The 60703-nt window shown below is 38.6% G+C and overlaps 4 protein-coding genes, 1 long non-coding RNA gene and 1 other non-coding gene across 6 annotated transcripts in view; all 6 read left to right on the top strand.

Moving 5' to 3' along the window:
• Positions 1 to 8916: 8916 nt before the first annotated feature.
• On the top strand, positions 8917 to 11287 carry LOC112281506 (2-methyl-6-phytyl-1,4-hydroquinone methyltransferase, chloroplastic). The gene is made up of 3 exons (XM_024518105.3): positions 8917 to 9742; positions 10421 to 10727; positions 10919 to 11287. The coding sequence occupies exons 1-3, from the start codon at positions 9099 to 9101 to the stop codon at positions 11072 to 11074; spliced, it is 1107 nt and encodes a 368-aa protein (XP_024373873.1). The 5' UTR covers positions 8917 to 9098; the 3' UTR covers positions 11075 to 11287.
• A 381-nt stretch (positions 11288 to 11668) lies between these two features.
• On the top strand, positions 11669 to 11748 carry TRNAL-UAG (transfer RNA leucine (anticodon UAG)). Its single transcript has one exon. It is a non-coding gene; the product is annotated as a tRNA-Leu (tRNA).
• A 2820-nt stretch (positions 11749 to 14568) lies between these two features.
• Positions 14569 to 17521, top strand: LOC112281858 (uncharacterized). The gene is made up of 7 exons (XM_090249724.1): positions 14569 to 14734; positions 15151 to 15674; positions 15911 to 16081; positions 16227 to 16391; positions 16635 to 16934; positions 17033 to 17130; positions 17253 to 17521. Exons 2-7 carry the CDS (start codon positions 15480 to 15482, stop codon positions 17449 to 17451), a joined length of 1128 nt encoding a protein of 375 aa, XP_090105850.1. The 5' UTR covers positions 14569 to 14734; positions 15151 to 15479; the 3' UTR covers positions 17452 to 17521.
• Positions 17522 to 26147: 8626 nt separating this feature from the next.
• LOC112281173 (uncharacterized) lies at positions 26148 to 28093 on the top strand. Its single transcript, XR_002969535.3, has 3 exons — positions 26148 to 26454; positions 26570 to 26651; positions 26850 to 28093. It is a non-coding gene; the product is annotated as an uncharacterized LOC112281173 (long non-coding RNA).
• Positions 28094 to 33869: 5776 nt separating this feature from the next.
• On the top strand, positions 33870 to 39983 carry LOC112281688 (phytochrome 1). The gene is made up of 7 exons (XM_024518496.3): positions 33870 to 36260; positions 36371 to 36861; positions 37175 to 37491; positions 37661 to 37927; positions 38112 to 38344; positions 38511 to 38804; positions 39002 to 39983. Exons 1-7 carry the CDS (start codon positions 34711 to 34713, stop codon positions 39222 to 39224), a joined length of 3375 nt encoding a protein of 1124 aa, XP_024374264.1. The 5' UTR covers positions 33870 to 34710; the 3' UTR covers positions 39225 to 39983.
• A 14988-nt stretch (positions 39984 to 54971) lies between these two features.
• LOC112281254 (uncharacterized) overlaps positions 54972 to 60703 on the top strand; it is a 6216-nt gene continuing 484 nt past the window's right edge. The window contains exons 1-7 of the mRNA XM_090249725.1: positions 54972 to 55104; positions 55337 to 55396; positions 55966 to 58444; positions 58596 to 59492; positions 59591 to 59974; positions 60285 to 60527; positions 60652 to 60703. The exon at positions 60652 to 60703 is cut by the window's right edge and continues 484 nt beyond it. Of these exons, the coding sequence (XP_090105851.1) occupies positions 56128 to 58444; positions 58596 to 59492; positions 59591 to 59974; positions 60285 to 60298 (3612 nt within the window). The 5' untranslated portion in view covers positions 54972 to 55104; positions 55337 to 55396; positions 55966 to 56127 and the 3' untranslated portion in view covers positions 60299 to 60527; positions 60652 to 60703. The remainder of the gene's footprint in view (positions 55105 to 55336; positions 55397 to 55965; positions 58445 to 58595; positions 59493 to 59590; positions 59975 to 60284; positions 60528 to 60651) is intronic.

Genomic DNA, 60703 nt, shown 5'->3' with positions numbered 1-60703 from the left:
TTCAAGCATTCATAAGATTGTTTTCACTAGTGGCTTTTGCTTGAAGGTGTTGCAATTGAAATTCTATTGGATGTTGGAACAAAAAGAAACATATAGAGAATTTATTCATAAATATAGTAAGTAGAATTTGAAGTAGTGGATTAAGATTTGTTTCATTCATAAGGCCACCATAGTCTATGCTCTACATCATGCAAGGAAGAGGGTCTGTATGTGTCAAGTTGAAGGACTGTACTAAAAAAATTTGAGACCTACTTTCAAGTCAACAAAGATAAATGTTGGGATTTTTGCATGCATTACAAAAAGAAGATATTGTTAGAGACATAGTCCTTAGAACCTTCTAGAGACAAGTTTCTAGAACCTTCTAGAAGCAAGTCTCTGGAACCTTCTAGAAGCTTCTTAGTTGGTAGAAGATATTAGGGACATAGTCCTTAGAACCTTCTAGAGACAAGTTTCTAGAACCTTCTAGAAACAAGTCTCTGGAACCTTTTAGAAGCTTCCTAGTTGATAGAAGTTGCTTGAAAAGCTTCCTAAATAGGAGTATATATTGGATTCGAGGCTGAAGAGTTCTTCAGTCTCGACAACACATCTCTTGGAGCTCTAGCTCACCTCTCTGGTATTGTTCTTGTATTCATCTGATTAATCTAGTTCTTGCCTGTTCTTCTTGAACTTCTTGTTAGATCTCGAGCCTGTATTTCTAAATCCGTGTACATTTGTTGAGACTTCACTCACCTCAAATATCAGAGCTAGTTTCTTCCTTGTTAGAGTGCGGATTACCCCTCTGCTTGGAAGTGTACTAGCATTTTAGAGGTTGTGGATTACCCTCCTCTAAATTGATACTTCTTTTGTTACAATATTGGAGTCTTATTCTTCTTGGAGAGAGTGGATTACCCTTTTTCTTGAAGCTCTTAAGGCATTTTAGAGGTTGCGGAGTACCCTCCTCTAAACCAATATTGTCTTCTTGTAGAGTCATTTCTGTCCTTCTCTTAGAATGGCCGAAGGCCAAGACATTAGTATGACAGAAAGTTCAGAGTCCAAATTAGATGCTATCATGAATGCCCTTGCTACGTTATCGCAAAGAACTGCAGAGATTAAAGGAGTCGTGGCAAGGCTTCATAATGATGGAGCATTTGGGATGGCACAATCTAGGTTGCACCAGCCTCAAACTTCTGCACTTGGAGAAGCAACTTTGGTTTAGGTTCGACAAGCACCGCTGGTTCTACAACATAAGGAGCTCCGAGTTTGATGGTACACATTCCAAGTTTCGAGGACTTGTCAATCAAATCAGATTGATAACAGTTTTACAGTCCGAACGCTATCCAACGGAGGAGTCACGTGTTGGGCTTGTTCGAACCTTACTTACAGGGCAAGCTCTATCATGGTTTGCTCCTTTGTTTGAGAAACAATCGTCCATACTAAACAACTTTGAAACCTTTTTGGAGGCGTTTGCGGAAGCATTTGGTGAACACGATAAGGTTCGATGGGCTACAACAAAGATTCGGTTACTACGACAAGGGATGCACTCTACATCAGTCTATACATCAGACTTCAGGCAATTAGTATGCGATATCAATTGGAACGAAGAAACATTGATGAGTTAATTCTATTGGGATTTAAGGTACAATGTGAAGGATTTGCTATTAACTCTTCCTGATCCGCAAACGCTCAATGAAGCTATTAGCCAAGCTGTGAAGTGCGATAATCGCCTATTCCAACGCCGCCAAGACCAACGTTCAAGACAACATATGATTCGCCACGCCCCAACTATGTCGGCAAGTAGCATAAATTCACATTCAGAGGTAGAAGACATGCAAATTGATGCAGTACATATCAAATCTCTTACTCTAGAAGATAAAAAGCAACGCATGGAGGAAGGTTTATCCTTGTATTGCGGTGAAGAAGGCCACAAAGTTGGAAACTGCTCTAAGAAGCAAAATCGATGTATTGTCAAGACTAGGGACACATTTGTTTAGAAAAACGAGGATGCCCAGCCACAATAGGAACCGTGCAGCTGGACAGTGAAATATTGCAACAACAACCAAGTTCCTTTCTTTCCGCTCAACCTGCCATTTGCTTTACAATCCCTTTGCTTATTGGCCCTCAGAAACTGAGAACCTTAGCATTATTAGATTCAAGAGCATCTGCTTGTATCTTAGATGAAGAATTTGTGAAGCGTCATAAAATCCCTTTAGTATAAAAATCCAAACCTGTTCACGTTGAGGTCATAGATGGGCGACCTTTATTGTCTGGTAGTATCACCCATGAATCAGAACCTATAGAAGTGACGTTTAAGGGCCATAGTAGTCATATTATTTTTAATATTATTAGAACCCCATCAAATCCTGTTATTCTTGATCTTTCTTGGTTGGAAAAGCATAAGCCATCCATAGATTGGAGGTTGCGAAAGATGACCTTTCCCACAAAATCACCCAAGAGCAAGCCTAGTAGAAAACCCCGAATAGATAAATCTTTATTCATTGGAACAAGAGTTTTTATAAGATCATCCAAAGAAGGTACATCGTTTGTCATTTATGCGACTCCAACTACTAGGAAGAAGATCTCGACAACAAGTATACCTGAGCAATATAAGGATTTTAAAGACGTGTTTCAAAAGAAGAATGCCGACATGCTACCGGAACACCGACCATATGATTGCGCCATAGACTTGCAGGAAGGAGCACAACCACCTTTTGGCCCAATCTACAATCTATCGCAAACGGAGTTGGCGGAATTGCGAAAGTACATCGATGAGAATCTAGCCAAGAACTTCATCCATCATTCAAAATCGTCAACTAGAGCACCCATCTTATTTGTGAAGAAGAAAGATGGCTCATTGCGGATGTGCGTGGACTATCGAGGCCTCAACAAGGTAACAAAGAAGAATCGTTATCTGTTACCCTTGATTTTTGGTCTCCTAGAACAACTTGGACGTGCATGGATCTTTACAAAAATTGATATAAGCAGAACTTACAACCTCGTACGAATCAAGGAAGGAGATGAGTGGAAGACAGCGTTCCGTACAAGGTATGGCCATTTTGAGTATAATGTCATGTCCTTTGGTCTTACCAATGCTCCAGCGGTCTTTCAACATATGATGAATGACATTTTTCGAGAGCACCTTGACGATTTTGTTGTCATCTATTTGGATGATATTTTGATATTCTCCAAAAACGAGGAAGAGCATGAAAAGCACGTTCGTTTGGTCTTAGAGAAACTACGCGAGCAAGGACTATATGCCAAGTTGGAGAAGTATTTATTTCACCAAATAGAGATGGAGTTTGTGAGGTTCGTTGCGACTACGGAAGGCTTGAAGATGGACCCCAAGAAGGTGGAAGCAATCATGTCTTGAGAGGTTTCGAAGACGGTTAGAGATGTACAATGTTTTCTTGGTTTTGCCAAATTCTATCGGATCTTCATCAAGAATTACTCTCAAGTTGCTGCTCCTCTCACTCGGTTGACATGCAAGGATAAGTTGGAATGGAGACCTCTAGCGGAGAAGGCGTTTCAAGACCTGAAGACCGCATTACTACGGCTCCAATCTTGGTACATCCAGACTTTACAAAGGCCTTTTATTTGAAAACTGATGCTTTGGATTTTGCTTTGGGAGCTGTACTTTCACAAATGGGAGAAGACAAGAAGCTCCATCTGGTTGCATTCTATTCTCGAAAGTTCTCTGCTGCTGAAATCAATTATGAGATCTACGATAAGGAACTTCTTGCTATAGTGGATTCTTTCCAAGAATGGCGTCACTTTCTTGAAGGAGCTGCACACCCAGTGACCGTATACACAAATCATAAGAATTTGGAGTATTTCATGTTGGCTCGAGTTCTAAATCGATGTCAAGCTCGGTAGAGTATGTTGCTATCTAGGTTCGATTTTGTTATCACTTATCGACCTGGAAAGCAGCAAGGACTATCTGATGCCTTATCGAGGAGATCGTATCTTGTACCAAAGGTTGGAGAAGTAGCGTTTGATCAACAATGTATGACATTGTTGAAGCCAAAGCAATTTCAACTTTGTACTACTATTGTACCAATTGATGCTGACTTCCTGAATCAAGTACGTGCCGTGACCATTGAAGATTTAGCAGCCATTGATATTAAGCAGCGTGCCAATGACGACAAGTTCAAGGTGGAGGGAGATCTTTTATACTTTGACGAGCAGTTGTATATCTCAAAAGGACCAGCACGACTCCGAGTTCTTCAATCTTGCCACGATTTTCCAGCTGCTGGACATTTTGGATTCAACAAGACCTTGGAGCTTATTTCTCGAGATTTTTGGTGGCCCCAAATGTGGAAGGATGTGAAAGATTTTGTCATCTCCTGCAACATCTATTCAAGATCCAAGAATCCTCGGCATGGCCCTTATGGACTCCTACAGCCATTGCCGATTCCACGTTGTCCACGGTCTTCAGTTTCCATGGACTTCATCACGGACCTGCCATCATCGAACTCATTTGATAGCATCTTTGTCGTAGTAGATTGGCTTACAAAGATGGCACACTTTGTCCCTTGCAAGAAGACATCGTCCAGTGAAGTCACAACAAGGCTCTTTCTCGATAATGTGTATCGATATCATGGACAATTAGTTGATATCGTATCAAATCGAGGAACCCAATTTGTATCAAAGTTTTGGAGATCTTTCCTTGAGATACTGAAGGTGGATATCAAGCTTTCTTCGACTTTTCATCCTCAAACTGACGGCCAAACAGAACGAGTGAATTAAGTCTTGGAACAATACTTACGATACAGCATCAACTATCAGCAAGACGATTGGACCACATATCTGTCGCTAGCCAAGTTTGCATATAACAACACCCTCCATGCGTCAACTCAATATACACCATTCTTTTCTAACTATGGGTATCATCCGAAGCTTGATTTATTGAGTCCGTTAACAAATAACAATCCAGCAGTTGAAGGATTTACGAAACAACTATCAGAGCTTCAGAATATGTTGAAGCTTCAATTAGAATTCGCTCAAGAATCCTACAAGACGTCTATAGATAGATTTTGGAATCAAGCACCTACTTTCAAAATTAGAAATAAAGCATGGCTTCTTCGATGGAATATCAAGACCAAGCGACCATGTGATAAGTTGGACTATCGAAGATTGAGACCATTTATCATCCAGAAGCAAATCAATCCAGTGGCGTACCGTCTGGAATTACCGGCTTCTATGAATGTACATCTAATCTTTCATGTTTCTCTGTTGAAGTCTTATCGAGAGTCGTCTTTTTCTGGAAGAGTGCAATGTCCGCCACCTAGTATTGAGATCAAGAACCACGAGGAATACGAGGTTGAAAAGGTGTTGGATTCAAGGCGAAGGTGGGACAAGTTAGAATATCTTGTTCATTGGTGCGGCTATGACATTAATGAGCGAACGTGGGAGCCAGCTGAAAATCTTGCCAATGCGCCACAAAAGGTATAGGAGTTTCATCAACAACATCCTTATAAACCTAAGCCGGTTCGACGATAGCTTTCTTCTAAAGCTTGCTCACCCAAGAATATAAGAAAAAGGGAGAGCACCACCAAAATTTGCAGTTGATGTAGTTATTTTCTCCAAGATAAAGTAGAATTTTTTCAGTAGCCATAGTTTGGTCTTTTGATATGGATAGTCAAGAGATAGATACTATGCTAGTCAGATTATCCCAACCGACTAGCTCACGAAGGCGACCCCGAGATGAAGAATCGCCTACACCATGACGACGACAGAGGATACCAAGTAACTGATCACTAGTGATTGTATTCGAGTTCGAGCCTGCTTACAATGGTCAGCCAGAAGGCGTATTTGCAGGACAATTTTATAATGAGGACACAGAAGTTCATGCTTGGTCAGAAGTTGAAGGAGTAGGCCACTACCGTTGGCTTCAAGGGCCGATGAACCACTTGCCTCATGAATAATAATTGGAGTTCATAGCAGACGTTATGCGACAAATCTTCATTTTCTTACGTTGGTACTGATTAACAACAACATTGCTTCTTAGAGACCTCGAAGCTAAAGGAGGGGGTGATGTTAGGAACATAGTCCTTAGAACCTTCTAGAGACAAGTTTCTAGAACCTTCTAGAAACAAGTCTCTGGAACGTTCTAGAAGCTTCTTAGTTGGTAGAAGTTGCTTGAAAAGCTTCCTAAATAGGAGTATATATTGGAATCGAGGTTGAAGAGTTCTTCAGTCTCGACAACACATCTCTTGGAGCTCTAGCTCACCTCTCTGGTATTGTTCTTGTATTCATCTGATTAATCTAGTTCTTGCCTGTTCTTCTTGAACTTCTTGTTAGATCTCGAGCCTGTATTTCTGTGTCCGTGACAGATATACTAGGATAGCATTAGTGAGATGAGAATAAAGAGGTAGTGTATCACTCATTGTAATAGATTTGCTATGAAATTTACTTGAGAATTGTACAAATCTTATATTATTCTTTTTATTTGCATTCTAAGCAATGAATCAAGTCACATCTACTTAGTTATAGATGGAACAAGATAGCACCAAGGACCTAAGAATGTAAGAATCTAGAGAGAATGTAGCTATACAGAGCTACTTTAGCCACTTAATTTTCTAGAATCTCAATACAACTAAAAATTGTTGGATGCTTCTCAAACTACACTTTAGAAAGTATTTCATACAAATAGAAAAGACAACTTATGATACCCAACAATTTTTTAAAGCAACACATTTAGAGTAGACTTTCATTTATTAGGGCATACTAGATAAATAGATAGATGAGATATCTAGAAGTTTGCAAGCAATTCTTAATGCAGATGGAGGTCATATTTAGTGGTAGTGAAGCTTAGATGATATGCTTGTGGTCCTATAAATTTTGTGAATACATGAACTCATATGTAGTTATGAGCCTCACCAAAGCAAACTTGTTTTTCATTGGCAAGGATACAAAGACTTATTATACACAATTGTACTTTTAAGGTTATCAAAAACATTACATAATATTTCTATTTATATAAAAAGATAAATATTTTATATCAATTACTCCATAAAATTAAAATATATATAGAAAATATAACTTATTTGAAATAAAATAATATTATTTTGGATATATACAACAAAAATAAGGATATTCAAATAATATAAGTTAAGATATTAATCTTTTTAGTAATATTCTATAGATTAGATTTATTTGTATCATTTGTACTTTTGATACACCTATATTATTTAGAAGAAATACAAAAATATGTACTTGAAAACATTTAAAAAAAAAACTCAAGTTATGTTTAATTCAATAATATTATATTTAATGTGGATAAAAATGCTATCATAATCTAATTAATATTCATTATAATATAATACAAAATAAAAATATGAACTTAAAATGTTAGCATATTAGATATTAATGATATACATATAGATGATAGTTAGAATTGAAGATATTAACATCAATGTCTTCATTATCATCTATATATATATATATAGGAATGATAAAGCGATCCAAATTTTTATTAAAGTGACCTACTCTATCTTAAGCATCATTGCACTCTTCAAACCTCCATCCATGTTCTCAATCATTCCCTATTCTCAGCTATTGTAAAGACATGGGTGGAAGGTTGGGAACTTTGGAAATGAAGTCAATAGTTGAGAACATGGGATCAAAAGAACGGTTGAAAATAGAGCATGTATGTCAATTTAGTAAAAATTTGGGTTGCTTTATTATTTCTCACTTTCTCTCTCTTTCTACACACACACACACATACACACACACACACACACAAATATTTATATATATATATATATATATATATATATATATTTTTTCATTATTTGACTTGACAAATTGATTTATATTTGATAAAAAATATGATTATTATTTTTTGATATAATAATAAGATGTTTATTTTCTTATTTTAGCTATTATATATCTTTAATTCTAATATGAAATTAATTTAGATAATTCAAATGATTAAACTACTTTTACAAAATATAATAAGAAGTTAATTTTTCTATATGTAGTATAAACCATTGCTAAAAAAGTATGTAAATAATTTTGAATTGAAATAAATGATTTTAAAGTCTTTTTAAAAATGTGATAGGAATATAGATTGTAATTATGTGGAATTTACATGACATTGTACAATGGACTTCAATTGTCACCACACACTCACATGCATTAGGATTATTCTTAGAAAAATAATCCTAATAAATCTTCTTCAAAAATATGTGCATGCGAGTTTAGCATCCCTACATCCTAATATCCTCTCACAAAAATCTATCCATAAATAGGACAAATCAATGAACATGGCTATTGCTTTCATAGAACAACCTCAATTACATTGCTATTATACAATACATCAGAACAAAAAAAACTATGCTCCAACAGTTTAAACATCAACAATCCACATGAAAACTCCAAAGAATAAAAAATATACTGATGCACCCACATGCTCAAATAACTCACAAAATGCACCCATCTGGTTCGGAATTGTTCTATCCATGAATCAATTGACCCATCTCAATTCTATTCATGGATAAAAATAACTAAAATAAACAAATAAATAAAAAAACGACTCACCACAAAATGACCCCTCTTCACACCCTAGCAAATAATGTAGCTGCCAAGCTGGCACTCGGACTCCACGTAGCCCTAACTCAAACGACAATTATAAAGACCAGCAATGTGGCGCACACCCACAAAGCCATGTGCACTCAATCCTGACCAAGTTCCACTCTGGAATCTCCGTTACCCCTTATTGAAAGATTCACATACGTTTCAGTACATCATATACAAATACAGTATATACAAAGGAGGGAGTATTTTTGTCTGCGTGTGTTTTTTTTTGCTTTTCCTGTTAGTAAGTAGTTCTGTTCGTAGCCATCTCGTCCCGTTTTGGAGAGGGGGGGCTATTGTGTGGCTATGGTGGTTTTGCTCATTTAGCTTCTCCTAAAGCTGAGGTTTGTCACAGTCTGGTGCCGCATTGGCGCAGGAGAGCTCACACATCGCTCCCATTCAATCCATGCACTCCTGCCTCGGTGTCGTTTGCTTTCGGAGTCGAGGTCATAGTGGCCCCTGAGGTGGGTTGTGTAGGATTTGGGTGAGGATTTTAGCCCAGCGGAGGTTTGTGGGTGTTGGGCTTCGTCAGGGGGTCGGATAGTATGGCCTCTATGGCGGCTACTTCGAGAGTTGCTGCTGCTGCTGCGGCGACGTCGTCGTTGCAATGGCAGATGAAAGCTTCAACTGCCACTGATAGCAAGTCTCGGATGGTGCTAGCCCCTGTAGCTAAAGGTTTGGGCTCATCTTCTTCGCTTCATAGGGGCTTTTCCGCGGGTTTGTGTTTTGAGGGTAGGCAGAGACATTGGGCGGGAGTGCAGAGGAGGACAGTGGCTGTGAGAGCCAGCGGTAGCTCGAATCAGAGCTTGTCCAGGCCTGCGGATAAGCCTCGGTTTATCCAGCACAAGCAGGAAGCGTTCTGGTTCTACAGGTTTCTGTCGATTGTGTATGACCATGTTATTAACCCCGGGCATTGGACGGAGGACATGCGTGAGGACGCGCTGGAGCCCGCCGACTTGAACGACCCCAACCTGGTGGTTGTGGATGTGGGTGGTGGCACGGGGTTCACTACCCTGGGTGTGGTGAAGACTGTGGACGCCAAGAATGTGACCATTCTTGACCAGTCTCCGCACCAATTAGCGAAGGCTAAGGAGAAAGAGCCTCTCAAGGACTGCAAGATTATTGAGGGAGACGCTGAGGACCTGCCATTTGAGACCGATTATGCGGACCGATATGTCTCTGCTGGAAGGTATGGTCTCTTATTCGGGAGTCGAGACTGCCGAGTATCTCTGGTTTTCGTTCAAGTAGGTTGGTAGAATTGTGCCCTATTTACTTTCATGAATGTATTTGTGCTATCTATCCGATGGACGTTTGAATCTGATGAGAGTGTTTCAGTGTGATAGCTGAAAATTCCTCGTGATAATGAAATCAAGCTTCTCAGTGTAGTTATCTGTATATTGTAATGATATACGCTATAGAACATTGTGAGTATCGATTTTGTTGACAATGTGTTTGACTTATATCACCTTTCCATATGTCTCGTTAAAAACGAGAAATTATTGGGTGTGCTAGTATCATGGTCTGCAGTTTATGTCCCTGGGACGGCTCATTCATGGCCTTGAAAGGTGTCAGAAAGTTTAAATCTTCTGTATCATTGTGTAACTTGAAGCACTGTAAAACAGCGGGAGTGTTCTGGAATATTCCTACTTGATCTTTTAGATTCGATGACCTTTTGAAGTGATTATTGCACTGTTTTCATTTTAACTGATTTGCTTCCGCATCCTCGGTGTGATGTTACCCATTTACATGGATAGAATGATGTGTCTCGAGCTCGAGATTATTCTGTATATCAAATTCGAATGGTTGATGTGATTGTTTTGTTTTAGATAAATTCTATTCTTCTAACCATTGCTCTTGTTTCTTGTAGCATCGAGTACTGGCCTGATCCCCAGCGGGGTATTACAGAGGCTTACAGAGTATTAAAGAAGGGAGGAAAGGCCTGTCTCATTGGTCCCGTGCACCCAACTTTCTGGCTTTCCAGATTTTTTGCTGACGTATGGATGCTCTTCCCAACCGAAGATGAATATATGGAATGGTTCACAAAAGCTGGTTTTACTGACGTAAAAATCAAGAGGATTGGACCAAGCTGGTACCGAGGTGTTCGTCGTCATGGTCTCATTATGGGGTGCTCTGTGACTGGAATTAAGCCAGAGTCAGGAGAATCCCCACTCAAGGTAAGCCAAATTCGTGGCTATCTGTATTTGCCTGATTACCTATGGATTCACGCATGCAGATTCTAAAAAAAGAGAATCAATATACCTTTCTTTAACACCACTGCAGCTCATGCAAGGACTTCAGCTATTGAAATGTAGTACTCCACCTTTTCTTTGCTTAACTCATTGTGTTTTTATTCTGTGTTATGCAGCTGGGACCAAAGGCAGAGGACGTGAAGGGTCCATGGAACCCATTTTCATTTGTTTACAGATTCCTCGTTGGAGTGATCGCTTCATTGTATTATGTTCTTGTACCAATCTACATGTGGCTCAAGGACCAGATCGTTCCCAAGGGACAACCTATCTAGAGTGCTGCCTTGCGGTCCAATATTACCATCTTTCTGTTGGTATTGCAGTGAAATGGTTTCCTGAATAGTGCTGTTTAGGACAACTAGCGCATTAGTGCAGGTTTTGTTTCATAATGTAGGAAATTGTACACTTTTCATCTGCCTTGTAGCAGAAGCTTGTTTAAATAGGCGCTGGAGGTCGCCAACCTGAAACACGATTTCCTTCACACACCATATCATGTTGAAAACTTGGCATTCTAAACTTCTGTTGATACACGTTTTCCAGTATCCAATGATGTGGACTGGTGGAGGCAACTTCGATCAACTGAGGTGTTATGTTGCTGTCTTTACTCACTCTTTGCAGTAAAGAGTTAAGGTGATTCTGTACACCCGTCATGTCTGTTGAGGAAATAATCACCATGGTCTTATTAGCGTGTGTCTCGGCAACCATTTCAGCAAACTATGTTCCGTATCAAGCAAACAATACTACAACATATCCCCTATTACCAGTATTCTAACTTCTGACATAGACGAAGTCAGGAACAGGGGCCCGCAAAGTCCGTAAGTACTTTTATTAAAATCCCGTCGCTTTGAACATGTCAGGATCTTTCATCCGACGGTTTGGCCGAGTGGTCTAAGGCGCTGGATTTAGGCTCCAGTTCGAAAGAGCGTGGGTTCAAATCCCACAGCCGTCATACGACATTTTTGTTTTTTTCTTTATGCTTCTGCTGCAACATCGATTTCGTTCTGCAGGATGTCAGAAACTTGTGCGGGTGCCTGGGATACTGCAAGCGATATAGTGAACCGTTGTGCTTTTGCAAGTTACAATTCACGTGATATGATATCATAGTAATCTCACACGCCCGCGCCAGGGTCCCTTCGTCACACCTGTTGCTGGATATTTTTTTCTGCGCTGTTAGTTGGGTGAAGTCGACGAAGCGCGAAGAAGCCATGAACAGCTCCGGTGCAAGCGGCTTGCTGTCAATTGTGAGTTGAAGAAAACTATACTTTCACAAGTTGAGTAATTGCTCGATTAAGAAGCGCGAGGTTATGTCCCGAGGCACCTCTTCAAAGCAGCTACTTAGCTTTGAAGATATTGAACCTTTTCGTACATACCGACAAGTGGGTATTCATACGATTGGGCCACACAAGCATCCATGAAGAATGCAACTAGCCGGTCCCTTTGTGAAATAGCTCGTCATCGGCACAAGTTGAGGCAACAATTTCAACACATTCCAAGAACGCAGAATAGACCAGACCCACCTTCCATCGACACGAATCATGGGCTATACAACCTCCAACATTAACCAGTTGCGGATGGCCCAAACGATTGAATTCCAGGCGACGTGCACGAGAGATTTAAATGATTTCCGTCTTCAGCATGAGCTTGTCAAGTAATATTCCCCAAGTAAACCCAGTCAACCTATTCAGAGGAAGCTTTGATTCTCGGGGATTGAGGCGGGATTATTCAGAATCATCGGCCAGACCTCAGTGTGATCCACTGCTACCCCATTCCGCCCCAGGCACGATTCGGGTGTCTAATCTTATCGGATAGGAGCTAATGGGAGATGCCTACACCGATTCCAACGCCGCATCAGATAAATTTCGGCGACGAATCTCAAAGCCGAAGCAACGAGAAGCGCACGCAACAGGCACGATCATCGCTGCGGAGGAACTTCTTCTGCTGGCGGGATTTGTAGCGTAGAAGAATCAAATGAGCCTTCATTGGTGCTTCGGAGCAGCTTTTGTTTTTTTACGGGCAGGGAAATGTCATCTGGGCAGCGGATGAAAAAGTGATGACGTGTCTGTCGTGTCATCAACCACGCTGTCAATTCATCCTCCACCTGTACCCCGCTGGACGCATCTTCTTCTGCTGCGGAGTACATTCGTTTCCGACGTGGCATCGGCCTGAACGAATAAAAGGACATATCTTACTTTTTTAAGGTTCTATTGAAGATGTCGGTCGTTTGTTGGACTCGGGAAAGTATGTGTTATCTATTGGATCATGTATTCTTTTATTAACAACAATACTGGTGATGTAAGTTCGCTCCATACACCAGTGTTTTCTATGAGGGAGGAATGTGATAAAATATTCCTTTTGTCCTGAATACCCCAATCTTTATAAATATATATATATATATATATATATACATATTCCCCTGAAAAATTCAATGTTGAATGTAATTTTGAATATAATGTTGAATGAAATTTTCATGTGTTTGAATATTTTAGACAGTGAATTATACTTCCCTTATATGGAATTGCAAAAAACTATCCTATATATTCAAGAGTTATTTTTTGTATTGAATAAATTACATATGTTATGTCATACCTCTCTATAGATATCACACACACACACACACACAATGTGTGTGTATATATATATATATATATATGTATGTATGTATGTATGAAAATACATACATACATACACATATATACACATCAATTTTTGTATGTCATAAAACTGCATTTGCTACTGTAGTCAATCATTTGAAGCTTAATGAAATACAAGCAAAACAAAGAGGAGGAAAATCATGTCCTTTTCTACATTTAGCATAAGAAGATTGTTTTTTTGTTTGTTTGTTTTTTAATTTTTTCATGTTGTTCCCCTTTTTATCAGGAAAGATCACACAAAAGGGAAGGGGCACGGCCTGGATTCAGCCTCAGAAGGATCAGAGGATAGAACGGGCCGGGCCGGCGGTGGCGGCGGCGGCGGCGGCACAATGAACTCGACCCGCGGCGAGGCTGACGTGGCTCCTACTCAGTTCAATGCCTCCTCGTCACCTCCTCCCCTGGGCCTCACTAAATCACGAGAAACAGAAGGTGATGAGAAAAAGAAGATAAAGAAAAAGAAGGAAAAGGAAGGAAGGAAGGACACAAACTGCGGCGGAATCCTCCAGTTCCAATAGGAAATCCATGAACGTGGAATTGGATCACGACCAAGTTCATGATGGAAAGAAACACACACACGTTCACATGCTCACACACTCACTCTCAGTTAATAGCATTCATTACCTTCGATTCTGTTGGATTATTCGTCGCAATCTTTGCTCATCTCACCCCAACTAAGATCGTCGAACCATTCGCAGCGAGGTTTGTTTCCACTCGAAGACAGCTCTCCGGATGCTCGGAAGCTGATAATGTGGGTTCATACCAGCACAAAACGACAAAACAGAAGTATAAAGGAGAAGAAAAAGACGACGAAGAAGAAGGGAAGAAGAGGAATCGTAGCGCGGCAAGGACAGTCTTTGATGCCAAAGACACTGCCCGATTTTGGCTGCCATCTTTCCAGTGTTTTCGTGCCGAATGTGGTCCTATACAATGAACCAGGCACCAGGGTCGAGAAAAATCACACCTTTGGGAGCTGACCCAGCTGCCCGAAATAGTGCCTCGCACTCTCTACTTCCTCACTCGTTGCTGCAGCGGCCTGGTCGTGTGTTATTATTGCGCTTGAACGCTGAAATCGGCAGATTTAAGACGGCCCCCACTTTGCATAACCGAAGGAGTGGGTCTTTCATTCGTGTCCTTGTAGCTCGATCTCGTCCAAGCCTGTGCAAATTTTTCTGCTTTGGTTGCGAACTTACGAGTCCAGGACCGGGCTGTTGAGTTGCCTTCACGTCGGACGCTAGTTTCTGTGGAGTTGGCAACGAGTTCCGAGGCTTGGTTTGCGGCACTTGGGTGTTGCTTCTAATCTTTGTTTCTTGCATTTGATTGTCTGGTTCGAATGTGTTTCTGTTGGTGGAGTTTTCGCACTTGTGGAATCGTTTTTGAGGTTGTTTGTTTGATCAGCTGCTGGTGTCTAGTTTTCCATGTTGACATGGAATGTCCGTGTCCGCGGGCTCTTTTTTTTCCAATCCCAATCGGGTTTTGTAGTTCTGTTATAGAAAACGGATTCATTGTTGCTAAAAAGCAGTGTTAGGGGGAAGATTTTCAAGATAATGAGGTTCTGAAGAGCTCCAATGTGATTTAACGGCGTTAGAGTTCCTATTTGGAGACACGTGCTTAGGAATGGTTGCTGGAGGAGATTTTGTTTTTGTTTTTTTTTTTGTCTTGTTTCGAGTTCATTTGGCTAACAACAGTGTGTAATTCCACAGGACACGTTTGAGGGTGACGGAAGAGATCTTTGCTGCGAAGCTTTGAGTTTATAAGGCAAACATTGCGCTGAGCTGATACCACTTTCTTCTTGATGACCATCGGTGATAGTTGTCAGAACTGTGTGCTCAGCAACCCATCACTCTCGACTTTGGAGTTTTTTTCTGCCATCATTGTAGACGTGATTAGTAAGTTCGCTTGATTTTTTGAGGTTGCGTGCAATTCCAATTTAGTACTCTGTCGAAACAATATAAGTACTTCAGATCCGTCTTAAAGTGTAGTTCTGCATCGTCAGTGGACTTCATAGCGGCTAGAATAAGGCAGAGTAGCTATGGGGAGTGAAGGGCGGGTGTTGAGATACGGTATTATCGGAGTGGGCATGATGGGTCGGGAGCATTTGTACAATTTGGCTGCATTGCCTGGTGCTATGGTGGTAGCCGTGGCCGACTCTCACCCTGGCTCTCTTGAAGCAGCTCTCGCTGCCACCGCTGGGCTAAAATCTGCTACACCTTCTCCCCCACTTAAGGTGAGAACAACCCACGCACTCCTAAGGAATCAATCATCTGACACAAAAAAAACATTTTCCTCAACGATGGATTACTCAATTCTTCGCAGGCTCTTTCTTCACTCCATTCCCCCCCTGTCATCGCTTTCGCGTTGGAAGATTTGGCAGGTCATTGTGTTCACAACTAAGTTTTCGTCTGCTGAGGTGATTGGCCTTGAAGTAGTGCTCATTGCTCTACCTTCCCAATGTGTGCGCAGGTCTTCACACACCATGGCGCGTTGCTGGACAGTGGGATGTGTGACATTGTCGTCATAGCCACCCCTAATATGACGCACGCGCGAATCCTGCTGGATGTTCTTGCCCATCCCAAGCCGCATCACATTTTAGTGGAGAAGCCTCTTTGCACCACTGTTGAAGATTGTCACAAGGTCATCACTGCTTCCTCTGGTTCTGCTGGAGATCTTTGCTGTGCCTTTGTTTAAAATGTCACTCAGTATTCCGAAATTGGGCTTCATTTATTGTTATTTGTATATTTTCCGCCCACCCACAAACTTGGGTATTCAAGTGATACAGGTGTTAGAAGCAGCGAAAGCAAGGCCGGAGTTGTTGGTACAAGTAGGATTGGAATACAGATACATCCCTGCGGTGGCTGAGCTGCTGGCTAAAGTGAAGCAAAACGCGGTGGGGCGCGTCCACATGGTTGCAATTCGTGAACACCGGTTTCCATTTCTAGTGAAGGTATTCGCATGTATTCACACTGTTTTCAGCTGCTTCGGATAGAAATCTGGGCGTAGATTTTTTATTTTTCTATTTTTTTTATTTTCTTTTTTTCTTTTTCTTTGTCGTTTGGATAGTTTGGCAACAGATCTTGGAAGAGGGGGCAGGTTGAGAACCCTGAGATTAACACATTCCACCGAAGTAGTGTTTGCGGTAATTGTACGTCTTGGTGCTCTAATCGTGTGACACTATTACTCAACACAGGTTAACAACTGGAACCGCTTCAACAAGAACACCGGCGGCACTCTTGTGGAGAAATGCTGCCATTTCTTCGACCTTATGACACTGATAACAAACTCTACTCCTGTGCGAGTCATGGCTTCTGGAGCACAGTCTGTGAACCATCTGGACGAAAGATACGAGGGCAAGGTCCCAGACATCCTGGACAATGCTTACGTGATAGTGGAGTACGAGAATGGGTCTCGCGGCATGTTGGATCTTTGCATGTTCGCAGAAGGCAGCCGCAACGAGCAAGAAATCTGCGTTGTGGGGGGTTCCGGAAAGGTACCCTTCGGCAACCCCAACCCAGCAGCTTGTGAATCTTCACCCAAAAATTATCCAAAATTTCTTCTTTTTCTCAATGGTCGACTGTTCTCATGCAGGCAGAGGCTTTCGTTCCAGACAGCACTGTTCGTCTGGGCTCTCGCAAGGGTGGCAGGGAAGGTGTGCAGTGTTACGAGGTTCACGACGAGAGAGTCAGGTGAGCATCCCTTCAATCTCCCGAGTGCTGCTGCAAAACCAAAATTGTGTCGCGAGCTTCACCTTCACGCTAACCCAGCTCCCCCATGTTGCTGATCTCGAATTCTATCTCACCTTGTGAAGGTTTGAAGGGCTTCACCACGGATCCAGCTATTTGGAACATATGGAGTTTGCAATAGCAGTGCACTCGCATGGGAGCAGGCCACCCGCTGTGGGCTTAGAAGCAGGTTTGATGTCTGTTGCAGTGGGAGTGGCTGCTCAACAGTCCATCCTGAAAGGTAGATTTGTTTTCATTAAGGAAGTAATCAACACACAAACATAACCTGAACCTCCACAATTAGGCAAAAAATGTACCAGTACTATTACCCATTATTTTATTTTATTTTCTTTCACTTGATCTTCCTCCATTAGAGGTATTATGTGGAGCAATCAATCGTCTGTACTTACAATTTATGACACAACCGAGGACTGAACCGCAAACATTAAACTGCAACGTCGACAACACCTGGTTTGATTGTTAGATATGCTTGTGTATGAGTAGTGCATTTGTATGTGTACCGAACTTTCTGGTGCATCTCCTTCTCTCATGAGAGAGCGAGGAGACAAAATTTTGTATTGAAATCTGAAACATATTTATATCTCACATGGTGTTGAATCATTAATTAACAGTAACTGAATGAAGATTGATAACATATATATTTAAGTATATCTTTTTGGATTTCATTAAATTACAAATTACAAATTGGAAAATCAAAAGATTATGTAGAGGGAAAAAGAGTTCTAACTTTTTGTTAAAGTTGATACTAATCACATTCTAATACTTGATGGTTCTTGTTCTGATACATAGAAACACAAAGCTAATGGAGTTTTTAAAGTAAAAAAAAAATGATACATTATTAAAATAGAGAAGAGACTTTATTCATTATACTAACTAGAACAAAAGTAGTTGCAAGCTTAAATACGTGGAAAACATTAGGAAGATCATGATGTTTGTTTAATCCTACTTAATAAATACATTAGAAATAATATAATACCACAGGTTCAATCTTACTTGATCTTAAATTAAGTGTAGATGAAATTAATGAACATATTAAATTTCATGTGGTCTTGAAGAGATGTGCCACAAATACAAGTTGTTTTTTTCTACAAAAGATATATTTTATTATCATATTAAAAAAAGAATTAAGAAATAAACTGAGTAGTTTTAAAATTTTGTATACATAGAACTATAAAATATATAACATGATAGATTTTTTTTCATTGCATATTAGGTATAAATTATTTATATTTTATTTAAAGATTATATTTATAGAGTTTAATTTATTTTCTATACATTTTTTATTTTTATTTTTATTTTATTGAATTTAGAACTTTTATTAATATATATCTTCTAATAAATTCTTGTTCTCACTATTTTTCTTTTGTATCTTCATATATCTAACTTTGTTTAACTCTTTTTGAAAATTTACAATTTGAGAGTTAGATTGAAAATTTTATTAGACTTCTAAAAATTATTTTTTCTTTTCTACTTCTTGTTTAAATCTAAACATTGATTTTGTTTTATAACATTTTATACAAAACCTAATAAATATCATATCCTATTATCAAAAGTTCTATCAACATTTTCTTTGGACTATATTATGTGTATTTATGGTGTGATTCTTAGGTTTTCAAAAGACAAGGAATTTATCTTGAATTTAGATTTCTAAGACCTCAATTTTTAGAATTGAATAGATAGTTTTACCATAAGATGATTTATATAAGCTATATCTGTAAGGACTTTTTATCCAAAACTATTTTACTTAAGATAAGGTGTTGGAATTTAAATAGTATATGTCTAATCTGAATAAATAACTATTCTTTTCATTCCAAAAAAATCTTAAGATCTTACTAGCCATAAAAAAACATTCAAATTTTAATTTAGCTTTTAAAAAGCTCTACGTGCTTAAAATGTTATAAGCCAAAACTTTATTTTAATGAAATAACTCATTTTTATAGATTTTAAAATTTTAATTAGCTCTATAAATTCAAATCCGTTTCTGATTTGCAACTTTCTTATATTTTATATGACAAATAAACATTAACTACTCTTAATTAATTACATTAGATGGCTTCAAGATTAATCTATAAATATAAGTATTTATGAATGACTCCACATTGTCCATAAAATATTTTATGTGAGAAAAAATAAACATGCATATCTTTTATGGTCAAGTACTATTTGGATGTAAAATATAGTTGAAAACCACATCTAATATAAAAATTCCAACTTTTGGCTATAGATTGTTTTAAGATCTTAAGTTTTTTAGCTTCAAAGCCTTTCTTCTTATAGCAATAGGATATAAAATTTATATTTGATGTTATATATATGTTGCTACATAATCAAAATATTTTGAAAGATTTATTTAGCTTTCTAATATTATAAAGGAAAATCTTCAAATCATTAATATAAAAGAATTAAAAAAAAATTTAGAATCCTAAAAAAATATTTTTTTGTTAAAAAATATGATATTTTTTTTTGTTATTTGTTTTTGAATTTAAGTCAAATAATTTTTCTTTGTTACTTGCTTTTGATAGATTATTTATATCCTATTATCAAAGAGAAGGTATTTAAATTAAGAATACCAATTGTTGATGCATTTAACAACTCATATATATTAGTAATTTGATTGCAACAACATAAACATTCTCTTTTATAGAAATATCATTATAGCTTCTATTTTTTTCATTACAAATATTAAAAGAGATAATACTCAATGCCAAGCTTATTTTAGCAATGAACTTCAATTTGTTCTTGTATTTTACTTCTAAATCTCTAAAGTTTCTTGTTTTATTACTATTGTTTTGTTTAGAACCACAACCATTTAATTTTGACACCCTATGTTTTATGATTTCATTCCTTTGATCAAAATTGAAATACAAAGCAACAAATATTATTTTTAACATCTCTTGAGTGTTAGTGTCTTAAGATTAGATTCCACTTATTGTTGTATAAGAATTTTTAATACATGTGCATATGTTTGCTGATACAAATTCATTTCTTTTATGAATGGCTTTTTTTGTTTGGTAGCTTCTATAAGATTAATTTGCAATACTTTTAGAACAATACTTAATGACATGTAAGACTACTATCATAATCTAAAAAAATTGTCTCTTTGCTACATTATGTCATTTTATTTTAGTCAAATAATTATTGCAATGCAAAAAATAATTTTAATTGCAGATTTTTCTCCTAAGAAAATAAACATTATATTTTGAATTATTATTGATTTTTTTTTCTATTATTTAATAGGAAAATCTATTTTATCAACTGGTTTAATACTAAATTTATTAAAATTTAGAAATTAATATATTATTTTTCTTTTCAATTGAGAAAATATTTATATTCTAATTTGGAGTAGTTTATTGACAAACTTATTTAAGTTGTTGACATATTGATTATTTCACATCGTACTTAATATGATAATAACTTCTCTAAAATTTTTGTTGTTTGACTTAGTAAATTTGCACATATTGTTGGAAGACAAGGATCTACAAGAGTGTCAAAAGTTGCCACCTTTTGTGATACACCTCTCTTTATCTTAGACTAATGCATATTATGAACAAGATTATAAAGACTAAGAATATTAGAAATAATAATTTTACTTTTATTTTCTACTTTTCTATTTCTACATAGTCATAATAATAATTTTTTTAATGAATATGTCAAAGAATCTCATTGTTAATGAGACATTTCTTTGGTTTCAAAATATTCACTTCAACTCCTAGTTTAAGTTAGATCATATATTGTAAAGTTTTATTGACATTATTAATTTAACTAATTCTAAGATTATTCTTGTTCTTGTTATGTTTTAAATATATTGTGTGTCTTTGATATTTTATGTAATTCAAATAGATATTTCTATTGATCTTATAATACTTGATAGTTATGGATCCTACAATCTCTTAGATTCACAACATCTTCATGTTTAGAAGTGTTTATACCAAGAGACAATCTATATAGAAATAATATTAATTTTTTCTTCTTTTTACCTTCTAATCTTATTTTTAAATAAAAATATTCCTTATCTAAATTTAAGATTTCTTGTAATAATTGGTTAAATTAACTCAACCAAAAAGACAATTATTTTATGAAAGATTTTTCTAACAAAACATGCAATTACTATATATTTTTCTTTCAAAGTTTTTTTTTTTTTTTTTTTTTTTTTTTTAGCATAATTGGAACCAAAATCAAAAAAGAGCTTTTTATCCAAATATTTAATTAGTTACATAAAGAAAGTTGGCTTGCCTATGTGTACCAATTTTTTTTTGTTACTATTAGTTTTTTTTCAAATTAATCAAAGAACTTACTATTCTACTATTCAAGTTGGAATCACTCATTTTAATGTCCTTACAGCTCTTATTTTCACTTTTTAAAATCCATACTACATGATATAATAAATAAGATATAATGTATTTTATTTATTTATTTATTTATTTTAAATAAAAATTTACTAACCTCTATCTACAAATTATTTGCCTTTTACACATTCTACACTTATGTGTGCTTTCCATACATACTCTCTAAATTACAATCAAGTCTAAAACTCTTAGATGTAAATACAACCACATCATTTTTGGAATCATTGTACACAAAATTCTAGCTCCAAAATATATTTTGAACAAGGACTTGATAACATTTTAATTGATTCAACTTAATGCAAATAAAACATTCAATGTATACCAACTTGTCAAAAAAAATATAAAATAAATCCTTAATTTGAAATAATTATGATTTATTCTTCATATTTATCTTAATTAATGTACTTGTCCAATTTTCATATATATTGAAAATTATATTTTCTCAATAACCTCATTTCAAACATGTATACAACATAAAACAATAATAAAAAAGACTTTTTTTTTGTTATTCTTATATTTTAGGATTTTGGACAATATTCTACAAGTCACATGGACAATTTGAATCCATTGTGTCTAAAACTACATGGAAATGGAGGCCAAATCAACATCTCTGATTGACCAAAAAATAAGTTTTCATATGAAATATAGTCTTTAAAGCATAGGAACTTAGACATTGGAGGTAACTCACTAATTGTATATTTTAGAATTCAAGCTTCATTTTCTTGTAAGAAAGTTGTTGCTACATGTTTACAACTCTAGAAGCACTTAGTGCATTTACAATTTGAACTTATATTAAAAAAAAATTAAACATTTTGAGCTCTATGTAATTTACAACATTTGGCTTATCAATAATAAGAGACCTCATGGTCATATTCAAAGACCAAACTAACAAGTTGACTGCATGGTCTCTTCTTTTGATGCATTAATTGAATTGTATGAGTAAAAGCTTATAAGGAGATAATAACAGGATTTGTCGGAGCTTTTGTTTGAGGATATGAAGAACTCGTCATATTTCTTCATGACGATGTTTATATTATCCAATGTGATAGAAATACATACATATGTTTGTGAAATAATAATAATATTATAAGAAGCAGTCTAAGTTCATATATACCTGAAGACACAAATATAGTTATTGTTTTGGTGAGCATTCACAAGTTTCAATGTGGATGGATGTTTTTGCTAATACCTCTCCGTAGTAAGAGACTTATATAAACATATTGATGTGAAGTTCTAAGTATTAAAATCTAGACAAAATAGTAGATGTTTGTCAATGTGGCTAGATTCAAGAAGAGTACTATGATCAATCAGCTCTCGACAAAATATCATCGGTGGGATATTTCTTCTTATATTATTTTATCTAAACAAAATACTAAAATTAAAAATACTAACTATTTCTATTACTTTTACAATTCTAGAATCCTGGATTGTTATTTTTTCCATAGAAAATTTTAAAATCAAGCATACCTTCAATTTATCATAACACTTGATTTGATATATATAAGTTTGTTATTCTTTTGTTGTGCATGAATTCACTTAATATTCCTATGACATAGAATATTTGTAGCTTAATATTAATGAAATATATAAGCATTTTAATACGGAAATGAAAACGTTTTGAATCAACTATAGGATAATCATCTTCTAATCCAAGCTTGACACCTTCTACTATTGGCACAAATTTAAGAGTATAATTTTTTATTGAGAATTTCTTCAAGATTTATAAAGCATAAGCTATTTGCAATAAAAATACTCCTTGAGGTAGTTGTCTAAATTCCACAACCACATAAAAAGTAGTTTTGTCAAAGTCTTTTATTTTAATTAGACTCATCAATTCTTATTTCAAGTTTGTGATTCTTATTTTACCAGATCCTATTAATAGCAAATCATCTACATACAATATTAAGATAATTATTTCTTATGAGTTTCTTATGTAAAATAGGTTGTAATCAGCTTTTATTTGTGAAAGTCTTTGTTCATTTAAAAAAGTATTAATCTTTTCAAACCAAGTATTCAAAGCTTTTTTTAGCCTATATAATAATTTTTTGAGTTTACATATCTTTTTTGCTATGGTAGAATCATGAAATCTTTTGGATATCTTCAAATAAACTATTTGTTTTAAATCTCCATTAAAGATTGCAGTTTTCACATTAAGATATAATAGAGGCTAATCATTATAAGAACAACAACAAATCATACAACTTTCTATTTTGCTATAGAAGCAAATAATTTATTAAAATCTATTCTCTTAATTTGTTGAAATCTATAAGAAACTAAGTAAGCTTTAAATTTTGTTGGTTTACCATCAACACCAATTTTTGTCTTGTATATCCATCTTGCTATAACTAGTATGAGGCCTAAAAGCAAAATACATAAATTCCATATTTGATTTTTTAGAATAAATTTTTTTCCTAAATTCATTGCTTCTTATTAATTGAGATGAGCTCTTGTTTCAAAAAAATTAATTAGATCAAATGGTTATGTGGAAATACCAAAAAAACAATCTATCTTTGTTGGCTCATAAAATTCAATAAGATTTGTTTGTTTTGTGTAGATTTCTTTGAAATTGGAATTTACTAAAAAAATGAGATTGTCTTCCAATTGAGACAAGCATTGTCTTGTGTACAAAGGAAAAGTTTTAATTTTAATTTTATATTATTTTTTTGATTTATGGTTAGAAAGTATTTCATTTGGTAGAAATGATTTTGGCTTGATTTTATTATTAAACTTTGTCTACCTGAGCTATTGAGTATGGACAAGCAATAATACAATGGAGTGTTGAAAAGATTGCTAGTAACAAATGCTGATATTTGGTGATGGTAGGTTGGAAGTTGAGACAATGCTTTTGAAGCAGCAATAAGTTTTAAGAAAGAAATATTAATAATAAAGGTGCCTTGTTCAAATTGAAAAGATTCAATAATGCGGATGAAATTCAGTGAAAACTAAACAAGGTTTTAGTGGCGATTCTACTCTAGAACAATCAGCTAATGTCAAAAGAAGTAGCAATGGCAATACTATCCTGAAATGAATAGCAATCAATTATTCATGCGCAAAAAGAATTGGTTCTATTCTCCAATTATTAGTAGATACTTTGGTTGGAACTAGTGCTAGATATACTATTCTTTGCAAGATGTTGTTTTTATCAAACTTAACATTTTGAGATATTAATAATTTTCCTTTAATGAATATCCATTTTTAAAAATCTTTTATTTTTTTGTCATATTTTCCAAATATATCGAGTTTGGCTTTTAATTGCAACCTCTTTTTCATCCTTTGCCACTTAGATGTAAACTTTGGATCCATAAATTTTTAGGAATAAAACATCTAAATTTTGTTTAAAAAAATATTCAAATGATGTTATCAAAAGATTTTTTTTAGTTAGCAATCTATTTAATAAGAAAGCTACATTACTCACTAATTTGCTCTATAAAATCTTAAGATTTCAACTTATATTGACATATTCTTGATTGTTTGTAGACATTTTTGATTTGTTCTTTTGACCATGTTGTTTTGCTCAAGGGTCATAGCATTGGTTAATTGGCATCTCATGCCTAAATCTTCATATAGTTTGATAAACTCTCTTGATAATAATTTTGTTCTACAATTACTTTTAATAGTATATATATTGGTTTGCATTTGGAGCTCTATGATGCACTTGAAGATCTTGAATTTTGCAAAGGATATTATTTTTTATAAATGAATCAAATCCATATATAATGGATAAAAGCATCTATAATTACAAAAATATATATTTTAATCTCCTTAATGATAGTAATAGAAAAGGCATGTATAGATCTATATGCAATAATTCAAGTAGCCTTGTTTCTTGTGAGTTACTAGCTTTTGGCAAGTTCTCTCTATGTTTCCCTACTTGACATTAATCACAAAACTCTTAATAGACTAATATGCATAATAATCTAGTAACTATATTTTGTGCAAAAAGATCATGTAGGCGTTCATGGCAGATGTGTTCTAATTTATGGAGCTATAGTTTTATAAGATGAGCTTGGATGTGAGTTAGATTTATCGTGACATCTAGATTTCTTATTAACAAATAACAGAGACCATTGAGTTTGTTGCATATCTCTTCACCAATAATATTTTTGGATCCATTGCTATAAATAATGCATCTATGATCATCAAACAAGATATAAAACTTTTGTCTATTGTAAGCTTTACAATTGACTCACTTGTAGGTTTAAATACAAAAAATGCACTTATGATCCTTAAGTCATTAGTTAAGGGAGTTAATGTAGGAATTTTAAGATAAATAGAAATTAATAGAATTTAGTGGTTAGAATAGGTTGTTTGCAAAATTTTCTTGAAAAAGAATTCCGAAATAGATAGTTTCTCTTCAATTTAGCTAATAGAAATCTTAATGTAATTGTAGTAGTTTTTATTGTCATTAAAGTATTTAAATTGGATTAGAAAAGAAGGTAGAACCCTTGATTCAAAACATCCAACAAGAAAAAAAAGAAAGAAAAAATAGAATAGAAGAGTAGGAAAGCGGAGAAAAAGGAAAGTAGAAAAGAAAAGGAAAAAAAAAAAAAGGAAAAGAAAAGATAGGCTAAAAAAAAAGATGGATAGGGGGCGAGGCTACCCCCGAATATTGACAGCATCCCTTCCCATAGGGGTCTGGTCTGCCCCGGAGCCGTCTCTCTGATTTTGCGGGGTTTTTTTTTCTCCCTCTCTTCATAGTTCATGAGTTCCGCCGCTCCGAATTTTTTTTTGGTTCTCCTTCGCATTGTGGGAGTGCTGCGGTGCAGCATTTCCCTGCTCTCCTGTTTTTTTAGTTTGGTGTTTAAGGCGTTGCGGACGCCTTGACTGTGAAGTGTGGTTCTTGCGCTTCGTGAATTCCGGTGTTGGGGTGTCGCGTTCAGAGGCTCAATGAGTCGGGCTGTTGTAGCGGCGCTGGGGTTTGAAGGTGGCATTGCCATTGTTTTCCGACTTGTTTTGGTTTTTGTTTTGTTTTGTTTTTATTTTTTTTATTTTTTTATTTTTTTAGTTTTTTTTACTCCTCGGTTTTTTGTGCTGCGAAGGCTCCGCAAGGATGGTTGGGCTGCAGCATTGCGGCGGCCCCTCGGGGTTCTCTTGGAGTTAATTCTTGTGCGAGGGTCGGAGGTGCGGAAGACGGGCTCTTCTCTTCTACGTTGTTTTTTTTTTTTTCCTCTGCTCTAGTTGCTGCGGTGTTGTGGGTATTGGCTAGCAGTTCGAGTCGGCTGGTGTTCGGCAGTGGTGTCGAGGACTGCTGGTTTTAGTTTTATCTGCACTTAGTTGGGGCGTCAAGATTCATGGAAGTCGCGTCGTTATCTCTTTCAGGGCGTGCAACTACAGCCTAGATCGAGAGGTCGAGATACAGGGGATTCACGCCTCTTGTCACGGATAGGATTGCAGCGGCGCCGCATGAAGAACGTCATCGTCGGTCTCTGTTTTGCGGCCATATGCAATAAGTCACATTCTGTTATTGATTTATTTATTTATTTATTTTTTGTGGTTGACTTCGATCAAGGTCGCAGCATCAGGCCAGCCGTCGTGTAGCTGTTGGAAGCGGAATAGAAGAGGAATTGAGGTCGAGGTCGCTTGTGGCTCCAGCTTTCGGTAGTGATTGAGATCGGTGCCTGCATTACAAAGGTGGAGGTCTTAGAAGAACATTTGTTGTGCGGCATTGATTCGGTGGGTTCAGCGGAGGCTGCAAATTTACGACGAGGGCGATTGGTCTTGGTCTAGCCTTGTTCTTTTGTTTTTTTTTTTTAAGGAAATTCATTGGTCAAGTTCCGAGCTCCGAGCGCTCCGGAGCTCGTGCCTGGTTTTTTTCAATTGTTGGAGGCTGCGGTGCAACACTTCCTGGTGGTTTTCTCCCCTTTTTTTTTCGTGTACTGTGGAGAGCTCCGCAAGGAGCGGAGTCTGTGGGTTGGCCTTCTACTAGATGTAAGCGGTTTCGGCAAGGGTCCGAGGCGGTCTTCTACATCGAGGTGGCCTTAATTTTTCCCTAGCTGTTTTTGTCGGATTGCTGCGGTGCAGCATCGGGTTCTTCTTACTTTTGTGTGCTGGTCAAAGATCTCCGACATTCTCAGTTGTGCCTCCTCGCTGGTGAATTGTCGTAGCTAGTGTGTAATACTGTTCCATTGCAACGGCGGAGGTGGCGTTGGTTGGCTGCGGTGTTGCCTTCGTAGACTAGTATTGTGGATGTAAACAACGGAAGGCTCCGCTCAGCATGAAAGTGAGGAGGAAACACTGGAGGTGAATCTGGAGAGTTGAACAGCACAAGGACATCCAAGTGCGAGCCAACGCGACTAGATCAGTGCGGCCTTAGAGCTAGTCGCAAGAAGCATTGACTTGGAGCTCCGACCTGTTGCGACAGTAGCTCAAGGAAGTTGGAGTCCGGTGTGGGAGCAACGACAACCTGTGCTCATCCACGAAGCATATTTGTGAAACCTCGAGTGGAAAGTTAAATTAGATTTAGATTCAATTGTATTAAGATGAAAAATTATAGATGAATATTGATTAAAATTGGATGAATTCTCATTTGTGGATGAGAAGTTATTCCTGGATGAAAACTCCTTCATGGATAGGGTTTTTCCTTGGATGAATTTCGAATTTTTGGATGATGATTAATACTAGGAAAAATGGAAAATAAGAATTGTCTTTCAAGTATGAGTTCTTTTGTTGAGTTAATTGAGTGCCTTGTGTTATTTAAGTAGTTATGCTATTGTTGTGGAGGTTGAAGGTGGAATTTAATTAGTAGAGAATTGAGAAGTTAAAACAAAATGGGAGACAACTTAAGAAATTAAATTGTAAGCTAAATAATATTAGCAAACTAGAATAGATTACTTGTTAGAGGGATTTATGTTGATCACAATTGGGGTTTCATTGGAATTGTTGGACACTTAATCAAAAGTAATAGGAACTTGTTAGAGAATTTGGATAATCAAAATTGTTGTGAATTAGAATAGACTCACAACTAGTGGGGTTTTATTTTACTTCATATCTATAAATGAACCAATTGACAATAAGTTCATTTTTAACCTTAAAACACACAAAATAACATAAAGATCTTTTATTTCTCTAGAAGGTGGAATAAAGTAGACAATTCCGCAACCTATGATTGAATGACTTTGTCCACCTGCAATTCTCACATTGCCACTATATTTTTTTACGCTAATAAAATTGTCATGGTTTTCACTTGCATGGTTTGTTGCCCATGAGTCTAGATACCAACCTGTGGTGGAATTGTTGAGATCCAAGGATGAAATTGTTACTTTGAACATGTAAAAATTGCCCTCGTTTTTAGTCTCAGCCATATTTGCAGCATTACAATTTTCAGAGTTTGTTGGCCATGACCATTCTTCCTTTAACTATATTAGTAACTATATTAGTTGTGTTTGTTTTGATTCCAAGTCTAGCCTTTCTATCTGCTTTAAGTTTTTTGATGTCTACTAATAATTCTGGGCACATGAGTAATGGATGCTTGTTTTTACTACAGTAATAGCATCTGATCTTGCAAGACTGGACATGATGACTTCCTGAGGAGCGATTTTGTTGCTCACCAGTACGATGCTGCCTAAAATATACTGCTTCATTGCTAATAATTAATTCTCCTCATTTGGTTTTTCTTTGACTTTCTTCCAGCATCAAAGGAGCTTGAAGTTGTTCCAAATTTGGAAACTTTCTTGCACTCATATAATTCTGCAATAGTTATCATAGCTATTAAGAAGAGCTTTCACAACCATTTGGACAAGATCTGTGTCATCGACTTTGACACCAATTGCAGATAATTTTGCCGGAATGCAAGTCTTGATGTGGATGGATGATCCTGCTAACACAACGCTTGGTTGGAAACTCTTCGGAAGGTCTCTGCCAACTCCACTCCTTAGACGGGTTCGATTCAAGTATAATCGATATCTCTGGGCAGAATGTGCACAATACTGAGCAGTGGGTGGGAGTTTTTCGAAAAATGGGAGAATGATCACCATGGCGTTTGGTGTTCGTTGGAGAATGAGGAATAAATTTCCACCAGACAATCAACCCAGGGGAGGGGGTTGCGTGAAGCGAATCCTTCAACACACACCCGAGTGGCTGCCGGTCCCTGCAATACAAATCCAACTCTGTGCAACGACATTGCATGAAACAGCGCCTGAGAAGGCTGGCGGATGTCCCCCTGCGAAACATTTCTTTTTAATAAGTACCCTTATTATCCAAGCTTGCAATCTAGTATCTAACAGTGCGACTCTGCACAGACAAAATGGGGTGATGATTTTTTTTTTTTGTTTCTTTTCCTCATTCCATATCACAACGGACGACTACCGGGTTGTAATCCTGGAATCCTGCAAAAGCAACCCTACCCTAAATGACTCACAGCTAGGCGATGGACAAAGGGCAGATTCTGGCGGGGCAAATCGCACCACGTCCATTCTGAGCAGAGGCAGTTGCAACCTGAAGGCGATCTACCCGTCTGGTTCAAGGCAGCGCACCCATGACGCGAGCCCGGCTCTTCTCCCCATTTGCCAAGACACAAACTCCACGGAGATTGGCCGCGCTGCAGGGGATTCCCTTCAAGAGTCTGCACACGCATCGATGTGTGTCACAGAACACGACGTCCTACTGTCGTCTCGATGAGGACACTTCCCACAGGGGAATAAATTCCGGGTTCTCCAGACACTGATGCTGCATGGGGGTGGTGGTCGCGCGATGATCACCTTCACAGTCACGGCCAATGTGTGCGGTCCTCAGACTCCTCCTCCTCCTCTTCTTCTTCCTTGCCATACTCCATATCTTCATCATCATTATCAGCAGCAGCAGCAGGATCAACTTCTATTGTATTTTGTTTGGGTCCGTATGGTGGTGCCCATGTTCCAACCCATAGCGCAAGCACGTGGGTCTTCCAGAGCTCCCCATCAGTGCCCAATGCTCGAGCATGGCAGTGTCTGTTCCGCAGAATAAAAACTTGATCTGCATGAGAGCTTAGCTCCGCCCCTCCTGACTGAGCTCAGCTGCCTTGCACTGCCTCGCGAGCAAGCGAGTAAGGCTACGAAAGCGGGACTGGTGGTCTCTGCTTTGCTTCAATGTGAAGCCCGGTCTGATCTTGCCCAGCCCAGCTTGGAACTTGAATAGGAGCCTGGTATAATCCTGCTCTTTGCTTTTGTGGGTTCATGACACATGAAAAAAAACAAAAAAACGATGGAGCATTAATAATTCTTAAAATATATGCCAAGTTTTTAGAACAAATGTTTGGTATAAATGTTTGAGGATTTGTAAAAATAATTTAAACATATTAACTAAAATATGGTGTATCTCATTTTTCTAAAAATTAATTTATGCACAGATTGCCACTTGAATACCAGTTGATATGTTGATATGAATGCATTTTAAAATTTAAACCAAATGATGAAAGTTTGTGATTTTTTATTCAAATCAAACATCAATTATTCAATTATATAATTATATGATGAAGTATATAATATAAATGTTAACCATGTACATCAATTGATATTGCTACACCCTCATGACCTCCACACAACTTAAATTGACTAAAAAGTGCACTTCTATGTTTAAGGCATGTTTGGCAATCCAATGTTTAATACCAATATTAACCCAAAAATGGAATAAATAATAAAAATAAGTTTTATATGTTCTTGGTAGCCAAATTTAAATTTAATATATATATATATATATATATATATATATATATATATATTGAATTAAAAAAAAATTATGCAAATATTTTGTTTTTTAAACAAAAATAACTAGCAGCCTATTTTTTTGTTAAAAATTCCTTGAATCCCTCTTTAAGTAAAGAAAGAAAAAAATGCACAAAAGAAAGAGGTATTTTATTAGCTAGTTGTCTATGAGGAGGTCACATTGGGTGTAACAATATCAATTGGATATGTAGTATTAACAATTTTCTTTGATTACCAGTCCTTGTTTTGAACACTTCCTTAAGAATAAAAGACGATCAAGTTCTTCATGTTTTTTTTAGGATCATATGAAAAAGGATCAAAAAAATGATTAGGTGCTTTTGTTGTTGTTGTTTTTTTTTTTTTTTTTTTTTTTTTTGCATTAGTAGTTCATCTTGCAACACTTTTCTATATAAACTGCCTTTTGGGTTGTATATCAATCATAGGTTTTGTCTAATTTTCTTAAATAATAAATGTTAATATATGCATGTATGTATACTTGTTTTAAATTGCTACTTCTTACCACACATATTCAAACTATATATATATTTGTCATGATTAAATCTTTAACAACAGTTGTAGTTGTTTTACAAAAAGTAAATTTTTACATGCTTGCTGAAAGATCTAGAAAATCAAAATAAACGAAGTAGTTGTTTACCATAAAACAAAATAAACAAAAATGCAGGGAGATTAAAATAAAAACATATGGAAAACACTTCTCCGAATATTCACGATAAGGTCTGCTACAAATCACAGATAACCCATGATTAAAAAAATATTTACACACACACACACACACTCACACGCAAACATGAAAAAATGCAAACTCCTAGCCATCTATTAAAACCGCAGTGAGTGATCAATGTGATCCAAACCCCAACAACGAATAGTTCACCGACATTGCATGAAACACACAAAATCATTTCAAAAATAATATTATTATATATATATATATATATATGTGTGTGTGTATACTCATATATAATCGTGCGTGTGTCCCATGCAGATACAGCAAAGAATAAATCCAAAAATAACATGATACGTGTCATGTATCGATTGGGACCAGTCGATCTCTGCGATTGGGCCAATCCGACGTGGAAGGGGAGGGAACGGGGAACGGGGAACAAGTGGGTGTTCCCCAAGTCGTGTTTGAAGGGCACACGCTCTGCCTTCACGTAGTGTCCACGAGGCCTTCAGCGCTGCTGCTGGGGCTCACCACTCCTGCGTTTTCTGAGGGGAAGGGCCGTCGGGTTGCAGGACCTGGGCCGTGCGCGGGAGGATATAACGATCGCACATGATCGACCATGAATGCCACAACACCATCGTTGACGACAAACAGGGGCTTCCTCCGGAGCCCCGGAGCTGGCCACTGTCACTTTCGGAAACCTCGCACTAATTATAGACCCCCCCCCTGCGGCTCCCTCGAAGCGTCTCACACGGGTGTCGAGGAACCGCATCTGCTTGTGCTCATGCATCCGCGACTGGGGAACATAAATAACTTCCTGAATATTTCCACCCTGATTTTTTTTTTTTTTTCAACCCTTTTCTCCAGAGCTTCGTCGTCAAGGAGGTGACAAACATAGCGATACGGCCTTCCGTGATTTCAATTCTCGCGATTATAAAATTGGAAACTCCTTCCGCAGTTGCCAAGGATCGTGATCCATGCGCATTCCGCACAGGGTCTTAAAACGGCAATCTTTGTAACTTCCTTTGCTGATCCACATTCTGGTTTAGTATTTTTTTCGGACCTGGCGATTGTTAATTCTAGTCTTCGGCAGCTGTCCTGGAGAGTCGCGGTCGAAATTACTTCGCAAGTCTCTTCGTTCTGACAGCAGCTGGAGCGTTCACTTCCCGACTCTAACAGTCTTAGACCTTTAGAAAAAAGAAGAAATGATTGAGGGAAAAGCGCAAGATAGTTACCTTGGGCTTCTCACTTTGAGGAGTTCTTTTTCCCCTAGCTTTTGCACAACCCAATTTTTGGCACAACTTTGCCTCCGATCCGCCGCTACAACGAGATCACTTTGACTGGGAGATTGTAATGAATTAAGCACAACTTGAAAGATCGAGATCAATCACGCAATTGGACGAAGCGGCAGGCACCAGCACCCATCCACGGAGCATCACCACACCGCGCTTTTCGTGGATGGAAACACGCCCTCCGGTGGCAAACAAGTTGCGGTGATGTGGCGAAGCTTTTAATTTGCAAGAGAGCCCCGCTTCTTCAAAGCATCGCCGAGATAAGTGACCAACCTCCACACACGAAGCAACACCAGCTCTCATAATGAGCGCATTCCGAGCTCCGCGACCCAGAGAACGAAAGCCTTCATCATCGGTCTCATTCGTGGGGTTTTCTCGTTTGTTGCAGTTCGTTCGTACGGTTGTCCACGAAAGCCTGCCAGTGTGGGATTGAATAAGATTGCGCACTAGCGTGCCAGTGGTACCGTCGTCCTTTCGTGCCTAATCTGGCGACCACCTTAAAAGGGATCGGATACATCGATGGCCTTACTAATTTGTCTCGCGGCGTGCTTCGCGTGGCCGAATACCAGCACAACGACTTAGCATCATCACTGGCTTGGGACCAGTGTAGTCTGCTGTAGTCAAGACAGCAGCCAGGGCGAGTATTTATCCCCCCCTTAGCAGTCCAGTCAGGCCCTGGACCCATGTCTTGTTTGTTTGTGCTCAGTGGCTTTTCGACGATCTTTTACCTGTTGTTGATTGCGTGAGTCGAATAGTGGAGAGGGAATGGTGGTGGCCTAGGGGATTGGAAGGAAGGAAGGAAGACAGAGCGGCGGGATCGTGACCATGGGCAGTGTAATTGTGCGATTGGAGAAACGTGGAAGGGTGGTCAGTCGGTTTTTGGTTTAGCTTTGGTGAGGTTTTAGACGTAGTGGTGGTTGAGAGTAGGGGGGTGCAGCTGGAAAAAAGCCTCACAATGTTGGCGTGAGTTGAGGATTGAGAAAGAGGCGATGGGGGTAAAGTGCAGTTACTACTTTTCGTCAGTTTGTCGAGGACTGCAGAGGGAGACAGATTGCTGGTGAATGTTGTCCCGAAAAGTTGCAGACTTGGTATGGTGGATGCAGAGGGTACCGAGTGCACGATTAGGTACATCAATTTGGGGGCATAATTCTATTCCTTCGTCGCAGTCTGGCCAAGCTCAATTTTGAGCTGAAATTTGGCTGTGATCGAAATTTGAAATTTATTTTGTATTTAAAAATTTTGTAGTCTTTCGGAGTGTAGCTGGTGGCAGGAATCTGGAGTTAGTGAGAGTCGTTTCATCGATTTAGCGCATTGAGCAAAGCGATGCGTATGATTCAGCGGAATTCTTCAGAAATGAGAGCATTGAAGCTTCGGTGATGGCGAGGGCTGTACGCTAGTGCATACAGGGGCTGCTTCCACCCTGTGAAAGTGTTTGTCTACATCAAAGTCCTGGGAGCTAGTAGCCCCTGAAACTTGTTCGTCTATGTGTGATTGAATTAGTGTAATCCGCTCCTCTAGATCCATTCACGATGACGTCCACTAAGTTATCCTACTCGTTGGGAACCACCGTGAAGTCGAAGCACAGCGTGCGAGTGCAACAAACCACCGCAGATGCTAAGCTTCAAGCTGTGTACGAGGAGTCGAATGACTCCGGAGACGCGTTTAATTACTCGAAATCAGTCGGTCAAGCTGCCAAAGCAACCGTGCAGCAGGTTCCCGCACAAGCTGTGTCATCATATCTTCAGCGCATGCAGAGAGGGGGTCTCACCCAAACCTTCGGATGCATGCTCGCCGTCGAGGAGAGTACCTTCAGGGTTATTGCATACAGTGAGAATGCTCCCGAAATGCTCGATTTAGTGCCACACGCTGTACCGAGCGTTGGACAACAGGATGTACTCGGAATTGGAGCTGATGCAAGATCGTTGTTCACTCCCTCGAGCGCATCCGCGTTAGAAAGAGCCGCATCAACATCCGATTTGAGCATGGTAAACCCCATCTCTGTTCACTCTCGAAGCTCAGGGAAGCCATTTTACGCTATTGTGCACCGCATTGATGTGGGGGTAGTAATAGACTTTGAGCCTGTTCGACCGAACGATGTCATTATCTCCACAGCTGGGGCTCTCCATTCCCACAAATTGGCAGCTAAAGCAGTTGCGCGGCTACAATCCCTTCCCGGAGGCGACATTGGGCTACTGTGTGATGCAGTTGTGGAAGAGGTCCGTGAGCTCACAGGCTACGACCGAGTGATGGCGTACAAATTTCACGATGACGAGCATGGGGAGGTCCTCGCCGAGATTCGGAGATCAGATTTGGAATCCTACCTAGGCTTGCATTATCCCTCCACAGATATACCGCAAGCATCGAGGTTTCTGTTCATGAAAAACAGGGTGCGGATGATTGCGGATTGCTGCGCGCCTCCTGTGAAGGTAATTCAAGACAAGGACTTGCGTCAGCCAATCACTCTTGCGGGATCCACTTTGCGAGCGCCTCACGGCTGCCATGCTCAGTACATGGGCAATATGGGTTCAGTCGCTTCAATTACTCTGGCTGTCATCGTAAATGACCAAGAAGAGGACTTCGGAGTGCAGCAGAAAGGCCGTCGACTGTGGGGGCTGGTTGTCTGTCATCACACGTCCGCTCGGACAATCTCCTTCCCTCTCCGATCGGCGTGTGAGTTCTTGATGCAGGTGTTCGGATTGCAACTTAATATGGAAGTAGAGCTTCAAGCTCAGGTGAAAGAGAAGCACATATTACGAACGCAGACATTGCTATGTGACATGCTCTTGCGTGATGCTCCTATCGGCATTGTGTCGCAATCTCCCAACATTATGGATCTAGTCAAGTGCGACGGAGCAGCTCTCTATTACGGGAAACGTTTCTGGCTCCTGGGGACCACACCAACTGAGCAGCAAATCACCGAGATTGCAGACTGGCTGTTGGAGTATCACAAGGATTCTACAGGATTGAGTACAGATAGCCTGGCAGATGCAGGCTACCCTGGCGCAAACCTGCTTGGTGACGCCGTATGTGGTATGGCTGCTGCAAGAATCACTCCCAAGGATTTTCTGTTTTGGTTCAGGTAAGGCTCGAGATTTTTCTAGATTCATTCAATCCTGTCTTGCTTCTTTTGTACAGTACATCGCGTTGCTACTTGAGCTCTGATCTTTGGATTGTGTTGGGATGATACAGATCTCATACTGCTAAAGAGATTAAGTGGGGTGGCGCAAAGCACGACGCGGATGAGAAGGACGATGGTCGGAAGATGGCTCCCCGATCTTCGTTCAACGCTTTCTTAGAAGTCGTAAAGAGGCGTAGTGTTCCTTGGGAAGACATTGAAATGGATGCGATCCACTCTCTGCAGCTCATATTGAGGGGGTCTTTCCAAGACATTGACGATAGCGATGGGAAAACGATGATTCATGCGCGGCTTCACGATTTGAAGCTCCAGGGTATGGACGAGCTTAGCACCGTTGCTAATGAAATGGTCAGGTTGATAGAGACTGCAACTGTGCCCATTCTTGCGGTGGACTCAAGTGGGTTCATCAATGGATGGAATGCGAAAGTAGCAGAACTGACAGGACTCCCAGTTGGAGATGCCATGGGCCGCTCCTTGGTAAAGGATTTGATCTTGGAAGAGTCCGTGGAGGCTGTCGAGCGGCTGCTGTACCTAGCGCTTCAAGGTATAAAAACCTGCTTTGTGTAACTCTTTTCGAAGAAAGATTGGCTCTGAGAGTTCGAGGTTTATTAAACTTTCTTTTCCACGAGTTGAAATGCTATCTGATAACGCAACAGGCTGCTCTTATTGTGGGTGAAGATTTAATTGAAGAATCAAGCCACTGTGGCTAATGAGAAAAATTATCTTAAGAGTCGTGGGATGATCTATCGATGTGGAACTGACCTAGGGCTAGTGTAGTGTCGAGGAGCAAGAGCTCTGTGTCTTCTGTGTTCCGTTTTCGTCGCCTGTCATTGATGAACGATTCCCTTTCTTTTCAGGTGAAGAAGAGCAAAATGTTGAGGTTCGTTTGAAGACATTTGGGCAGCAAAAGTCCAAAGGCGTATTGATATTAATAGTCAATGCCTGTTCAAGTCGGGATGTGCAAGAGAATGTGGTTGGCGTATGTTTCGTGGGCCAGGACGTGACAGGGCAAAAGATGGTGCATGATAAGTTTACACGCATTCATGGTGACTACAAAAGCATTGTGCAGAACCCAAACCCTTTGATCCCACCCATCTTTGGAGGCGATGAACTAGGATACTGCACCGAATGGAGCCCTTCAATGGAGAAGTTGACAGGGTGGAAGAGGGAGGAGGTAATCTTTATTCTTTAATTTACCTATTAGGGTTGTTTCTCGAGATCATAGCTATTGTAGAGACTCCAGTATACGTTGATTCGCACCACCGATGGTCTCCACTTTTGGTACAATTGTTCAGTGAGCTGGAGGATTTTTCTGATTTAGGTTGGAGCATTGCGGGATGCAGGTTCTCGGGAAAATGCTAGTTGGAGAAGTCTTTGGTGTACAACTCATGTGTTGCCGTCTGAAGGGCCAAGATGCAGTAACGAAATTCATGATCGTCCTCAACAATGCCATGGATGGTCAGGACACAGACAAGTTTCCGTTTTCGTTTTTTGACCGTCAGGGGAAGTTTGTGGAAGCTCTTCTGACAGCCAACAAGAGGACGGATGCAGATGATTACATCACAGGAGTGTTCTGTTTTCTACACACTGCAAGCCCAGAGTTATTGCAGGTTGGAATCTCAACCTGGGGTTTTCTTCGTTCTAGTTATAGTCACATGTCACTCAAAATTCAACCTCACATATCGCATAGATTGAATCTGAAGTATCTCGGTGAAACCGTAACAACGCTTTTTACAAAACGTTCGATGCTGTTCGGGCAGCTGCTGAAGTTGTGGAGGGGTTTGTCGTATGCAGGCATTAACTGTTCAACGAGCTACTGAGAAAGTAGCGTTTGCCAAACTCAAGGAGCTTGCGTACATTCGACAGGAGATTAAGAATCCCTTGTATGGAATCATGTTTACTCGAAATTTGATGGAGGACACAGATTTGTCAGAAGAACAAAAACAGTTTATGGACACTAGCGCAGTCTGTGAGCGGCAGTTGCGGAAAATTTTGGATGATATGGACCTTGAAAGTATTGAAGACGGGTAAGCTTGAATTCTTCGCAAATTCCTCTCGGTACACATCTGCATGGATCGTGGAGCATTGTCGTAAACTGTGTCAGACTTGCGGATGTGAGGATAACTCTGGATGTCGCAATTTCTGCTATCGGACTTTTCAGTTTTCAGAGATTGACCGCCTTTGTTTGTCTAGGTATTTGGAGTTGGAGACAGCCGAGTTTGACATGGGATCTATGATGGACGCTGTGGTGAGTCAAGGAATGATAACATCGAGGGAGAAAGGCCTTCAGTTAATTCGTGAAACCCCTCGGGAGATCAAAGGCATGTGCTTATTTGGGGACCAAGTTCGATTACAACAAGTCCTCGCAGACTACTTGTTGAATGCAGTGCGTTTCACCCCTTCTTCTGAGGGCTGGGTTGGCATCAAAGTGGTCTCAACGAAGAAACGCCTAGTTGGTGGCTTCCACGTTGTGCATTTAGAATTCAGGTGAGTACCTGGGCACCATTTTCCCCACCTCGAATGTGGGTAATCACCTCCTCGCTTCCTTCTTTGATGAACTGGTTCTGCTGCACAGGTTGAGGCTTGCCTTTTCCCTATTTTCCTTTGCGAACATTACCTCACATTCTACATTCAATGTCGTGTTCTGAGCGAGCTGCGCATGGGGGTTGTTTGTTTTTTTTCAGAGTCACACATCCGGGATCAGGACTTCCAGAGGAGCTTGTCTGTGAGATGTTCGACCGGGGCCGTGGCATGACTCAAGAAGGACTCGGGCTGAGTATGTGTCGCAAGCTCGTAAAACTAATGAACGGTGAAGTGAAATACATCAGAGACGCCGGCAAAAGCTATTTCTTAGTCAACCTGGAGCTTCCATTGGCCGGAAGAGACGATTCTGGCAACGCGAGGTAGTAGTAGAGGTCTTCCTGGTGCCGACGATCGCAAACTGTACACTGATCGATAACTCGCTTCTTTCCCCTACCGTTGTAAACGTATCTGGGAGAGACTTAATTTGGGGGGGGGGGGGGGGGTGATCACGCGTCATACAAACGAGGTGGAAACGCCGAGTCCTCGTTTCTCCCACTTCTGCACGAGAAGAAGAAGAAGAAGAAAAAACAAAAACAAAAAAAAAAAAAACACTTGTTGATTGTACCGTCTTTCCTCGACGATGAAACCACCTCGGGTCGTAGCTGATCAACACTCATAGCTGACACCGACGGATCACTCATGGCCATCTCCATATGGGTGAAGAGCAAGACTTTCTCAGCTGAATCATGAATCACGCCACTGTCGACATATAATGCCAGTTCTCAAGCATGGACACACACAGTTCCTTTCGGTGCATGTCTCCATGCATCTGCTAGATGAACAGCCGTTTTCCTTCTCCTTTTTTTCTTTTTTTTATCCCGTGCTCCAGTCTCCGCGTGCACTGTGTACAATCCATTAGAAGCCAAGTGCTACAAGAGGCTAGTTGGACAGTCTTCCACTCAAGACACAACTCAAAAGTCATGTGTATACATTGAAAGATGCTCTCTCTCTCTCTCTCTCTCTCTCGCTCTATTCATTAAAAACCCATTTACTGGTTTTTGAGCCGTTTTGCGAAGACTTTGCAATGTTACGTTACATAGTAATCCAGAAGAATGTCCATGTGGGTGGATCTGTTTGCCCTTCCGTGTTCTGTGGGATTGGTTGCCGAGTATTCATTTCAAGTCTAATTTTGTTTATCAATCTGCGGCTTGACTTTGTCGTTCAAACATGTTCGGGCACAATGGATGAGGTCAATAAATGGCACAAAGGAGCTGTATCCTCTATTGGCGACATTTCACCGACCGTGCCTTTTGGAGCTACTGTCGTGTTTCGACCGCTTTTTAGGGCTAGGTTTTCTGTTTTGCAGCTGTTTCGATGAAGGGGTAATCTTGCTTCTGTTACTCCAGTTTTTGTTGTGTGTAGTACTAACTTAGATTGATTTGTATTTTTTTTCTTTTGGATTGATGGTAAGCGTCTGGGCAAACCACTTTGTTAGAGGACCCTAATTTTATCAATGTACTCATTGAAGTTTTGCACAGGAACGCTTGGTCAAATTGGATGATTTATATATATATATATATAATTTTATTATTATTATTTAAATTGATCAATGCATTTACTAAATCAACCCATCATTATTGGTAGCAGATCCGACAATTTTTTTTTTTATTAATTTTCAACCAACATAGATTCAATAGTTGAATTTTTTTTGATGATGGTTAGAATGGGTGGGTAAATTTAGTAAATGCTTGGGTCACTTTAACAATTCCCTATATGTATTATGAAATAGTTGAGGAAAAAAGAAATGAAGTGAAGTTTTGAAACTGTGGCATGACACAATGTTAAATGTGACTTTGCTCTTGATGACCCTTCAACTTATCTTTGCTGCACAATTGATGTATACACCCACTAATTCATGTGCCCTCAGTTGAAATCAATAATTATCTAAAATTCAAGACAAGTTTTCATCTGAATTGTTTTGATAAAATTGATCACTGAATTAATAATCATGAACTGGAAATTCTATTTTCAATGGGACTTGTTTAGATGTACGCATAAGATAACAATCAATAGTTGAATGATTTATTTAAAAGTGTACAAATATTGTGACTAAATTCATATAGTGAGTGGAAGGAAAACCCCCCAATTCTCTTACAGCCAAAAATTAAACAAAAGTGCACAAAGCACTATTTTTGTGTGTGAATATATATATATATATATATATATATAATTATCAATAAAAAAGCTACATCAACTATCAACAATTATCAAATTTGTAATTTACCAATACAAAAGGTTCAATTCAACTACTTTAGAAGTTTGGAATGTGTCTTTATAAGCATTTTCAAATTTTGTATTAATCCCAGTTTCAAACCACAAATGTATATGTAAGCACACACACACACACATATATATATATATATATATATATAAATTAAATATTTAACCTTTTATATATTTTCATTAAATGTTCTTAAATAATTTAAAGTGCTTTTGCCAAATATTACATTTTTTTCATTTCTTACTTAGAAAAATAGCAACTGTTTGATATATTTTTCAAGATAGTGTATATAATTTCTTTATTATGAATAATATATTGGAAATTATTATGTTAGCTAAATCATACTCAAGTTAACACTTTTCTTGACTATGATTAAATAAATCACGTTGGTTTCTCTGTATGGTTATCTTTTTTGAGTAAAATGATTTTTTATTATTAGCAGCTACATCGTATAAAATTCTATAAACTATGGATGGGAGAAGAAGCAATAGTTTCCTTTGAGTAAAAAACATAGGGATGAAAAGAAGTAAAATAATACAGGATAAACGTAAAAATACAGGGATGAAAAGACATTCAATCAACCACACACACCTGGCCATCACCACTGTGACGTTCACCATTGGCGAGGTTAATACAAATCTCTGGTGGACAAATCAAACGACAAACCAATGAAGTTTCCAAGGCACCAATATTCCTTAAAAAAGGATTGGAGTTTTAAATACTTCACGAAAGCATTCAATGCCCGTCACCCACTTTCATTGACAGCTAAACCAGGATCACAATATCCACAACATTTCCGCTTATGGAGATGTAATCAATATCCACAAACAGTACCCTATCTTTCTCTCTCTATATATAGGTACATAATTATATATCAATGAAAAGTGAGAGAGTTGTGTAGAAGAGGATGACAAGCTCTAGCGAGGGATGTCCTCCAGGCTATCGCCATAGCCATCGCCAGCGAAGCAACTGCGGTTGTCGGTGCCGGATGCGGCATCCACAAAGCGAGAGGATTGCTCCAACTCCGGTCCGTGCCAAGCAAGCAAGCAAGCTGGGATCAGAGCACCCAGTTGCGAGCCAAAATCCAGTGTGGCCCAAGCTCCGAGTGCTGTGCGTGGACCTGCGCATGTTTCGCAGTCTGCCCCGGAACCGAAACATCGACACGCTGGTTTAGTGCCTCCAGACAAGACCCACTTTCTCATCTTTTTTCATGCTTGAGTCGAAATAAAAGGCCGCCACCGAGGCTGCGTGCTGAGCAATCAAGCCAGTCTTCTAACTTTGGATTACTTGGGTTCGTGAGCTGCTGCTGCTGTTGCGACCGCGTGGTTGCTCAGTAAGGGCAGTTCTGCAGCGCCGCGGAGAGTTGAACCAGCAGTGCCGTCTCCGACGTAGGAATAAGCAGCAATCGCCGCTTTGTTTCTGTTTTTGTTTTCATTACATTTTTTGTTTTTTGTATTTGTTGCTTCTTCTTCGCCCTTCTTCTTCTTGGGTGTGTGTTGCTGGGATGAGCTGCGACGTGTTTCGATGACACGCCTGGAAATGCATCCGTTTGTGGAGTGAGACTGAAGAAATCACTTGAACTTGAGCTTTTGTTAACGAGCTTGCTTCACGTTCAAGTGTTTTGAAGATTCAAGGTTTGAATGGTTCACTGAATGTCAGAATGCACTTTTCTCATCTTTTTATGACAAGTTGCACTGCTACATTATTATTATTGTGTGGTTGTTTTGTATAAAAACTTGTGCGCATATCTGAGACCATTTTTTTGGACTTTGCAAAAAGATTTACATGAAATAATAAGATATCAAGTAAAGTATTGTCTAAATTATGTAAAATAATACAAATGATTACAAATAAAAGTTAAACACACACACACACACACACACACACACATATATATATATATATATATATATGAAATAATTTTTTATATTTTTGAAAATTAAAACTAGCATGAAAATATTATATTAAATATAAGATAGTATTTATATTATAAGTATAGATATTAGTAGTGGTAAAGAAGATAGAAAATTAAAAAAATCCTTATTAGCATAAAGGCTATATGTTCTACAGATGGTTTTTTCATTGAATTAAATTTGAAATCTAAAATATTTTTAGTGAAATTTTGATGCATGTGATTTTTTTGTGATGATATTTATAAACCAAAACAAAAAATTAAAATAAATTTAAAATCATTAAAGATGTTTACAATGCCAACAATGTCTCTAACATAGATGTTACTAAAAATTTATATATTTCTAAATTTGTGCTACATAATTACAATTCATATGAATATATATATATATATATAATTTTTTTTGAGTTATATTTTATTTTTGCAATAAGATTTAGATCATTCTTACAATTGTTTGTTTTCTTTTGCTTAGTTGTGAACTTAAGCATTTAATATTTTTTTTTATTAAAAATTATTTTTATTATTTTTTGCATCCCTGAGTTTTTTTTTTTTTTTTTTTTTTTTTTACATATAACATTAATTTTTTTATAAAGGTTTCTTAGGATAATGTAGGTATGTGGTAAATACATGAATGTTGCATAGAGTTGTAACTTTTACTATATAATGGTTTTGTTGTGAAATCATTTTTTTTGTTATAAAGTGTAGTCTAGACCTTAAAGAACAAAGTGACAATAGTTTATATTCCTTAATTTTGAAAGCATGTAGCTGTGACTATTGATGTTTCACTTGTGATGCACCTTCAAGCGATGGCAATGGTAAAACCCTAATAAACAACTTAACTTAGTTGCAAACAAATTGGTTAACAATCAATGTAGTTAAAAAAAAAAAAAAGAATAACTTAAAAACACAGAAGGCCAATTATGGCAATTGAATTGTTTAATCACATACTAAGTCTAGTACTCAAAGACAACAGAACAAAGATTGATGTCTAAAATAAAACAATCAGGAAAGAATCATTGAATGGCTTTTCTTGAAGCTTTGGAGGTTCATCAATTAAAAATTTTAATTGCATTTTAGATGTTGATGTTAAATTTGTCAAAGATGAAAATGAAGTATTTAGAACAATTTTTGTCATTACCAATTTTGCAAAACATAAACTATCTAAGATAACCTTAGAACAATGATTTGAGAATTTACAAGGAATAATATTTCACACATTGATATTAAAGAATCTTTAAGAAAAGATTTTTTTCATTATTCTAGATTCTACTTTTTTATTAATTTAAATGAAAAAATATTTTTGGAAATATTAAAAAACCTTCATTTACTTTATTAAAATAAAATCTATATTAGAATGTGGACATGAAAGAATACACTCTAGATATCAATTCGTTTTACATAGAATTGTATCAAAACCAAGTCAAAATTCCTACATAGATAATCTTCCACAGTATTTTGATGAATTTAAAGTAGTGGAAAATATTATAATAAAAATAAATAAAAATACAATAAGCAAGGATTCTAACAATACAATCAATCAATATTCTTAGTTTTGCATTGCGATTGATCTAAAAAGTGGGTAGAAACTCTCATTTATAATTATTTATTCTATAAGAATTTAAAATAAAAGTATTTTTTATAATTATAATTTTTTACCTATTAAACCCAAGTTTTTCCATAACCTAGGCCATGGAATCAAGTATTATTAAAATTTGGTCAAAATCAAGAAAAAAAAGGAAACATCTTTGTGAAATATAGACACATTAAGAATACATAAATTGAGAGGAATTGTGATCTTTGTTTGACTAAACATTGATCAATTATGAGAAGCAAGATGACAAATCTACAAATAACTATTATTCAAAAAAAAATCAACACATAATAACAATATAATTTGGTATTGTGATTTTAACCTACACCAATAACTAGCTTATTGAAAGAATTTATAAAATACAAAATAAATAGTCATTTAAAAAAAAGAATTAGCAAGAAATTACAAATAGTAGATAAAATTTTATAAAATTTTATTTTTTCTAAGAAACTAAAATTTCATAAATAACAACAATTTCTAAATGTGCAAAAAGTACTTATTCACTAGCCAAACTTTTAAAGCAATTATTGCGAAGTGAAAGTGCATATCTTGTTTTTAAAACCTGAATATTAAAATTTCCAATTTTTCTTGAAAATAAATTACAAAAAAAATTACTCTACAATATTTAAAAATAAAAAAGAAACAAAAGAAAAAAAAATCATAGATATTTGAACAACAATATAAAAATAAAATAATATCAATAATTTTAACTTTTATGAATATATTTATAAAATAATTTATAAATTTTATTTTTAGTACTATTGGTATACCAAGAGGTATTAAAACCTAGGTGATCTTGTTGTCATAGCCTCTTATCAATCAATGAGTACAACTTTACATCTTATTGTTGTTTTTTCTTTCTTCTTAAAATATTATTTATGTACCTATAACAAAAATTGACTAATATATATATATATATATATATATATTTATATATATCAAGTTTTTATTGTTACCCCAATTTTTGTTATTGCCATCACAATTTGCTATCCACCACAGTTTTTGCAAATGCCACCACATACTACTACAAGCTCCCTTAAACTTGAATCAAACACCACTAGGCACTTCTCTCAACCTTTTACTTTGCTATCAAAGCTTTTAATTACTTCCTTCTTTATTACTTTGCAATTCTTAATCAATCACTCTACTCATTTTCAAAACATATATGTCTTCCCACTTCTTCCACTCTGGCCACAAATACATACTTGGAGCCACATTTTCTCTTCCTTCATCATCACTACATCATTTGCTCTCTCTCTTTTGATATAGAGATTCTACATCTAATATATATATATATATATATATATATATATATATATAATATTATCTCTTGTAAGTTATTTTCTAGTATGTTATGACCTCCAATAAGTTTTGAAAAATCGAAGAATCTATTTGATTATACTACAATTAAATTATAATTTTCTTAAGTTATCAGTTATAGCTAAGGAAGAAAAAAATAGAAAGTTTTTTTCTTCGAGGATGTAAATCATAGAAAATCTAGCTTAGCTAGGAATCCAACGTGTTTTATTGGAGGGCTTTTATATGCAACTTCAACTAAATATTATGAAGGGTCTTATGGGTAGCATATTGATCAATATTTCCAACATCCAGCATTGATATAACCATGAAAAGGCTCCACAACTTTTGTGTTTGTATAAATAATGGTGGCACATAATCTTCATAGAAGGTTTTATCAACACCTTTGCTTCCCATTGCTTATTGATGACGAGCAAGTTCAATAATTTTGTGATTATCTAATTCGATATGCACATTGTTTCTTTGATTGGATTTAGCAACTTTTTTTTATTGACATTGGATTCTATAATAGAAGATTCCAAATTATATCCACTAGCTCTTTTTGATTGTTTCTTTATCATCAATTTTTACAACTTCGGGTGCTTACTTCAAGAATCTAGTATACCAAAAATAATATTGTATTGTTATTAGAGATATTTTTGGCCAAGTCATAAGTGACCAATGTATTGCCGCTAGTTGATCAATCTTATATAAATTGATCTCATTTTGCTCATCTTGGTTAAGTATATTTTGTAAATAGAAGTGCCAATAGTGCTCCTTGAATGCTACAATGATTCTAATATCCATTTGCTAAATCTTTGAAGTTGCATTTGAAAGAAGCTTATAAATATCCATGTTGGAAGAAATCTAGTCATTTGTAATATGTAATGGTGTATTATCCATGAAGAGCAAGATCTACCAATATGTCCTTTTCATTTCTTTATTGAGATTGTTGAGCCATTTGTGAAAAAAAAAAATCTTGATCATCCATGCTTTCTTATTGGGCCAATAATAAAAATCTAATTATTTGTCTATAGAATAATTGAAATAGTAAGGCTTATGAGTATAGAAAATAAATTAACAATAGAAATTTGTGGATTTCATTGGCATTAACTATGAATGCAATGATGATCAATGCAATACCTTTCTTATAGCTAGCAATTTATTGTTGAACGATAGTTTGGTTTGGCACCATATATCACAGAGATACTCATATAAGCTAATACTTACATATAAAAATAGGTGGAAGTAAGTAAAAGAAGATAAAAATAAGTTAATTCTATAGTATTTAATATGGAAGCTTCTTAGAAGCTTCATAGATACTGCTTTGACTTCATAGGTATCTTTAATTGACTTTTTGGATTAGAAACGTGGTCAACAAGTTGGCCATGCGCCACACATGTTGTTAGCTTGAAGATCAAGCTAACTATGTAGCCAATTCGTAGAAAAACTTCCCTTGTAAGTCAAGGCATGTATCCTACAAAGTCAATACATATTGGAGGTCCTATAGAACGTCGCCATTTAGCCCTTAATTAGATAATATATATAGAGACAAGAGTGAAGCCTTCTTCACTCTTGTCAACTCCTTTCTTGCTTCCAGTCTAGTTTCAAGGGTCTCTAGTTTTCTTGTCTTTTGGCAATAGTCATTCCAGTTTCTCTTTCAATATACATACTTGTTTATTTATATTTTGTTATCTTTCTTTGAGTGAAGGCTCACTTGTCTGAATTACTTTTTCATCGAGTTCTTATTCTTGACAGATTGACAAGAGTACACCTACAATATCAAAGTTTTGTCTAATCTTGATCAAGAGTAGATTATCCCTTTTTCTTGATAAGATATAAGCATATTAGAGATTACGGATTATCCTCTTCTAAACTGATATTGTTCTTAGTATTTTCTTTGTTTTCAAGTCTTCTCTTCTATTTGTCTTGAGCAATATTAGATATCTTCTCTTTTTTAAGTATTATCATGGCAGAACTTGTTGAAATAAAGAGTGCAATGGCACAAATGCAAGAGCAATTGAGGGAGTTAATGCTTGCGATGCATCAACTCAATTTACCACCACAAGGAACAACAAGATTGGCAAGAAGTGAAGATATAGAAATGGTTGGAGCTGCTTCAATATCTGCACCAAACCATGTCCTTTCTCCTATGGTGGAACGCCCTTCCAGTGTTAGAGAACCAAGAATTGCCCTACCTGAGAAGTTTGATGGCACCCGATCTAAATTTCGAGGATTTATCAATCAAGTGGAACTTGTGATTGAACTTCAACCCAAAAGCTATCTAACTCCAGGATCGCAAGTTAGATTCATTGATACGCTTCTTTCAAGTTCAACACTATCGTGGTTTTTATCTTTTTTTGAACGACGAGATCCAATATTCGATAATCCAGAGGCTTTTCTCACGGAGTTTCAATCCATGTATGGAAAACATGATGCAATTCGTGTTGCAACAAATAAGATCTGTATTTTACGACAAGGCAATCGATCAGAAATATTGTATGCTTCACAATTTTGACAACTTGTAATTGATATCAAGTGGAATGATGCTGCATTTATTAGCGAATTTCTCTATGAATTATAATATGAGGTAAAAAATTAATGCTCAACTTACCTGACCATTAAACATTGAGACAAGCAATTGACTTTGCTGTAAAGTGCGACAATCGCCTTTTTGAATTTCGATCTGAGAATCATACAAGTGGACTTCAACATTACTATAATTCAATGGCAACACCAACACCTCTTCAACACATACATTCGGAAGTAGAGGATATGCAAATTGATGCAGTACATTTCAAACTTCTTACTGAGAAAGAAAAGACTCGTCGTCGTCAAGAAGGATTATATTTCTATTAAGGAGAATCAAAGCACACTACTCAATATTGTACAAAGAAATGACGCAATCACAAAATGAGGAGTATGGCTGTGAAAGAAGACAATATGTCAAAAAACGAGTTTGTCCAGCTACAATAGGAATCGTGCGGCCGGAATCTTGCACAACATCTAGTAAAGGTCCTATTCTCTCCTCAGAGCCCTCTTCTTATTTTACATTAAATGTTATTTCAGGACCTAAATATTACAAAGCCTTTGCCTTGTTAGATTGAGGAGCCTCGACATGTTTCTTAGATGAAGAATTTACTAAAAGATATAGCATATCTTTACTAAAGAAAACTAAACATGTTCATGTAGAAGTCATAGATAGTTGTCCATTGTCTTCTAGAGATATTACTCATGAAACCCTTCCTATAGAAGTAATAATCAATGGTCATAATAGGTTTGTAGTATTTAATATCATTAGATCTCCCTCTAATCCAATCATTTTAGGTTTATCATGGTTAGAAAAATACAATCCTTAAATAGATTGGATTTCCCGAACTCTTACTTTTTCTAAAAGTATAACTAATAGTGTAGTTAATCAAGTAGAGAGTCATAAGTCTAGTTCAATTAACCATGTATTTATAGGTGCAAAAGCTTATTTGCATGCTGCTATGAAAGAATCACCATATATTATTTATGTGACACCTATTTCTACAGGTGGAAAGACTTCAAGTGGCATTCCAAGCCAATATCAAGAATTTCAAGATGTATTCGAAAAAAAAAATGCGGATACACTCCCGGAACATCATCCCTATGATTGCTCAATTGACCTTCAAGAAAGAGCACAACCACCATTTGGACCAATCTACAGTTTATTACAAAATGAATTGATTGAACTCAAGGAGTATATTGAAGAAAATCTAGCCAAGAATTTCATACGCCATTCTAAATTTTCGGCATGAGCTCCAATTCTATTTGTGAAGAAAAAAGATGGATCATTGTGGATGTGTGTTGATTATCAAGGACTCAATAAGATTACCATCAAGAACAGGTATCCACTACCTTTAATATCTAGACTTCTTGATCAGCTGAATCAAGCTAAGATCTATACAAAAATAGATCTCCGGGGAGCATACAATCTAGTATGCATCAAAGAAGGAGATGAATGGAAGAGTGCGTTTCGAACTAGGTATGGACATTTTGAATACAACGTCATGCCTTTTGGACTTACAAATGCACCAGTAGCTTTTCAACATCTAATAAATGATATTTTTTGAGAGTTTTTGGACGATTTTGTGGTCTGTTATGTAGACGACATCTTGATCTATTCTAAGAATCCAGAAGAACATGAACTTCATGTTAGTCATGTGTTACAAAAATTAAGAGATGCAGGACTCTATGCCGAGATAAAAAAGTGTGTATTCCACACTATTCAAGTCGATTTCTTAGGTTACATCATTTCAAATGATGGACTTATGATAGATCCTAAGAAAGTTCAAACTATTATAGATTGGAAGATCCCAAAAACGGTAAGAGATGTCCAATGCTTTTTGGGATTTGCCAACTACTATCGGATCTTCATCAAAGACTTCTCTCGAGTTGCAGCTCCACTTACACGTTTGACTTGTAAAGACAAACTCTAATGGAATCAAGAAGCAGAAGTTGCTTTTGAATCTTTGAAGACAACGTTTGTTTCTGCACCAATCTTGTATCGTGTTGATTTTTCCAAAGCATTCTTTATGGAAACACATGCATCAGACTTTGCTTTGGGTGCGGTTTTATTACAAATGGGAATAAATGATAAACTTCATCCAGTAGCCTTTCATTCAAGAAAATTCTCAGCAGCAAAAATCAATTATGAGATCCATGACAAAGAACTTCTTGCAATTATGGATTCTTTTCAAGAATGGCGTCATTATCTAGAAGGCGCTTCCAGTTCAGTCACTATGTATACGGATCACAAGAACCTCAAGTATTTTATGTTAGCATGTGTATTAAATCGTTGTCAAGCTCGTTGGAGCATGTCTTTATCAAGATTCGAGTTCATCATCACTTATCGGCTAGGAAAATAATAAGGTTTTTCTGATGCCTTGTCTAGACATTCTTATCTTGCACCAAAAGAAGGAGATGCAGCTTTTGAGCAACAAAGAACGATTTTCTTGAAGTTGGAGCAATTTCATCTTCGAGCAATAAAATCAACATTGATAGTTGATTTAACTTTTCTTAAGCAAGTCTAGTTAAGTATGTCTTCAGACCCTCTTATTCATGATATCAAGAATAATTCTTCTAAATCTCATGATCCTTCTAAATTTGAATTCAAGAACAACCTATTCTATTTTGAAGGACGCCTATATGTTCCAGAAGGAGAAGCACGTTTACGTATTCTTCAAGCTCGTCACGACTTCCCAACAGTAGGACATTTTAGATATAATAAGACTTTGGAGCTGATATCTACAGATTTTTGGTGGCCTCAAATGTGGAAGGTAGTCAAAGATTTTGTACAATCTTGTGATATTTGTTCAAGATCAAAAACTCCTCGTCATCGCCCTTTCGGATTTTTTCACCCATTATCCATTCCAGAACAACCATGGTCTTCTGTTTCTATCGACTTCATCACGGATCTTCCAATCTCAGGTTCTTATGACTCTATATTCGTGATAGTAGATCGTTTTACCAAGATGGCACATTTTGTACCATGTACAAAATCTATCACAGGTGAAGAAACAGCTAAGCTCTTTCTTGACAATATCTATCGCTATTATGGATTATCTAAGGATATTTTATCAGATAGGGAAACTCAATTTGTATCAAGATTTTGGCAGACTCTTTTCAAGATTCTAAAAGTGGATATAAAATTATCTTTGGCATTCCATCCTCAAACTGATGGACAAACGGAGCGTGTTAATCAAGTTTTGGACGAATATTTAAGATGTATCTTTAATTACCAACAAGATGATTGGACAACTCTTTTGCCGTTGGCAAAGTTTGCTTACAATAACACGGTACATTCTTCTACAAAACAAACACCTTTCTTTGCTAATTATGGTTATCATCCATGACTTGATACTTTTGACTTTTCAAAAGTTGATAATCTTGCTGCAAAAGATTTGGCAATTCATTTATCAGAGCTACATGCAACGATAAAGGCGCAGTTAAAAGAGGCTCAAGAACAACAAAAGGTCAATGCAGATGTCTATCGAAATGAACAACCATCATTCATCTTGGGTGATAAGGTATGGCTACTTTGTCGCAATATCAAGACCATTCGTCCTTGTAACAAGTTGGACTATCGAAGGCGTGGACCATTTTCTATTTCTGCACAAATCAATCCAGTTGCATATCGTTTACATCTACTGGAGTCAATGAAAATCCATCCAATATTTCATGTGTCTCTTCTTGAATCATACAAAACAGTGGACAAACCAAAAAGATGACAAGTTCCACCTCCTCTTATAGAAGTGGACAATAATGAAGAGTTTGAAGTAGAAGAAGGCTTAGATTCAAGGCGACGTCGAAATAAATTGGAATATCTTGTCCATTGGCGCGGATATGATATTAGTGAATGCACATGGGAGCCAATAAAGAATCTTGCAAATGTAGCAAAGGTGGTAGAGGCTTTTCATCGATGACATCCATCAAAATCAAGATGAAAACCTTCTTTATAAAAGAAACAACATCTAGGCAAGATAACATTCTACTTTCAATCCTTGTTCGTAGCTTCTTTGTAGTTGTGACATTCAAAAGATGGAGAACCAATAACCAGCGGATTTGACTCAAGAGCCTTCATTTGCTGACCTATCGGACGAGACATTACGATTGTCACAACCTTCAAGACGATGCAATCGAGATGAAGATCTTTAAGAATGATATGTTCTTTCTCAAATAGATGGCGAGATACAACGCGTTTGGTATCTCGATTTAGAAAGGGACTCCCGATGTTTGGTGATTTTGCTAGAAGTAGGAACAACTCCTGATGGTGTTCCAAATGTTCTATTCGAAGGAAGTTATGAAGGCCTCAAAAATGATCAAATAACTGGGTGGTCTTCCCGCCCTGGTATGGGACACTCCTGATGGTTGAGAGGCCCTATCAATCATCTTCGAAGAGAACAAAGATTAGAGTATGTGGCGAATAGAATTCATCGCATCATAGATTTTCTCAACATATGATTACTACTCTTCATGGAACTTGTCCCTAGAAGGGGAGATAATGTCACGGAAATACTCATATAAGCTAGTAATTACATATAAAAATAGGTGGAAGTAAGTAAAAGTAGATAAAAGTAAGTTAATTCTATAGTATTTGATATGAAAGCTTCCTAAAAGCTTCATAGATGCTACTTTGACTTCATAGGTGTCTTTAATTGATTTTTTGGATTAGAAACGTGGTCAATAAGTTGGCCATGGGCCACACATATTGTTAGCTTGAAGATCAAGCTAACTATGTAGCCCACACATAGAAAAACTTGCCTTGTAAGTCAAAGCATGTGTCCTACAAAGTCAATACATATTGGAGGTCCTATAGAACGTCGCCATGTAGCCCTTAGTTAGATAGTATATATAAAGACAAGAGTGAAGCCTTCTTCACTCTTATCAACTCCTTTCTTGCTTCCAGTCGAGTTTCAAGGGTCTCTAGTTTTCTTGTCTTTTGGCAATAGCCATTCCAATTTCTCTTTCAATATACATACTTGTTTATTTATATTTTGTTACCTTTTTTTGAGTGAAGGCTCACTTGTCTGAATTACTTTTTCATCGAGTTCTTGTCCTTGACACCATATTATAAAACAATCTCATTTCATCCATGTTGTATACATTGTGCAAATCATAACTTGCAATACAGATGTGTAAAGCAAACATGACTATAATAATACCAACTTGACTAGCTAAGCTTATCTCTCTATGCATCTTGATTACTTTCAACTTGTAGCAAGAAAAAAAATTCTTAAACTAGTATTTTGAAAATTCTATTTTGCCTTCAAGGATTGCAAGGATCTCTACAAAGCATCAACCACACTCTTTAATGAGCTTTGTTGACAACAACACATTTCAAGATCATCATTGAAGAATCCATATAGCAAGTAATTCCTTGAAGTCAGAAAAGTGAACCTTCATTGGGCGCTTTGGTCCTAGTCAATGGCTTTGTACTTATCCCATTTCTTTAAGATTTTGCTAATAGTGACTTGTGAAGGTACTTTTGCAAGCTTAAACTTGTTTTTGGCCTACTTTGCAAGAGCTATCTATGAGATGAAAGGTTGTGGATCCTTTTACTTGCAAATCAGTATTTACTAGGTAATGGTGAAGCATGACATTATATGGAGCATGCAAGTATTGGATGTGCAAGAGAAAAGGCACTAGGTTAGCCTTAAGTGGAGACTCGAGTAGATTCATGATTTGGCTAAACTTGATAAACTTGATCAATTTCGACCTCCTGTAAGTTATGTTTTGGGAAGTGAACGGATCCTAAAATTTACAAGAGGTAACATTGTGTATATATTTATATATATATATATATATATACATATATATAAGTATTACACATACAATGTATACTATACTATACAATGTTTCCTCAGGATGAGAAAGGGATTCCTGTGGAGGTGAAAGGAGATGAGTTTGACCAGAAAACCTGCGAGACCTGCCATAGTCGGAACAACATCGGGCTCGTACACGAAAGCCAGGCAGGCCCAGCAAGCAAATCTGGACACCCCCCACCCCCCATTTATTGTAATGCATTATTACATGGCATTGCATTGCATTGTATGTCATATCCCCTACCATTGCGTTGCGTCTCGTTGCGTTTCGTAGCGTTTGATATGATGCGATCGGATCCAATGCCACGCCTTCATCATCGAAGATGCGACGCCATCATGGCTCGCGCGGCACCCGGACCACGCAGACCACACCAAATCCAAAAAAAAGGATTATCGCGGAGGAAGAGGAAGAGGACGACGAAGACTCAGAGCGTGCGTGAGAGCATGCGTGCCGTGGAACGAGACAGCGGTGACGCGAAGACCAGCTTTCGGATGGGGCTCGGAATCAAGCGCAAGGAGGTGGGACACGAGGCGAACTAATCCTCCGCGAAGACTGGTGCAGAATCTCATGGATCAATCCATCCACAAAATCCCATTCTCCGCTCCTAGCCATGCGTTCTGGGACCCCCACAACCCCTCGCGAACTGCTGCTGCGGCTGCCCACTCGACTTTCCTCGTCGTTCTCCTCCTTCCTGCTCTTGCTCGCCACCATAATCAGCCCCGACAATTCAAGCAATTCAATGCAACTGGTCGTTCCAACTGGTGTTTCTGTGCATCAGATCTCTCTCTTGCAGCTAGCCAGCTGCATCTGCTGTTCCCCCCTTGCGTTTGATCAGGTGTGTTGGACCTCACTGCGTGCCATGGGAGCTTCGGGTTCGTGACTACTTTCCTGCTTGTGTTCGTGTTGGTGTGAGCTCAACGTGGAAGCCTAAGGGTGTTTTCTGTACTGCCCGCGAAACGCTTATCAGCTTCACGGCGACGATTCACTGTCTGTCGCAGCGGATTGATTTTTTTTCTCGAAGGGAGTGAGTAGTGGGTATTGGTGAGTTTCACTTTGGGGGAGCGTAGGTGCTTGTGCAGGGGAGGATCAGCGTGGGGCAGCTGGATTGCTTCAGGCCTCTGTCGAAGGTAAGAGATCGGTATCGATTTATTTGATCATAATTCTAGCGGTCTGCGTCCACGGATTTTTCGATTCGGAGGAAGTGTTGAGAGATACACGCATCAATCGTGTGAGAAAAGCAGAACTTCGACGTTGATTAGAACTGACCAGAGACTGTCAAAAGCTGGTTATTACTTGTTGATACTCGACTCCATTTGAGCACTTCCTGTGAAGTATACAGTGAATTGTCAGGTTTTGGCGATTATTGATGTTGGTGGCGTGTCGCAAGCTCGCTAGAAGTCTCGTAGACCTACATCTCAGGAGTTTTAGATTATTTTGCTTCTGGAATTCCTACCCGTGGAGGAGACCAGTCCTCGGCAATTTTGCACCTCCTCTCAGAGTGCAGGCGCGGTTCCGGTCAGGGCTGTGGCTACAGTTTCTTTTCCACGATACACCTCGTAGTATCAACTAGAAGAATAGCCACGTAGCGTCAATGAGAGATGTCGAAGTGCGAGAACATTGCTGTCTTCTCTTCTCTGTGATGATTCCACCTTCAAATAGTTTCTCGTCATTCTGATTTTTTTGTGATTTGTTTCAGATCAAATCGTATAGCTGAGAAATCCCAGAGATTGAAGCCTGGGTGCCAAATATGACATGAGAGCTGCGACAGGATTCCGAGCCCTCCGAAGCATAGTTTCAGAGGTCTCGAAATGCTCCACTGGATAGCAGCACGAAATTGAGTCATTCTCAGGCGCCGCAGATGTTTCTCCAACCTATGAGCCGGCAGGATGATGCGGGAGGCCAATTGTTGAGGGAGCTTGAAGCTTTGAATCAAGTGCTTTACAGTGCAGGGCACCAGAATGGTCGATCCTCTCGGAAAGAAACGCCGTCTTCTCCTTACCTCGGCAGCGTACCCTCTCCTCGAAGACTACAGGAACCTAAATCTCCTCTCCTCGGAAGCAGATTCTTCCAACCTCCATCGCCTCACCTCGGTGGTAGAGCGTACCAAGCTCCTCCATTTCCTTATCTCGGATCTAGGAGAGACAGTCAGGTCGAGGAATCGCCCTCGTCGAATGCAACCTCGTACGGTAGCCCTAGAGGTAGGGACATCCTATTAGATGACCAACCATCATCGCCTTACCTAGGCGGTAGGAAAGGCGGTGTCCAAGCTCCGTCTCCATATCTCGGAGGACTGGATGGGCCGCAAAACGAGCCTAGGAGTCCAGTGATAATAAGCTTGAATGGTAACAATGGCCTGTCTTTTGGGAGATCCGGAAGCAGGAGAGACGGATCAGGCAAACCTCCTTTGCCTGAGCCTGTATCGCCATTCATTAGCGCCCGTCGAAGTGTAGACAGCGCACCATCTCCGAGGACTCAGTTCCTACGGTTATCGGAGGACAATCCTTCGAGGTCTCCATTGAGTACTGGGGGCCAATTTGCCCATGGCTTGTCGTCTCCGGTTCTGCGCGCTCGACGAAGTGAGGACAGCCCGCGTATGGGCAGCAGGGCCCAGGAACCGCAGTCGAGGTTGGGACGAATCGAGGAAACAGGGAGGTCATATTACGAGAGGGAGCGAGGACTTGATCAATTGTCTCGTGGAAATGGGCCACTATCGCCGCGTACTGGATTACCCCGCGCGTTGGACGATTCGCCGACGGCAGTGAGCTCGTTTGGAAGCCTGGATATTACCGAGTTCAATCTGTCTCCTGCTGCATCTGGGATTAGATCTCCTCACCAACGACCTCCGCTTCATTCTAGGATTTCTCCTCTTTCGCAATCAGAGGATCTTAGCAACATGATTGAGGTTTACAGGCTTGATGGTGGAAGAGAGAGTATAGGAGACCGTGGATTACAGCCTTGGCACTCACTGGGATCCGAGAAATTCCTCCCCGAGGTGTCCAACTTCCCGGTGTGGCTGGAGGACAATGTGCAGTTTAGCAGACAGCTCGTAGCATCGAAGGAGAAGAAGGGTCTTTGGAACTGGAAGCCCTTTCGAGCCATCGCGCACATTGGCCACCAACGTTTCAACTGCATGTTTACGGTCCACGTCCATGGCATCCAGGGCCTTCCTGCCGTCATGAACGGACTTCGCCTCTCGGTCTCGTGGAAGAGGAAAGATTTGCATACGCAAACCATACCGGCTCGGGTTTTCCAAGGCTTAGCGGAGTTCGAGGAGACACTATTTTTGAAGTCCGTCGTCTACGGTACGAAAGATGGCCACAAGGGTGTGAAATTCGAGCCTAGAAACTTTGACTTAGCGGTGGTTGCACCGGACATTGACGAGCACGTTCTTGGAAAGCATAGACTCGATCTTAGCCGTCTGCTTCCCAAGTCCTCCGAGGGCGGAGACGAGGAGGATGACCGCAGCTGGACCACTAGCTTCAAACTGGCAGGGAAGGCGAAAGGCGGAGTCCTGGTTGTTACCTTCGGATGCCAGCTCCTGAACAAAAACTCGGAGCCAACGAACAACTTGTCCAGCGCGAGGTTCAGCGATTCTCCGATGGTAAAGCCCATGCGATCCTACAATAGTTTGCCGACTTCTCCAAAGGAATCGAGCCGAGGAGGCAGGCCATTGGAGTTAATCAGGTCCCCCTATTCTCCTGCCATGTCCGAGCTTTCAAATGACGCGGAATACATGAAGATGGAGCACCTCAACCTCAACGATGACTACAGCCCCTTTGGCAATGACGGTGGCAGTGGGCATCACCGTTTCAGTTTTGGAAAGAGCAGCCTGAAGGGGCAGATTCGGCCCAGCTTTGAGTTCCAGGGGAGCCCGAAGAAGCTCTTCGATGATCTGCCAGCGACTCATGAAGCGGGTGAAAATTTGACGATAACATCCACCGAGGCGTTTTACGAAACAACTTGGGATGAGAATGAAGCTTCGACGAACAAGTCATGCGAGGAATTATATGAGGAGGACGATGGTTCTGAGTTTACGGTAGTGTGTCAGGGGCATGAAATTAGTTCTATTGTTGATACGGCTGCGCCGGTGCTGGAGTATGACGACCCTAATGCCGAAAACGACAATGTCATAGGATTGCCAGATGGAGATACAGACGCTGAAGTCGCAATGGATGGTCAGTGACTATCTCCTTATTCGCATAACCTTATCACTTGCTGACATTGATTCATCTGCGTGAACGATGATGCGACGGTAAAATCTCTAGCCACCACTTGTGTCATCGTCTTCTAACTCGTGCCTGCACATTGCTGTTGCACATTCTGCAGTTACTGAACCTCAGCTCGGCGTGGAGCTGTCTGAGGCCGGGGAGGTGTCCTCTACTGATATAGATTCGAAGACAGAGCTATCCGATTTGGGTGACGCGGTTTCGAAGCCAATCGCTCCACAAGCGTTGGAATCTGACAGTGATAACAAGGCACTTTTGATGGTTGATGACGCCGATGTTAAGTTTGAGGATAGAAGCGAAGGTAGTGCAATTGAAAAAGAAGTGGTAAATAGTGCGAAGCATCAGGAACAACATGGTAGTATAGTTGATGTTCCAGAGGATAAGGGTTCAGGCTTTGAAGAGGATTCGGAAGTTGCAACCGACTCACTATCGGTTGCAGCGCCAGCCAGCAACGCAGACGACGTAAACCGTCGAAACGATTTCTCATTGGATGGGAAAGCAGAAGCAGAAGAAGAGGACGACACGAGTGTGATCTTTGCGGACAACAAAGATGAAGAAAACACCGTTGTCATGGACTTTGTGGAACGCAATGTTGAAGTAGAGGAGATGACAATGAAGATGGCAGTTGCAGAGAGCCATGAAGTAGATAAGGAAATGACACCAAATGTTGTGGACTACATGAATAGCAGCGTCAAAGAAACAAAGCCGTTGACAGCTACCTGGCTCCAAGTGAAGACGAAGCAAGAGTTTGACGATGATTATGATCTCGTCGCCGGGGAGTTCTTGAGCTTGTTGAGGGACGATGTGAGCTCCGTGGCGGCCACTTCTCAAAGCGGGGAAGATTCACCGCGTGCTTTGCTGTTGCAGCAGTTTGAACAGGAGGCACTGATCGAGGGCGGCTTGGATTTCAATTTCCACTTGCCAGAGTATGCGAAGTTCAGGGTTGAAGGGGCGCAAGAGAAGTCACCATTGGTTTCTGACGACATGGACATCCCAGGTTAGTTCTGGTCTACTGGAATTCCTCCAGCTGTCTCAGTTTGAGGCAAGTTAGTTGCCGGCTATTAACACAATGAACTTAATGTGATCCACTTTCAGATTGGGACGACGAATACGACGACGAATTCGCAGCTATCATGGAAATTGCTGAAGCGGAGCTCCAGAAAGAAACGCAGCTGCTGCAAAGCAAGGCGCGAGCAAAACTGCTTGAGGATGAGGAAACCAAATTTCTCATGCAAGAGTGGGGCCTCAACGACAATGCATTCGACAGACCTGAGGTGACGCAAGATGACAGCCTTGCGATTGTTCCTGTGTTGCCAGTACCTCCATCATGGAACATGCTGCACTCTCATGGCGGCGGTTCCTTTCCTCATTTTGAAGGGGGTGGAGCAAACCGGCAGATGCTGTTCCAAGGACCCAAATTAGTTGAGATGTTTTCAGAAAAAGACGCGCTCGGCCGGATGGCTGTGTCGGGGATGCAAGGTAATGGCCATGGAAGGTGTTTTAGAAGTAGCATTGGATCTGATTTTGATTGAGTAAAAACCTGCAAGCGTCGCACTTCCCCTGGACCACAGTTCCTGTAGAAGTTGTGTTTGCGAACCAGAGTCCTGCAGTTGCACGGGGGCGCACCTCATCTGGGAGATTCATTCCTTCATTTAGCATTAGTGATGAGATGGATTGACTTCTTCGGGTGCGTGGCTTGCAACCGCATGGAGTATTCTTCGAGTAAATGTTTCCCGTCTGCGCTAATTTGCTGCCTTCGAGCTAATTGTGATAGTGCTTTCGTGACCAGATTTGCGGCTTTAGGGTACGGCGACCGTAACGCACTCACACTACGGGACAATAGCAATATGTCATCGATTGTGCACACATTTACAACACATAGGGTTGCATTGTTGGAGGCCTCACTGGATCATCATTGCTTACGAAATGGCAGAGCCTGTACGTACATTCTAGAGAGTTGAGTGGATGTTATGAACAACTTGAGCAGAAACTGAAGGAGGGGTGGATGAAGCGTATGCTCTCTCTCGTCATGGTCAGTGTCCTTCCCGTTCAAACCGAATTCTACTAGCACTGAACCCTACTTGTGTAATAGTCCTCTTTCTACTCTCGTTGGATCACGGGACTAACAATGGAGGTGAAATGCGTGTGGAAAACAGGCCAATCGTGAAAGACAAGCGAGTATATTCTCTGCAAGCGACTCGCTGGGCG

The sequence above is a fragment of the Physcomitrium patens genome, chromosome 4 (assembly GCF_059467195.1).
Source record: "Physcomitrium patens ecotype Gransden chromosome 4, ASM5946719v1, whole genome shotgun sequence".
NCBI classification, from domain to species: domain Eukaryota; kingdom Viridiplantae; phylum Streptophyta; class Bryopsida; order Funariales; family Funariaceae; genus Physcomitrium; species Physcomitrium patens.
Note: the sequence above shows the minus strand (reverse complement) of the source record. Positions and strands in the feature narration are given on the sequence as shown.

Excerpts from the sequence above, each read along its gene's own strand:
- LOC112281506 (XM_024518105.3), top strand. The coding sequence starts at position 9,099 with ATGGCCTCTATGGCGGCTACTTCGAGAGTTGCTGCTGCTGCTGCGGCG. Across the intron at positions 9,743-10,420 it reads CGATATGTCTCTGCTGGAAG|CATCGAGTACTGGCCTGATC; the intron begins GTATGGTCTCTT and ends TGTTTCTTGTAG. Across the intron at positions 10,728-10,918 it reads CAGGAGAATCCCCACTCAAG|CTGGGACCAAAGGCAGAGGA; the intron begins GTAAGCCAAATT and ends TGTGTTATGCAG.
- LOC112281688 (XM_024518496.3), top strand. The coding sequence starts at position 34,711 with ATGACGTCCACTAAGTTATCCTACTCGTTGGGAACCACCGTGAAGTCG. Across the intron at positions 37,928-38,111 it reads CAAGCCCAGAGTTATTGCAG|GCATTAACTGTTCAACGAGC; the intron begins GTTGGAATCTCA and ends TGTCGTATGCAG. Across the intron at positions 38,805-39,001 it reads GTTGTGCATTTAGAATTCAG|AGTCACACATCCGGGATCAG; the intron begins GTGAGTACCTGG and ends GTTTTTTTTCAG.
- LOC112281858 (XM_090249724.1), top strand. The coding sequence starts at position 15,480 with ATGGGGAGTGAAGGGCGGGTGTTGAGATACGGTATTATCGGAGTGGGC. Across the intron at positions 16,392-16,634 it reads GGTTTCCATTTCTAGTGAAG|GTTAACAACTGGAACCGCTT; the intron begins GTATTCGCATGT and ends TACTCAACACAG. Across the intron at positions 16,935-17,032 it reads TTGTGGGGGGTTCCGGAAAG|GCAGAGGCTTTCGTTCCAGA; the intron begins GTACCCTTCGGC and ends GTTCTCATGCAG.